The sequence below is a fragment of the Oncorhynchus mykiss genome, chromosome 27 (genome assembly GCF_013265735.2).
Source record: "Oncorhynchus mykiss isolate Arlee chromosome 27, USDA_OmykA_1.1, whole genome shotgun sequence".
NCBI lineage: Eukaryota > Metazoa > Chordata > Actinopteri > Salmoniformes > Salmonidae > Oncorhynchus > Oncorhynchus mykiss.
Genome location: NC_048591.1, coordinates 25,605,239 through 25,677,327, shown reverse-complemented (window position 1 = coordinate 25,677,327; position 72,089 = coordinate 25,605,239). Strand labels below are relative to the sequence as shown.

Here is a 72,089-nt window from a genome sequence, read left to right as displayed (position 1 = left end):
GAAACATGGTCCAGAGGAGATGGACCCCCTGGTTGTCCTCTTACACAGGGATGAGATTCAGGGGGTATGCTAATTTGGTATAGATCAGACTTAACCCATTCCATTAAATGAATCATAACAAGAACATTTTACATTTGGCTAGAAATGAAAATGGAAATAATCTTAGCAGAGAAAAATGTCCTTCTGTGTGCTACCTAAATCCCCCCACTAGATCCCCCATACTTTTATGAAGATAGCTTCTCCATCCTAGAGGGGGAGCTTAACTGTTTCCAGGCCCAGGGACATGTACAAGTCTGTGGTCACCTAAACACCAGAACTGGACAAGAACCTGACACCCTCAGCACACAGGGGAACAAGCACCTACCTGGAGGTGACACCATTCCCTCCCAAATATGCCCCCCTAGACACAACTACGCAAAAATAAACAATAAACATGGGTCACAACTCTTGCAGCTCTGTTGCACGCTGGGTCAGTAAATAATCAATGGTAGGCTTTGAGGGGACTCTTACGGTACGTACACCTACAACTCTTCCCTTGGCAGTAGTGTTGTAGATTACTTTATCACTGACCTCAACCCAGAGTCTCTCAGAGTGATCACGGTCAGCCAACAACACCCCTATCAGACCACAGAAAAAAATCACAATCTTCTTGAAAAGATCAATACTCAACCATGAGGTGTTGAAGACGAACAAACTGCAAGTTATTAAAAAATGCAATAGATGGAAGGAGGGTAGTGTAGACAACCGACCAAAAAACAGTTGGCCAACGATTACAATCGATCCTAAATAACTTCCTGGACAAAATATTTTCCTGCAATAGTGAAGGTGTAAACTTAGCAGTAGAATGCCTGAGCAGTTTATTTGACCTATCAGCTAACATACAGTAAATTGCGAAAGTATTCGGCCCCCTTGAACTTTGCGACCTTTTGCCACATTTCAGGCTTCAAACATAAAGATATAAAACTGTATTTTTTTGTGAAGAATCAACAACAAGTGGGACACAATCATGAAGTGGAACGACATTTATTGGATATTTCAAACTTTTTTAACAAATCAAAAACTGAAAAATTGGGCGTGCAAAATTATTCAGCCTCTTTACTTTCAGTGCAGCAAACTCTCTCCAGAAGTTCAGTGAGGATCTCTGAATGATCCAATGTTGACCTAAATGACTAATGATGATAAATACAATCCACCTGTGTGTAATCAAGTCTCCGTATAAATGCACCTGCACTGTGATAGTCTCAGAGGTCCGTTACTTTCGCAAGGCACTGTATCAAATAAATACAATTCTAGCAGAAAACCTAAGAAAACTAACAGTGAGAAATGGTTTGATGAAGAATGCAATAGCCTAGAAAGAAATTCAGAAACCTATCCAACCAAAAACACAGAGACCCCAAAAAACAGAACCTACGCCTTCACTATGGGGAAACACTAAAACAGCATAGAAATACACTAAGAAAAAAGAAGGAACAACATGTCAGAAAACAGCTCAATGTGACTGAAGAATACATAGAATAAAATCACTTCTAGGAGAATTGGAACACACTAAAAACAACAACAACACGAAGAGCTATCTATCCAAAATGGAGATGTATGGATAAACCACTTCTCCAACCTTTTCCGCCATATACAGTTGAAGTTGGAAGTTTACATACACTTCGGTTGGAGTCATTAAAACTTGTTTTTCAACCACTCCACAAATGTCTTGTTAACAAACTGTAGTTTTGTCAAGTTAGTTAGGACATCTTACATTGTGAATGACACAAGTAATTCTTCCAAAAATTGTTTACAGATTATTTCACTTATAATTCACTGTATCACAATTCCAGTGGCTCAGAAGTTTACATAGACTAAGTTGACTGTGCTTTTAAACAGCTTGGAAAATTCCCGAAAATGATGTAATGGCTTTAGAAGCTTCTGATAGGCTAATTGACATCATTTGAGTCAATTGGAGGTGCACCAGTGGATGTATTTCAAGGCCAACTTACATCATGGGAAAATCAAAAGAAATCAGCCAAGACCTCAGAAAAAAATTTGCAGACCTCCACACGTCTGGTTCTTCTCTGGGAGCAATTCCCAAATGCATGAAGGTACCATGTTCATCTGTACAAACAATAGCACGCAGGTATATACACCATGGGACCACGCAGCCGTCGTACCGCTCGGGAAGGAGACACGTTCTGTCTCCTAGAGATTAACGTACTTTGGTGTGAAAAGTGCAAACAATCCCAGAACAACAGCAAAGGACCTTGTGAAGATGCTGGAGGAAACAGGTACAGAAGTATCTATATCCACAGTAAAGAAAGTCCTGTATCGACATAACCTAAAAGGCCGCTCAGCAAGGAAGAAGCCACTGCTCCAAAACCGCCATAAAAAATCCGATCAAATCAAATCAAATGTATTTGTCACATACACATGGTTAGCAGATGTTAATGCGAGTGTAGCGAAATGCTTGTTTACGGTTTACAGCTGCACATGGGGACAAAGATCGTACTTTTTGGAGAAATGTCCTCTGGTCTGATGAAACAAAAATAAAACTGTTTGGCCATAATGACCATCGTTACGTTTGGAGGAAAAAGGTGGAGGCTTGCAGGCTGAAGAACACCATTCAAATGTGAAGCACAGGGCTGGCAGCATCATGTTGTGGGGGTGATTTGCTGCAGGAGGGACTTGTGCACTTCACAAAATAGATGGCATCATGAGGCAGGAAAATTATGTGGATATATCGAAGCAACATCTCAAGACATAAAGACAGCTTGGTCGCAAATGGGTCTTCCAAATGGACAATGACCCAAAGCATAGGACAACAAAATCAAGGTATTGGAGTGGCTATCACAAAGCCCTGACCTCAATCCTAACGAAAATGTGTGGGCAAAACTGAAAAAACGTGTGCGATCAAGGAGGCCTACAAACCTGACTCAGGTACACCAGGTCTGTCAGGAGGAATGGGTCAAATGGATTAATGGATTAATGGATTAAATGTCAGCAATTGTGAAAAACTGAGTTTAAATGCATTTGGCTAAGGTGTATGTAAACTTTCGACTTCATCTGTAACAAAGAACCAAAAGCAAACACATATTCATGATCATTTGCAAAACGTAGAATCAGCTATTAACCACTGGATTCTCCAATTATATTGTATGAGCTACAGAACAAAATACAAACCCTCCAATCCAAAAAGTCATGTGATGTTGATGGTATACTAAACAAAATGATAAAATATGCAGACCACATTCTTAAACTCTTCAGCATCATCCTCAGTTCTGGCATATTCCCCAATGTTTAGAACCAATGTCTGTTCATCCCAATCCACAAAAGTGGAGACAAATATGACCCCAATAATTACCAATGGAATCCGCATCAACAGGAACCCCTGAAAAATCCTCAACAGCAGACTCCGATAATGTTCTGAGCAAATGTGAAATTGGCTTTTTACCTAAATATTGTATGACAGACAAGGCATACACCCTACACACCCTAACTAACAAACAAACAAAACAAAACAAAAGCAGTCTTCACATCCTTGACTGATTTCAAAAAAGCTTTTGACTCGATTTGGAATAATGGACAACGGTGTTGCATACAATATTATAAAATCAATGTATGCAAACAACAAGTGTGCAGTTAAAATGGGCAATAAACACATAGATTTCTTTCCTCAGAGCTGTGGGGTAAGACAGGGATGCAGCTTGAGCCCCACTCTTTTCAACATATACAGTATATAAATGATTTGGCAAGGGTACTAGAACATTCTGTAGCACCCCGACTCACCGTACTAGACTTGGAAGTCAAATGTTTACAGTTTGCAGATGATCTGGTAATTCTGTAGACAGCACGTAGCCTAGTGGTTAAGAGTGCTGGGACAGTAACCGAAAGGTTGCTGGTTCAAAATCCCTGAGCCAATAAGGTGGAAAAATATGCCATTCTACCCTTGAGCAAGGCAGTTAACCTCCAAAATGAACTGCTCTCTGGGTGCCAATGACATGGATGTCGATTAAGGAGCCCAATGCACCTCTCTGATTCAGAGGGGTTGGGTTAAAAGCGGAAGACACATTTCGCTTGAGAAAATAAAAAGATAACTATTTGACACACTGGAAAGAATAAATTTAAAAACTGAGCAGACTGGAATGCTATCTGGCCCCAAACAGAGAATAGAAAGTAGCAGAATACCTGACCACTGTGACTGACCCAAACTTAAGAAAATCCATGACTATGTACAGACAGTGAGCATAGCCTTGCTATTAAGAGAGGCCGCCATAGGCAGACGTAGCTCTCGAAAGAAGAAAGACTAAGTGCCCACTGCCCACAAACTGAGCTGCACTTCCTAACCTCCTGCCAATGTATGACCATATTAGAGACACATATTTCCCACAGATCACACAGACCCACAAAGAAAACAAATCTAACATTGATAAACTCTCATATTTGTTTGGCAAAATCCCGCAATGTGCACTCACAGCAGCAAGATTTGTGACCCGTTGCCATGAAAACAGGGCTAACAGTGGAGCACAAATAACATTGTAAATACAACCAATCTGTTTACTTATCTTCCGTTATTATTCATACTACAACTATTTGCACATTGTTAAAAAAAACTGTACATACTGTAGATGATAATATAACATTTGAAATGTCTTTATCCTTTTGAAACCTTTATGAGTTTTTTTTACCTTCAATGTTAACTTTCACTGCTATGCGGATGACACACAGCTGTACATTTCAATGAAACATGGTGAAGCCCCAAAATTGCCCTCGCTAGAAGCCTGTGTTTCAGACATGAGGAAGTGGATGGCTGCAAACTTTCTACTTTTAAACTCGGACAAAACAGAGATGCTTGTTCTAGGTCCCAAGAAACAAAGAGATCTTCTGTTGAATCTGACAATTAATCTTAATGGTTGTACAGTCTTCTCAAATAAAACTGTGAAGGACCTCGGCGTTACTCTGGACCCTGATCTCTCTTTTGACAAACATATCAAGAATGTTTCAAGGACAGTTTTTTTCCATCTACGTAACATTGCAAAAATCAGAAACTTTCTGTCCAAAAATGATGCAGAAAAATGTATCCATGCTTTTGTTACTTCTAGGTTAGACTACTGCAATGCTCTACTTTCCGGCTACCCGGATAAAGCACTAAATTATCTTCAGTTAGTGCTAAATGCGGCTGCTAGAATCCTGACTAGAACCAAAAAAATGGATCAAATTACTCCAGTGCTAGCCTCCCTACACTGGCTTCCTGTCAAGGCAAGGGCTGATTTCAAGGTTTTACTGCTAACCTACAAAGCATTACATGGTCTTGCTCCTAACTATCTCTCTGATCTGGTCCTGCCGTACATACCTACACGTATGCTACGGTCACAAGACGCTGGCCTCCTAATTGTCCCTATAATTTCTAAGCAAACAACTGGAGGCAGGGCTTTCTCCTATAGAGCTCCATTTTTATGGAATGGTCTGCCTACCCATGTGAGAGACGCCAACTCGGTCTCAACCTTTAAGTCTTTACTGAAGACTCATCTCATCAGTGGGTCATATGATTGAGTGTAGTCTGGCCCAGGAGTGTGAAGGTGAATGGAAAGGCTCTGGAGCAACGAACCGCCCTTCAACGAACCTCCCTTGCTGTCTCTGCCTGGCCGGTTCCCCTCTTTCCACTGGGATTCTCTGCCTCTAACCCTATTACAGGGGCTGAGTCACTGGCTTACTGGTGCTCTTTCATGCCGTCCCTAGGAGGGGTGCGTCACTTGAGTGGGTTGAGTCACTGATGTGATCTTCCTGTCTCGGTTGGCGCCCCCCCTTGGGTTGTGCCGTGGCGGAGATCTTTGTGGGCTATACTCTGCCTTGTCAGGATGGTAAGTTGATGGTTGAAGATATCCCTCTAGTGGTGTGGGGGCTGTACTTTGGCAAAGTGGGTGGGGTTAAATCCTTCCTGTTTGGCCCTGTCCGGCGGTATCATTGGATGGGGCCACAGTGTCTCCTGACCCCTCCTGTCTCAGCCTCCAGTATTTATCAAATCAAAATCAAATCAAATTTTATTTGTCACATACACATGGTTAGCAGATGTTAATGCGAGTGTAGCGAAATGCTTGTGCTTCTAGTTCCGACAATGCAGTAATAACCAACAGGTAATCTAGCTAACAATTCCAAAACTACTACCTTATAGACACAAGTGTAAGGGGATAAAGAATATGTACATAAAGATATATGAATGAGTGATGGTACAGAGCGGCATAGGCAAGATACAGTAGATGGTATTGAGTGCAGTATATACATATGAGATGAGTATGTAAACAAAGTGGCATAGTTAAAGTGGCTAGTGATACATGTATTACATAAAGATGCAGTAGATGATATAGAGTACAGTATATACATATACATATGACATGAATAATGTAGGGAATGTAAACATTATATTAGGTAGCATTGTTTAAAGTGGCTAGTGATATATTTTACATCATTTCCCATCAATTCCCATTATTAAAGTGGCTGGAGTTGAGTCAGTGTGTTGGCAGCAGCCACTCAATGTTAGTGGTGGCTGTTTAACAGTCTGATGGCCTTGAGATAGAAGCTGTTTTTCAGTCTCTCGGTCCCAGCTTTGATGCACCTGTACTGACCTCGCCTTCTGGATGATAGCGGGGTGAACAGGCAGTGGCTCGGGTGGTTGTTGTCCTTGATGATCTTTATGGCCTTCCTGTGACATCGGGTGGTGTAGGTGTCCTGGAGGGCAGGTAGTTTGCCCCCGGTGATGCGTTGTGCAGACCTCACTACCCTCTGGAGAGCCTTACGGTTGTGGGCGGAGCAGTTGCCGTACCAGGCGGTGATACAGCCCGACAGGATGCTCTCGATTGTGCATCTGTAGAAGTTTGTGAGTGCTTTTGGTGACAAGCCGAATTTCTTCAGCCTCCTGAGGTTGAAGAGGCGCTGCTGCGCCTTCTTCACGATGCTGTCTGTGTGGGTGGACAAATTCAGTTTGTCTGTGATGTGTACGCCGAGGAACTTAAAACTTACTACCCTCTCAACTACTGTTCCATCGATGTGGATAGGGGGGTGTTCCCTCTGCTGTTTCCTGAAGTCCACAATCATCTCCTTAGTTTTGTTGAAGTTGAGTGTGAGGTTATTTTCCTGACACCACACTCCGAGGGCCCTCACCTCCTCCCTGTAGGCCGTCTCGTCGTTGTTGGTAATCAAGCCTACCACTGTTGTGTCGTCGGCAAACTTGATGATTGAGTTGGAGGCGTGCCTAGCCACGCAGTCGTGGGCGAACAGGGAGTACAGGAGAGGGCTCAGAACGCACCCTTGTGGGGCCACAGTGTTGAGGATCAGCGGGGTGGAAATGTTATTGCCTACCCTCACCACCTGGGGGCGGCCCGTCAGGAGGTCCAGTACCCAGTTGCACAGGGCGGGGTCGAGACCCAGGGTCTCGAGCTTGATGACGAGCTTGGAGGGCACTATGGTGTTAAATGCCGAGCTGTAGTCGATGAACAGCATTCTCACATAGGTATTCCTCTTGTCCAGATGGGTTAGGGCAGTGTGCAGTGTGGTTGAGATTGCATCGTCTGTGGACCTATTTGAGCGGTAAGCAAATTGGAGTGGGTCTAGGGTGTCAGGTAGAGTGGAGGTGATATGGTCCTTGACTAGTCTCTCAAAGCACTTCATGATGACGGAAGTGAGTGCTACGGGGCGGTAGTCGTTTAGCTCAGTTACCTTAGCTTTCTTGGGAACAGGAACAATGGTGGCCCTCTTGAAGCATGTGGGAACAACAGACCGGGATAGGGATTGATTTATGCTGTAGTAGTTTAATTGTCGGGGGGCTAGGGTCAGTTTGTTATATCTGGAGTAATTCTCCTGTCTTATCCGGTGTCCTGTGTGAATTTAAGTATGCTCTCTCTAATTCTCTCTTTCTCTCTTTCTTTCTCTCTCTCGGAGGTCCTGAGCCCTAGGACCATGCCTCAGGACTACCTGGCATGATGACTCCTTGCTGTCCCCAGTCCACCTGGCCGTGCTGCTGCTCCAGTTTCAACTGTTCTGCCTGCGGCTATGGAATCCTGACCTGTTCACCGGATGTGCAACCTGTCCCAGACCTATTATTTGACCATGCTGGTCATTTATGAACATTTGAACATCTTGGCCATGTTCTGTTATAATCTCCACCCGGTACAGCCAGAAGAGGACTGGCCACCCCTCATAGCCTGGTTCCTCTCTAGGTTTCTTCCTAGGTTTTGGCCTTTCTAGGGAGTTTTTCCTAACAAACGTGCTTCATGCCTGCATTGCTTGCTGTTTGGGGTTTTAGGCTGGGTTTCTGTACAGCACTTTGAGATATCAGCTGATGTACGAAGGGCTATATAAATAAATTCAATTTTATTTGAAATTTGATTATGAGTGCAATACTGTACATTTAAAAAAAAAAATGTTTGTGTTTCTTCCCACTTTTGTTTATTGTTTATTTAACTTGCTTTGGTAATGTAAACAAAAATGACAAAAAAGCCCCTATGAATCAAATTGAGAGAGAGAGAGAGAGACAGAGTGGGGGGGGCTAATCAAAGAGAGTGGTGAAGGGAGAGAGAATGTGAGGGAGGCAGGGAATGACGGAAAGAAGAAGGGGGGAAGACAGAGAGCAGCCCCTTTCCTCACAGAGAGATTCACGGTAAAGGATGGTCTATACATTCTTAAAACATAAACTCTGGGATAAAAATACCCCCGGCGCTGCACGGTAAGGGGATGGGTGGAAATTGTGTGGGGGGTTAGGTGGGCACTATCCCATGTGGGATAGTCAGGAGGAAGCTAGTGAGAAACTCTACTCCGGAGGACGGTTGTGATGGGATAAGACTGAATGTGAGTGAGAAGGGGCGAGATGGAGAGGAGATGGGATGGGGGGGGGGGGGGCATGTCGTTGTAATCTAACCCCCTGGCTGTATCTATATACCTCCACAGGACAAAACCAGGACTCAAATGAACTATCCTGTCATTAATTACAGGCTCTGGTTCTGTAAACACTTCTCTAAGCCTGGCCTGATGGAGGGGAAGGAGGGAGTGGAGGGAGAGGAGGGAAGGGAAGAGGGAACCAGGGGTTAGGGGCTTCTGCTTTTCTCAGGATGAGCTTTAGCAGGCCTCCATTGTTGGGAAAGTGTGTCTTGTCTTGAACTCTGCTATTGCAGCTGGAGTACCTGCAGTATTGTGGAGGGTTGTAGAGAAAAGTTCACATCCATTCAGATATGTTAATGAAACCAAGGCCTGGTAAGAATAAGGGAGAGTATGAGTGAGGGGTGGCAGGAGTGATGTATTTCCCTGGGCAGACAGGAAGACAGCACAGGCTCTGGACTGGACACTACCCAGACCCTGGTGAAAATCACTCACTGACAAGCAGCAACGTCTTCCCTCTCATCGCCCTGCCGTTGATAAGCCTCGCTGCACCTTCACAGATCACAGCGTAGATGAGCTGAGTGAGGCTGACAGATCTGCTTGTGCCACTTATGTTCCTATCAGTACTAACACAACTGGACAAGGATGGAGTTACTGATTGTCCAAAACACACCGAAGAGGGAGTCACAAGGGAGGCTGTTTTACGCTGTCATCTCCCTCTTTTTTCAAAGCAAGCAAGCACCTCCAGCTGACCCCTCTCTCTCATCCTCCTCTACAGCCCTCTTCTCTCCTCACCAGCTTTCTTGCACGTCTCTAATGAGAGTGTGTTTCACAAACATTCAGAAAACCCCTCTTCTAACTACATGGCAAGCAGTTCTGGGCGGCTAATGAAGAAGAATAGCTAGTGCTGGCGCTGGGACTGGGGCCCAGGCTGGGGCTGAACAGCGGAGGGGATGGGGGGCTGCGTGGGTGTTTGCTTTGGAGCTCTGCCAGCAGCTTATCAAGGGCACGCTGGACTGAGCATCTTGTTCTCCCTCCTCTTTACTCCGTCTCCCGTCTGTCTCCCCCTTCTCTCATCTTTCTTTTCTGCTTCTTGAGCTAGAACTACGTTTAATGCTGTTAGATAACTCACTGAAATGTTTCATCACACTGTTGTATTTGAAAAGAGACATAAGGAGGGGATGATTTTAATCCCTGTGTTGCAACTTGCAGTCACTTGGTACATTTGATGATCTTGAATAAAAATTCTGAGAACAAACATTCTATTGGGTCAAAATCAAACTCTGTACACGTGCCACCATCTCCAAAAATGGCAAGTCAAGTCCATACATGTGAATTGCTCTTCTAAAAGGTTTTACTTTTACTTTCTGGTCCTTCACTCAAGAGGTGAAGTGGGAAGCATTTGTTTTAATAGTACTGTGACAGTGTCAGTGTCATATTTCAAGACAACAACTTGTCTGCTGAGCTGAGCAACAGTCAACCACTATCCTCTGATCCCAGGTCAGATGCAGGGAACAATGCTCTTCAGATTGAACTAAACACAGTCCCTGACTGGGGGGGGGGGGGGGGGGGGGGGGACTCAGCATGTGATTCTGTGGAACCGGGTCTGTCAAGGCAACGCTTAAACAGAAGATCCCTGTCCTGGGTACAGAAACATGAACCATCTGGGGCGAGTGCACACACCCAAACTATCAAATACTGAGGATGTTAGTCTGATTTAGTATCCCTATTTAGGCCTGTTTAGACAACTTGCCAAAGGGATTGGTTCCTTAATTAAAGATAATATATCTCCCAAGACCTCTGCTTCATAGTCAGACTGCAAAAAAGTCACAGTTCTTTGGGTCAGAGTGTGACCTAACCTATCTAACCACTGCCACTTCTGTATAAACCCACTCAAACCAATACAGAGAGCCTTTCCATGACTTGAGTATTCATTGAGTTTAGTACTCCAGTGTTTCTTTCTTTTTACCAATGCCAATATAGCGTCTCAGCTTTTTCAACGATCTAAAACTATACCATAGTGATCGCACATTGATACTGTCAGAAAATATTACATCCTCACTTTAGTCATTTGAATTGGGTCTTTAATCTAAAAATATCTCGGCAAGGAATAAAACATGTTTGGAGCAGAAAGATTAGGCCTCTCAAAGCACCACATCTCGGAAACAGAAACACACAGGGACCCAAATAGACGTTCTCCTCATAAAGAGCTCCTTCTTTGTAGTTGGCCTAGCAACATCTGCGGGGCAGTTTCTTCGGTGGGGAAAGGATTCGGGCGTCATGTCAAAGAAAATGGCCATCTCCTGTGTGAGGGGAGTGGGAAGAGAACTCCCCATTGTCATTCTCTCCCCTGAAAGAGACAAACGCAGCCCAGGCAGGTTTACCTAGAGTAATCAGAACACTGCTAATAAAATACCTTTAATACCACCTGTCAGCTCTATCTCTAGAATATTCAAAAATGAGAAAGTGAGACAAAGGTTTCTTGGTCTACACCCACTCAACATACCACAGCACACCATTGGGGAGATGGGGAGGGTGTTGATTAAAACAATATTGGGAATTGGGATGACAAAGGCCTACTGTCAATGAGGCGACATAAGTACAACACACAGGACTGAGAGATCTTCTAAATTATATTCTTATTTTTAATTCAGCTTTAATATTTAATATTTAATATTTATTTAATATTGCAGATTGTATTTTCCATCAATGTAATTGTGTGCAATTATTTCCAATCCCCCATATATTTGTTTTATAAATATATATACAGTACCATTCAAAAGTTTGGACACACCTACTCATCATTTTCTTATATTTTTCTTTATTTTTACTATTTTCTACATTGTAAAATAATAGTGAAGACATCAACATTAAGAAATAACACATAGTAGTAACCAAAAAAGTGTTAAACAAATCAAAATACATTTATATTTGATATTCTTCAACGTAGCCACCCTTAGCCTTGATGACAGCTTTGCACACTCTTGGCATTATCTCAAACAGCTTCATGTGGTAGTCACCTGAAATGCATTTCAATTAGCAGGTGTGCCAGTCAATCCGGACTGGCACACCTGCCAGTTTCTTCAAGTGCAGTCGCAAAAACCATTGAGCGCTATGATGAAACTGGCTATCATGATGACCGCAACAGGAAAGGAAGACATAGAGTTAGCTCTGCTGCAGAGGAAAAGTTCATTAGAGTTACCAGCTTCAGAAATTGCAGCCCAAATAAATGCTTAACAGAGTTCAAGTAACAGACACATCTCATCCTCATCTGTTCAGAGGAAACTGCGTGAATCAGGCCTTCATGGTCGAATTGCTGCAAATAAACCACTACTGAAGGACACCAATAATAAGAAGACACTTGCTTGGGCCAAGAAACACGAGCAATGGACATTAGAACAGTGGAAATCTGTCCTTTGGTCTGATTAGTCCAAATGTGAGATTTTTGGTTCCAACCGCCGTGTCTTTGTGAGATGCAGAGTAGGTGAACGGATGATTTCTGCATGTGTGGTTCCCACCGTGAAGCACGGAGGGGGAGGTGTGATGGTGTGGGGCTAGTTTGCTGGTGACACTGTCTGTGATTTATTTTGAGTTCAAGGCACACTTAACCAGCATGGCTACCTCAGCATTCTGCAGCAATACACCATCCCCTCTGGCTTGCGCTTAGTGGGACAATCATTTGTTTTTCAACAGGACAATGACCCAAAACACCTCCAGGCAGTGTAAGGGCTATTTGACCAAGAAGGAGAGTGATGGAGTGCTGCATCAGATGACCTGGCCTCCACAATCACCCGACCTCAAGCCAATTGAGATGAATTGGGATGAGTTGGACTGCAGAGTGAAGGAAAAGCAGCCAACAAGTGCTCAGCATATGTCGGAACTCCTTCAAGACTGTTGGAAAAGCATTCCAGGTGAAGCTGGTTGATTGAATGCCAAGACTGTGCAAAGCTGTCATCAAGGCAAAGGGTGGCTACTTTGAAGAATCAAACATCTAAAATGTACTTTGATTTGTTTAACACTATTTTGGTTGCTACATGATTCCATACGTGTTATTTCATAGTTTGATGTCTTCACTATTATTCTACAATGTGGAAAATGTCCAAACCTCTATATGGGAATATGGTAGGGTTAGGGGAGTATAAAAATTGTAATAACGCTAACCCTACCATATTCCTATATACTCCCCTAACCCTACTATATTCCCCTAACCCTACCACCCTAATTAGAGTAAGTTAATGGACAACAACACTTAGGATTTTACTTCCAGGTTATACATTATATTTACATTTTGTGGACAAGTATATTTTACAATAGTTATCTTTTGTTTGTTTTGAATCCCATCCAGCTACCCACAACCCCTTCCATATATCTCTGAAGACCATCCAGTTTTCCATTTGCCATATATTTTTTAACTGTGCTGTTTCACAAAAGTTCTGAACCTATATATACATTTGACTGATACAGTATATTTTAGTCCCACCCTTCAGCACCACTCAACTCTCCCATTATAAGGGTACAAGGCGAGACACAGATGCAGACACAGGAGGCAGATGGTTAGAGTCTTTGTAGTTTATTTATAATCCAAAAAGAGTAGGCAAGAGAATGGTCATGGACAGGAAAAAGGACAAAACCAGATTCTGAGTCCAAGAGGTAAAGAGTGGCAGACAGGCTCGATGTCAGAGCAGGCAGAAGTGTCAGGCAGGCAGGTACGAAGTCCAGAAAAATCAGGCAAGGGTCAAAACCGGGAAGACTAGAAAAAGAGAATAGAAAACAGGAGCACAGGAAAACACACTGGTTGACTTTAAAAATAACAAGACGAACTGGCACAGAAAGACAGGAAACACTGGGATAAATACACTGGGGAAAATAAGCGACACCTGGAGGAGATGGAGACAATCACAAGAACAGGTGAAACAGATCAGGACGTGACACCCATCTATCTTTGAAAATCATCCAGGTTTGATTTCTATTTGCCATAACAATATTCTTAATGATTTACTCATGTTCTTCTGGCTCATCTGGAGAGCACTGATCTTACTTTTCACTTCAGTTTAAACACAACAGTTCACCCAAAATCTTAGTTTGTTAGATGTTTTTATACTTCAATAGTGTTCCAACTTTACCATGCCAATCCTGTGCCAGTTCACTGAGGACTGAGACCTGCAGAACTCTCCTGATGCCTATAGACAACAGATGGTGTGGAAATGGGTTCAGTTTGACTTCAAACCACGTTTGAGGTATGAAAATGTCTGCCAAACTTTGGGTGAACTATTCCTTTAATACCCAGAAAGGTCTGTCTGATGGCGTAGTGACTAACAGTAGGGTAGGCTTGGGCTTCATGCAGAAGAAGACGTAGCTAACCAAGAAGCAAAAAAAGCAAACAGCCATCTCAAAGTAAAACATAGTGAAATGAATAACCAGAGTACATACAACTGTAGTTTCACTAAGACAAAAAACAGGATGGAAAAAATGAACGTCAAGTAACACCATGACTTTGGTGAAAGGTACAGTTGGCAATAAAAAAAGTTCCTACTCTATGAATTATGGGGCTTACTGGTGGTGATGGCATGGTGTTCACTGTCTGTTTAATGTAAAGCATGAATGCAGTTGAGCCAGAGAGAGAAGGAAAGAGTGAGAGAGAGTGACTGAGCGTAAAAAGGTGGCACAACAATGGCATGAGGTTAAGTGATGAGAGCTGCTTCATGTGGAGCAGAAGTGTATTGGGGCCTCCCCTTTGAACTCCCAATGCCGATAATTGAAACAGCATTGAGGGGGCATTAGAATAGATCTGGATCGCATTCCTGCCCCTTTATTCAATTTAGCTCATCAGAGGGGCGAGCCCAATCTCCTCTTTTCGCATGGCAATTACTCATCCCCTCCCCTTTTTGCCCCCGACGTGTTGTCCATCTGTGCCCTGAGGGGGCCAGGGGAGAACAGGGGGGGCCGGGGGGCCCGCGTCAGAGCTTCAAACGGGGTGCTGAGAAAGCGCAGGCCATGCGCCCATCCCAGTTTGCCACTGGGCTCCTCATCTACAGCACTCCTTCACGCCTCTCACCTTGGACTTGAACAAGATGTACTTTAAAGAGGCAGCCTCTGCCAGGGGCTTGGTACTTTATCATTCAAACAAATGTTCTACCAGGGTCAGGAGAACATCACAGAGTCACAGGGTGTTTCAGATGAGTCGCAAGTGTTGAGCTGATAAATCCCTGCTTTTCCCATTTCACCATCATGTTTTCCAGTAGAATGCTTTTTTACAGATAGAAAAATACTTATAGTGCAGTTAATAACCAAATGAATAGATACATATCATGTTGTTTCCTGTGTATCACAGCACCCAATCAGATACAGAGGGCTTGTAGACTTCCCGGCGTGTGGAATCACCTCTTCTCATTTCGCAGACTACTGGCTGAGGTTTCCGTCAAGGCTCTAATCAGCGTCACACACGCATGGCCTGGGATGGGGCTGAACGGCGATGGGGCACCAGCCACTAGAGAGCTGTGGAGGGGCAAATAGATGACAAATATTCAGGAACCAGATACCTCTCAAAGGTATCCTTTATAGACCTGGAGGCAGCCACGAGGCGCAACTACATGTGCTGTTTGAGACACCTTGGTGGTGGCACACTGTTGATGAGCACATGCCTTCTGACACCAGGCAGGATAGAAAGGACTTGGCCTGTATGTCCTAACAACTGACTGACCACTCCCCAGGTCTCACCCTTTCCTGACACTTCACTAATATGATACTGTGCGGCCTGTGTGCCCATAATTGGGGGCTTTTTCCCAGGTCACCCAGGAAGCCTATCCATTGTCACCAAGTACCAACTACACCTGCAAAACCAAGCGAGATGATCATATCATTGGCTTGATGGTAAGAATTCAAGATGACACTGAAAAAAGTCTATATGATTGACAAACCTGCATAGGACTGATGGTGAAAACCCAGATGTGTCACTAAACAATAACACGTTTTTCTATTTGGAGTAACAGTTCGGGTACTCAGCGATTGTGTGGAAAACCCCAAAGGGAATTTGAGTGGGTCTCGGTATGATTCGAGGGTGGGACTTAAATCCGGCATGTGCATATTCCTTCCTCCTTGGATTCACTATAAGCCCAGGTACAGCATCAGTGAATTGAGTCTGTCTACAGCTGAACTGTCACAGCCAACTAGCCTACAGAGCGCACCACTCAACCAACCTGCAGGAAGTTTCACTCACAACACACGGTAAGTTTATACTCTTACCAATTTTACAAATCCAGTAGATATATAATAGAGTAGAAAATAATGTTGTTTACATATAAATAGGAGAAGCAACAGGAGTGTGATGTGTCTGTCGGGTTGTAAAAGCTCGCTTTGAAGTGCAGTCGCGCTTCCCGAGAGGAATGCTGTTGGAGCGTGAATGAACTGTGCAATCTGGTGCATTTTGAACTAAATGGTGAAGACCGCGTTTATTTGATCAAACCTACGTAAAAATAGTTTTGAAAAAAATGTTAATTACAGCTTAATAATATTTGTGGTATATCTGCATTGATATGCAATAGCATATCACGTGCGTATCTGTTTGGATTATCTGCTGTGTCATTGGCCATTGACCCAGTCATTTGGAAAATATGTTTATATAAAATGTTTTACCTCACAATAAACCTTGAATTGATTGCAAACTATTGGTGTCGTAATGTAATTTTGTGACTTTGGCTGCAGAGATTTATGATACATATTTTTCTCTTGTAGTCAATTACAATAGTTATCACTTGACAATGATAAATTATGCTAAACTGTGTTAAATAAAGGCATACATTCAAGGACACTTGTCCCTACCCACGTTGTCTGTCAGCTCCCCTGGAAACGCTCTCCTCTCAGCTAGGTTCCTGTTCCCCGTCTGTTGATGTTTCTACTAGTAAACACATGATAATGAGATGCCCAAAGTGAGTGGGAGGAAAGGAAGGAGAGTGGGAGGGAGGGACAGAGGAGGAGGAGGAGAGCGCTAGGAGGTAAAGAAGGGGGGATCAGGCAAAGAATTATCTATCAACGCTGGAGATAGTGTGACTTAACATGTTCAGCCCTGAATATTGAAAAAGCTGCCTCATATAAATGTCCAAATATGGAGACACACTAGCAACTTAATTCATTATAATCTTGACTGGGATGTTGTCGGCTAGAATTTAGTATCTGTTATTGCATTGTTGTCCATGCTAATTTATTATTTATTTTTTTGCCCATGCAAAGAGGAGGAAATTATGAAGTTGTTATTCATTAAAGATCCTCTATTTTTAAACCCATTTCCATCAAGTGATTATGTAATTTAAAGTCAACATTGCAAAAAGGAAGAATTATCGCAATGTTGTTTGGGATGTCTGCATTAGATGTTACACAGGGCAGTGTGGGGTGGTGCCACTCTGTAGAACTGTGGTGACAGCTTATTGTAGTCACACACACAGTGTAAACAGTGTGTGATTGATAGGGGCCCCGCCTCGGCTGTTTGTATGCTGATCCCTTCCACAGGCCTGCTGCTCCATCCAGACCCCAGGATGAGTTACTACATGGATCCAGTTTCCTCCTACTCGACCCTTCACCCCTGTGACCGTCTGGGCGCGATGGTAAGACCCCGACCACCATAAATCACACTCCTGTTACAGCCTGTGGACGGGCTAGCTACCTACCACATGCCACGGTGTAGGAGGAGTATGCAAGTGTGTGTTAGCAATGCACCTCTGGATTCCATCAACCTTCTGCAACACTGGAGTGTTGTTAAGTTTACTATAAAAAATCGGCACTTTATTTGTCGTTAAAAAAATGCTACTATCAGTTATTCATTCTAGACCACTATGGACCAGAGGTGAATGTAAGGTTAACATTGTCTCGGGAGGCTGCAGTGGAATAAGAGATGGACGACGAAGACCAAGTTCTGAAACCAATAGTTTCAATCAACTCTGCTCTGCAAAACAATTATTACCTCCTAACCATATTGGCAGTAAATACTTAGAAGTGTGGGGCCCAACCATCACTGAGTCTATTTGGAGTCATGCAGAGCACCCTCACAGGAAAACACTTTACCATGTAATACCATATTGATGTGCTATAGAGCAGGTTATTTAGGCTATTTGTAAACACAGTCTTTTTAACACCATCCAAATGAAAGGACCATATGAATACAGCCTGTCAGATCACAGGAATCAGGGACATTGGGATTCCTGTCAGGTGAGCTCTGAAAGGTGAAGGCCGAGAAGCGCTGGCAGAAATGTTCCCATTTGTATGCAGAATGTAGCCCTGTTAGACAAAGAGGATGAGGTCACATGCAAATATCAACCCAACCTGGCTCTGGTACAAAACGTGGAGGGATAAAGCTCCCTCGCCCCTAATTGGCTCAGGTGGTTCTGCATGCCTTTGAAATTGAGATTACTGTACCCGGGGCCAGATGTGGTCAAAAGGTGAACCTAGGTTGCCACAGATTTTCCTATGAATTGACATGTATTAGTAGAGAAAGGTCCTCTGATTTCCCTGCCCTCTGCTTTTGTGATTTTCCATGTTATTCTGGATGCAAAGAGGTTGTTTATGTGAAAGAAATGGCCAAGGTTTCCATGTTTTGTGACCATGTCCTGTAAAATGAGACTGTGGAAGAGGCTGCAGTTGAATTGCCCCTGACTCTCCTACTTTCACATATCAGATGTGTGGCATCAAAGGTTCATCCACACAAGGGATGGAGGACTCATGGCAATCTACTTTTGCTGGTCCTCCAATATCACTTTAAAGCAGTGGAGGCTGCTGAGGGGAGGACGGCTCATAATAATGGCTGCAACAGAGCAAATGAAATGATATCAAACAAATGGAAACCATGTGTTTGATGTATTTGATACCATTCCACTTATTCCGCTCCAGCCTTTACCATGAGTCCGTCCTCCACAATTAAGGCACCACCAACCTCCTGTGCTTAACAGTGCCGATACGACTGCCCTCTTCCCCTGGCTATCACTCCCCTCTCCCTGCCAGACTGGACTGATAGTGCCGTCATCGGCCCACGTACCCCCTAGAGACTTCACTAGATTAGACTCCATAGTCCCCTCTCACTATTAGCTGGCTGTAAAGCTGACAGCCTACTGATAAACCCGGCATCACTTTAACAAGAGTCCTTATCAGATGGGCAGTCAGTCAGGTACCCTGATCTGAGGTCTATACTCCTAGCCATGCCTGTTGTGAAGCCCGACCAGGCGGTAGTCAGTTAAGTGGTGAGGTTACAGGAGCCACCACTATTGTCCCTATGGTGAGCTGATAGAGCTGATAGATGGAAACTGCTACTGTAGAGGCTCCTATGCTTCTTGCTACTGGTCATCACATACCTACCAGGTATGCATCAGATATCACTTTCAGAGTGTCACCAGAGTATGATCACCCATTTCTTGAAGTAGTGCATCAGAACTGCATCATGTTCCATGTGCTTGCTCAGTGCGATTTTGAGTCAATGGAAAATGTTCTCAGAATAGTCCTGACCCGTTATCTACTCTCCTGCTATTTCTTGTATCCACATACGTACAGTATTCCTATATGGTCCTCCTCCCAACTACTCATTCACTTTGGACTTCCCCTCAGTCCAATCTGAGGGGACAACAGATTGAAACAAAGATACACCTATTGAATCCAATTTAGCCTTCATTTTATCTGTACTGAAAGCGTAAAACAAAACCATCTCCACTCCAAAATAGTATTTTTAAAACTCTAGCTTGGTCTCTTCCCCCTTACAATCGAGCTCATTGACATTCTTACAGTATGTCCGTAAACCTTTTACTCACATGTACAGTAAGCAAACACAGTTTAAATGTAAACAAAATTTGAGGTTGAGATATACTGCATCTGTGCCTTGCTGTTGCTGTGCAGTAGGAACCAGGTTAGGGTTGGGCGATATATCATCTTTTAAGGTATGAAATCCACATACCGGTATGGATTTTTACAGTACTAAATATAAAGGTAATTTAATACAGTGTTAAATAAATGAAAAGTTCTACAAATTGGACTACTTCACTGTCAGGTTTGTCCTAGTTTGGTTCATTATAAAACTATGATGGAGAAAGCCCATTAAAACTACTTGTTGCCATCCTAGGGTCATGCACTACTCATAAAACATTTAAAACATGTTATTCAGAAACATAAAATATCACCAAATACCACCATACTGTCAAAAATAAGAAACATATTGTGATATAATATTTTGGGCCAAATTGCCAAGCCCTAGACCATTTCCAGGCTCAGTTAGTTAACCCCCTGTTTGTGTTGCCTTTACAGAGGCAGAGTGGAGGGGTGGCTATGGGACCACTGACCCAGCTCTCTGGTATGGTGGTTCACCCCCAGCAGCAGCAGCACTACCCCCCACCCAGAACCCTTTACCCCCAGGACATCACCCTTCAGGAGGTCCCCAATGGACACGACCTCATACCCACAGGTAGGAGCCAAAGTAAGCCTCTGACTAAGAACAAATCCTACAGAACACAGTTGTTTGCCTGTTTGTTCAGGTCACTGCACTTAATACAGTGAATTAAGCAAGCAAGGTGAAATCTGCCTTTTAAATTTCTCAAAGGAACACATGGATAGCCTCATATAAACAGAAACTATATTGGGGTAAAATGGAACTGAGATTGGGGATGAAAGAGATTGTTCATTGTGGATTAAGTGTTCACTGCAAACAAATTACTTTGTGTGGAGAGGTGTGGCAAATTAACTGTGACTCACATACAGGCACACACACACACACCTCATCCCCACATCTTACACACACACACACACACACACACACACACACACACACACACACACACACACACACACACACACACACACACACACACACACACACACACACACACACACACACACACACACACACACACACCAGTCCAGGCAGTCTGTCTTGCTCCAGAGTGCTGCATTCAGAGCGGCCGGCTGAGCAGCCCCGAGGCCCCCTCTGGGTCTCCTCCTCCCTGGGGACCATGGTGACGTTGACCCCAGGGCCGAATGCCTTTACCAGATGCCTCCTCCTCTCCTCCTCTGGGGACCTCCACATGCCCCGCATTTTTCTGCCTGCACTCTGTTTTTTTTCTGCCGTTTATTTTAAACTGGAACATTCCTCCCAGTGCATTGCCTCTGTTTGACTCTGGCCTCCCTCTTTCTTAAGAGTGATTTATTCAGGGGACTGGGACACACGCCATGGGGGATTGGGGGGGTGGTGCTTAGGCCAGGCACCAGCTTTCTTCCGTCTCCTCCCAGGCTGGATGCAGGGGCACAGGGGAAAGGAGGACAAAAGGACAGCCGTCTTTTTCCCAAGCCTCTGGTTCCCCCCGGGGGATAAGGTCGGGGCTGGATCTGATGGGATTTGCTGATGTTTGTTGCTGGAGACACACTCCTTTGGAGCCTCCAGTGGTTCCAGCGCTAAACCGTTGACATAAACATTATCACATGGAAAAAAACAACCTCCAGTTGACCTCCTCTCCCTCGTGATGGTGATCAAGCTGTTCATTCGTCCGCGCAATGCAACCACCTGTAGACGCAATTAGAGTAATTTGGTGACCCCATAGTGTCATATACATGTTGTTGCTGTCATTGAAGTGTAGCCTCCCAGTGTATGGAGCTGAAACCTCCTAACTGGTAACCCTTGACATACTCCACTTCCTAAAACCGTTGATCTGACCTATATGTTTCTCAAACTAAAATATTTTGACTTAACCACAGTCGTTCGATGTCATCTCAATAACCTGTTGAGAAAACCAACTATATAGTAAGGATAGAAGTGAAGAAGTCTTCTTTGGCTGTCTGTGCCACCAGCAAACATCCTCTTCCTTTCCTGAAGCCATGCTCTACCGTGTGTGTGAGTTTGGCTTGAGACCACTTCTACACCTTGCTTAGCTTTGAACACATTTGCGTGTGCTTCCCTTTGATATTTTACAGCCCAAGTCACTGCGCACAATTAATTGGTGACATATTTCTGCTAATGAATATTTTGCCAGCTATTACATGTTTCCTTTCGTGGAACCAATGCAATTAAACACAGATACCACCTCAACTGCTGTTGAGTCACGCTAACATTATGGAAAATGACTGCCTGTGTGTCAGTATCCACCTAGAATGTCCAATACAGTATACAACTTGTGAAGAACCTTTTTGTGTTTCACTATGTATACGGCCAATACAAACTGCCCTGGTTCTCTTTCATAGAAATGACAGCTAGGTGCACTGAGTACTGGGGCTGGTAATGAACATGTTCTCTACTTTTTTATAGAGGAACACAACTTAAAGTTTGAAAGACTGAGTTCCTAACACAGTTACTGTAACACCCTTTTAGTTTACATCACTGGGATTTATAGCTTGTTGCTACAGTAACTGTGAGAGAGACCTGAGAGCTGATGTGGTGAAGGGATGTTGTATGTTAAAGGGCATTTGCATGTTTGACCCTGAGCCCACTGTCACACACAGCTTCCTGACATCCGCCGTACCATAACCCCCCTCTCACTTTCCTCTCTTTTCCACTCATCTCCTTTCCACTCTTCTCTGCTCCACTCTTCTCTTCTCCACTCCTCTCTTCTCCACTCAGAGAAACCTAGCCACTCTCACACCGCTGGGTCTGATCATTAACACCCACTTAGAGATTCATGATGTGTGTGCTGCACAGTCTCACTGAAACACAGAAACACAGAAACACAGACACACACATACACACACACTTTACTTCCGGTAGTCGCTCACACCCCACATAGTCCTTCATTAATTCACACCAGTTTTCTGGCATGTATTGTATTACTGTATCCTCCCATTCAGTAAAAAGCCCACTTCCACACACATCCACTCCCAGGCACTCAGGATCTCACTGTACATTTAAACATCCACTCCCATTTAGAACACAGCTGTGATATGGAACCCAGGGACCATTGGTCTGGGTTTTATTTTATGTGATTTAACAGCTGGATAGTAGGGAGGGGGATGGTCACAGGGCCAGGGCTGGGGGTGGTGGTTTGGAGGGAGGGAGGGAGGAGGAGAGTAAAGGAGTAAAGGAGGGGAGGGGGGAGAGATTTGGGACAGGGGGGGTGGGCGTCTTCGCCTCTGATGAGGGGCACGTCCTCACGGGCGCAGGCCTATTTATTTTTTCTAAGAGTAAACAAGCAGCCTGCGGGGGTCTGGAGGTTATGGGAAAGGAGGAAACAGCGATGCTAATCAGGCCGAAGCACACTTCCCCCAACAATAAAACAAAATGAGGGGAAAAAAGAGAGACAACTCTGAAGCAGAGGGTCGCAAAACAGCCCCACTTCGCTAGGCTATGTTTTTGTGAGGGGTTGTAGTAGTGACATTGACTTTGTTTGTAGGGATAGCTGATAAGCTGGCATTGGGCCGGGGATGGCACAGCAATTAGGCATATGTAAAAATTGTTCTCTAGAGAGCCTCTGTACATAGCTGCATAGACCAGTTCTGGTAAGGGTAAGTGGGGTCAATTCCTCTACGGTGACTAACAAGTGACCACATATACAGAACATTCAGTCTTCAAGGAAATACAGTACCATCATGGGAAGAGGTGATGCAACTAATGCCAGCTCATTGGAAAGGTAGAACATGTGGGTATGATCCAAGAAAAGACCTCTATTGTAAAAATGCTATTATGTGGCTTAGTAATACCTACTGGCAATACACGCTTATGAGTGTGTCAGGACTGAACAATGTGTCAGTGTAGATAATGGGTAATGAGTATATTGTTATTATCATAATGGTATTATAATCATATCACATTTGGTATATTATGAGCTTTTACAGTCAACCAATGAATCCATCTAGTGATGTTAACACTATATTGTAATGCAGACCAGCTTATAATAAACAGGCTGTAGTCTAACTGGGGAGACGAGGGGCTTTCCTTTAGCTGCGGGTGGTGGTTGAGCTTCATCAGTGAGCTCTCTCTCTCTCTTTCTGTGAAAGAGAAGGTCGGAGGGATGGAAAGAAGGAGGGAGACCTGGGAGGCTCAGAGACTCCGGGGGGGGGGGGGGGGGGGGGGGGGGGGGGGTAATTTAATTATTTGCACAATGGAGTGATGGGGGGCACGTGGTGGCGCTAATGGAGGAAGATACGTATTTTTTAGCGAAGGCAATTGTTCAGAAAGAGCTTTTGTTCAGGGAGGCCCAGAACCACCCCCAGCATACTCACTCAAACACACACACAGTCGTGCACGTGCACACACAAACACACACACACACACACACACACACACACACACACACACACACACACACACACACACACACACACACACACAGCCTGTGGTCCTGTCCCTACTCGAGGCCTATGATCTCAGCAGAACTGCATCCAGTTTATGGCATCCCCTGACGGCTAAGAGACCAGTGTGCTGTGTGTGTATGTGTATGTGTATGTGTGTGTGTGTGTGTGTGCGTGTGTGTCAATGAGTGATTGATCAATTACTCGCTAAGTGGTGTCTAAGCACAGGGAGGCCAATCCAGTCATGCCATACCCATTGGCTGGTACCAGCAGCAGGTTATTTCAGCTAGCTAGCTGTCTGTTAACCCCTGGTAGCAGCATCAGGTCCTTTCAGCTAGCCTGGTGTCAGTTAACCCCTGGTAGCAGCATCGGGTCCTTTCAGCTAGCCTGGTGTCAGTTAACCCCTGGTAGCAGCATCAGGTCCTTTCAGCTAGCCTGGTGGCAGTTAACCCCTGGTAGCAGCAGCAGGCCCTTTCAGCTAGCTAACTGTCAGTTAACCCCTGGTAGCAGCAGCAGGGCTTTTCAGCTACCTAACTGTCAGTTAACCCCTGGTAGCAGCAGTAGGGCCTTTCAGCTAGCTAACTGTCAGTTAACCCCTGGTAGCAGCAGTAGGGCCGTTCAGCTAGCTAACTGTCAGTTAACCCCTGGTAGCAGCAGCAGGGCCTTTCAGCTAACTAACTGTCAGTTAACCCCTGGTAGCAGCAGTAGGGCCTTTCAGCTAGCTAACTGTCAGTTAACCCCTGGTAGCAGCAGTAGGGCCTTTCAGCTAGCTAACTGTCAGTTAACCCCTGGTAGCAGCAGTAGGGCCTTTCAGCTAGCTAACTGTCAGTTAACCCCTGGTAGCAGCAGCAGGGCCTTTCAGCTAGCTAGCTGTCAATTAACCCCTGGCAGCAGCAGCAGCAGGTGTAGAACTAGAACTAGAAGCACAAACATTTCGCTACACTCGCATTAACATCTGCTAACCATGTGTATGTGACAAATAAAATTTGATTTGATTTGATTTGATTTGATTTGATTTGTGTACCAGTTATATGTCTGGATTAAGGAAAAGCAGGATTTAGCTATAGCTGCTAAACTGCAATGCTATTGCATGAACCCCTAACTGTCAAAACCATGGCAACAGCATTTGCCAGGTAAAGAAGCTAGACATTGAAACCCAAGTGCACATGTTGCCTGATCAGTGGGAGATGATGGTGGTGCTGCTGCTCAGTCTCATGAGAGGGATGTCACTTACACGTACAATGACATGTATAGACTTTTTCATTCCCATAAACATCCGTTCTTCCTGTAACTGTACAATGTATATATTGCAGTACAATGACCAGTGACTAACATATTTGGGAAAGGAATCCTAGTCAGTGGTACAACTGAAATGTGTCTTCTGCATTTAACTCAACCCCTCTGAATCAGAGAGGTGCTGGGTGCTGCCATAATCAACATTAACAGCATCCAGGGAACAGTGGGTTAACTGCCTTGCTCAGGGACAGAACAAATTTTTTTTTTTTTTTTTTTACCTTGGATTCAATCCAGCAACCTTTCAATGACTGGCCCAACACTCTAACCACTAGGCTACCTGACGTAGTAGTATCCAGGAAACTGCATCTTTGGGCAAACAACAATAGCCCTAGTTCCTACAAATGTAGGATCTTCATTTGAGGCAGTTTGCTACAGCAGGAAAATAATCCTGCAGCAACAGGAAATGTGAATGATTATGTGGATTACAATTAATGGACATTTTTGTTGGGGTTGATACATTTTTTTCGTAAATTTCAAACTTCAGAAGACTTTTTAAACCTCAAATGCACTACAAGTTGTACATTTCCTGAATTTCACTCCTGCAAATTAAGATCCTACATCTGTACCTGGCTTTTAGAATGATAATGTTTTATTTATTTTAATATTTCCTCTCAGATTCTGTCTTTAAAGTGTTTTAGTAAAGAGAGACCCAGCTCTTATTCACTCTGTTGTAACGCTCATGGAAATAAGTTTAGCAGGTCAGAAAGATAATACTGAATGAAGACTAGAGTGTATCAACCAAGTAGAAAATGGGTACATCAGTCTGCCTGCACTTATATGTGTCTGTGGAGCTCTCAAAACATTAAACAGAAATGTATATTCAATTTGACCTATTTGCAGAACTGAGTAAGTTTCAAGCTAATATATTAAGTACATAGATAGATTAATACCCACTTTAAATGTTCACCATTAACACATGGATGATACATATAAGGGAGCGAGAGGGGGCATAACGCACCCCCATTGAAAAGGCCACTCTGCTAGCTCCAGTCCAGATATTAGTCAGCAACGCTATTAGTCTTAATGGCTGTTCTCAGGCACAAAGGATCTGGGCTGTCCTTTTAAGAGTAGATACAAGGAGCTCATTAAGCCAAAACAAAGATGGGCAGTGAGAGGGAGAGAGAGGAGAGTGACTGACGGACTGACTGAAACTAATTGAAAGGTACCCTTAAACCACCCCTCCCACCCTCTTGACGGCCCCTTGTGAGGAGCAGTGAGACCGCAGAGGCCACACGACATCTCTGCCTGGCATTTCCACTACGGTTGATATCTGTCAAGTGAAACATTATCCAGGTTTGCTAATGGAGATGGTGAAAGACCTCTATTTAAAAATCCATACATGATCAATACCCCTGGCTCCCCTAACTCCCAATCCCATTTAGAGGTATACTGTAGCTACGTACATGCATAATCATGTTGCCTTGCATATTAGGATGGACCATATTGACTTATCTAGCTAACTATGTTATTTTGTGTATGCAGACCTGTGTAGATTGGATGCTGATACACTGGCTAAATCCAATGTCACTGTATTGTTTGTTTGAGGAATTAATTCCACATCTCACAAACAATGAAACGATTGTACTTTAGCTGTCTACTTCTACCAGTAATCTTGTCTTGGACAGACCGTCTTACTGTTGTCAACATCGCTAGGTTCCACTAAAGAAGCAACGAGACCTGCATGTGACAATTGCAATGACAATCTGTTGCCATGGCAGGTAATTTCCATATGGTTGTCTTTGTTCCAAGTGGAGCACCAGCACCCTTTCACTCTTGCTCATATATTCAGCCATTTTCCTACAAGAGGCAGAACTAAATCTTGATTCAATTTCCGAAATTACACGCTGATTGTCCCTCATCGGAGTAGCCTAAAAAACGGACTAACACATGAAATGGAACTTATAGATAAAACAGTAACCCTTACAAATCAAAATAGCTGTGATGGCCATGATGACAGTGGCCCCAATTTGATTTGTGTCGATAAAGAGCCAATAGATCCATTTATTTGGAATTTTCTGTGTCCACTGAGCAATGGTGGTTTTAGCATTTAAATCTTGGTGGGGCAAACTCCCCCCAAAATGTTTTTATGTATGCCAGGAAATCCACTACACAACACAACACTAAACAATACATGAATTGCACTATAATGGTGACAAACGGTGCCCACAAAACGGTTGGGGCCTACATAAAGCTGTCCCAACAGCAGAGTCCCAACAGCAGTCCCAACACCTTACCACTGCTACACCTGGATATTAGCAGAGCCTTGTCTGGCAGCGAAACAGTTCATTCAGCCTTGTTGTGCTGTGCTCACTTGAACAGGAAGGTGTCCTTCGTAGGCTAATTTTGTCATCAAACTTCATCATGAAAGTCTGGCATTCTCTGTATTTATGGGGTTTTCAAGACAACTGAGAACTCTGAAAAAAACAAGGTTGAATCATGACGTCAGTGATCTTCAGGTCAAAGCTCTAGAAAGAGGCCCGAGAATCCCGACTTGGAATTCTGAGTTGGATGCTCTTTTTTCCAGAGTTCCCAGTTGTCTTGAACTGACTGTAGTATGAGATTTCCCGGTTCCAAGTTTCCAGCTGGATTGACAACATGCCCAATGTTAAATGTTTATCCTTTCAAGCTTGTGAAAGAGACCCCTAAACCCAGATTTGGACCACGCGCCCACTCCACTGAATAGCAGGCTAGTGATTTGCAGTTAACCAATGGTCGATGAGCACCAATATGTTTTATGTATAATTTCTCTTCATATGAAAAGGATTTGCCAGTAGGTTGTCGATTTGATTCATGATGGTGACTGCTAGCTTGCTAGCTAAGATTTTGAAAGTATGATGTCGACATAATCAGTCCAATCAAAGCTACGGTAGATATAACGTGATTTGACATCATTTTATATGTGGCCAATGACCATGAGCCTTCTTGGATGGGCAATTCTAATGTAACCCTGTCATAGCAGCACCCAAGGAGCTTACATTTTCGAGCTCTCCCCATAGATTTTGCGGTGGCGTAGTGTCCCAATGAGTGATAGAACACTGAGCCAATCACAGGTGCAACTACAGAACATTACCAACCCCTACACTCCATATGTTCCGCTGGCTGCCCAATCACCACAGAAAGCACTGAGCTAGGCTGAAACACCTGTTTGTATGGATGCTTTATTAACTCAATGATAAAACATTTTTACATTGTTTGCAAACTGATATCTGACACATATTAGTGCCAAAATAACATGCAAAACAGGGGCAACATTTAAAAAAAAAAAATCTATATATTTTTGGGGGGGGGCAAAATATGCTCTGCCCCACCTGCCCTGAATGAGGGGTTGCCACTGCCATTGATTGATTTAGGATATGTTTCAAGTTTCAGCAGCATCAAATCCTGTGCATTCTCCCAAGACGTCATCCCTTTTCAAAAGCCTGAGAGGCAGTTCTGTAAAAAGACAGGCTTGGTTTTTATTGATCAGTACAAGGTGAACAGGAAATACTCGGAGGTGTTTATGAGGACGCTTGGACCCTTGGAGTTGGACACAGATGGTCCCCTTAGCCTGACATGCTTGTTACAGTGCCTTCAGAAAGTATTCAGACTTAAGAAATAGCCTAACTAATCAGCTGTCCAAAATAGCCTACTACCAGCCTCCGAATTGGACTAATTTGCGGGAACATGCGGATGATTGATTCTCATAGAAAGACAGCAGGCAAGAATGTAATTGAATTGTGAATCACTGGTGGAGTTCGTTTGCATGGCCCGATGCTCCGGTATGTTGGAGATTTCACTTAAAGACCAATGGAGTGGTGTAAAATGAGAACTATGCCTACCCGGGGAACCGGGCCATGCAAAACGAGTTTGACCACTGGCGGTAGAAACGCCGCCCCTTCAGATGCCGGTGGTACATTTAGGCTCCACGGAGGGAACAACACAACCTCTTTCGTACTGCTCAGTCAGAGCGACAGAAACGCCCTGACGGAGATAGAGGGAGGGAATGAGAGAGAGAGGGAGAGAGAGAGAGAGAGAGAGAGAGAGAGAGAGAGAGAGAGAGAGAGAGAGAGAGAGAGAGAGAGAGAGAGAGAGAGAGAGAGAGAGAGAGAGAGAGAGAGAGCGAGAGCGAGAGAGAGTAGCGGACAGAGAGCGATTGAAAGAGAAGTTTGTAGACTTACTGGATACATTTTGGTGGAGATAAATTGAAGCGGGAGGACAGGAAAAACGCAATATTGTTTTTGAGTAAATCAAAACTTTATTGGACAGCAAGGGAAGAAAGCCATTTTTTGTAAATTATCACGGAATTCTTGTGTTAGAGAGAGAGACTAAATTGATCATCCCGTTATCGAACAAATTGATCTGATGATCATGACGGCAGCTGTCGATATGAAACCGACATTAACCATCATAAAGTCTGAAAGAATGGACGGTGAGTACAGCAACTTTTGTTTTTTGACATCTAACATTGTAATTACTGTTGCCTATGCTCGCTCCGTATGTTTCATGTTGTGCGGCGCATAGCGGCTTGCATTTAAAACTCTGGTCAACTTTTATAAGGCAAATGCCATCCTATGTAGTGCAACATGTATCAGTGGAGGTAATAAGTATTTTTCTATGATAAAGCCATCATTTAGCCTAACGGGATATGTCGGTGTCCTATCGCGTCTTCACAATTGTTGTGCATGCAAAACATTCATTTGTTTATTGTGTAAACGAATAAGACACCATTTTTGGATAAATGTTTGTGGATCCAGACAGTTCTGCTGGATAAAATAAGGGACAAGGGGAAATACATTATTACTCTTATGCAATTTAGGCTAAATGGTATTCCCGTTTACATAATTGTATTTCTTAATCGTCCATCTCATGTTCTCAACATACCGGTCTAATGCTCTGTGTCACACGGCTAGACTGCAGGCTGCAGCAGCAGCTGCTGAACCCTGCATTAGACTGACAATCATATTTCATGGATGAAGAGTTAATTTATGAGGAGGCATGATTTATTACATAAAAAACAGGAGTATGTGACCAACAAAATGTTATTTGATTTGAAGAGTTAATTTATGAGGAGTCGTGATTTAACTCTTTAACCTATATGAACACTTAGTTAAACTATGGCAAAGAACATGATGAGACTAAAGCAATCAGTATGACATTCTGCCTACTAGTGTTTGAAAAGTTCCTGTGTGTTTAAAAAATATATATGTTAATTTGACAGTTGACACTTCTACTCAGTCATAAAACGTTTGTTAATTTGAACACATTATTGATGGAGCTGTACAGTAGCCTTGTGCCTTTAGTATGTGCCTTTGGTGTATTTTCTTCCCTTTTCAAATTAGTTCCCTCTCTAGAGAGTCAGCCTTCTCTTTCATGCTGAGTAGATCTTGCCTTGCCGGGCACCTACTATCATAATCCCATCTCCCTCCCTTGCCACCCAGAGTAGCCCCAGTCCAGGGAGGGGGTGTCATATCAGGCATGCTGCTGTCTGCATGGGAAACCACCACTGGTGCCCAGTCATCAGTACTACCCCTCTCCTTTCCCCCTCTCCTCTCCCCCTCTCCTTTCCCCCTCTCCTCTCCTCCTCTCCTTTCCCCCTCTCCTCTCCCCTTCTCCTTTCCCCCTCTCCTTTCCCCCTCTCCTCTTCTCCTCGTGCTGAGTGGTTTAGCCAGAGTCTCAAGAGAGAACCAGAGGCAGACGGGGTTGATGAGTGTGCAGGCCTGAAGGCTGGATATCCTGCCTGTTGCCCGTAAGGCCAGGTCATGGTTGCACTGGGCTGGGGCATGGAGTGCAAGCCCACACAACACAGTGTTTGAGTTTGTATTTAGAACTCTGTGGTTTAATTCCCTTCAAAGTGACACTGTTCTTTTACATTCAGAGTCAGGCTGATTTCACTCTTTCTTCCTTCATTGAGAGGGCTGACTGGGCTTTAATAGCTAACATTAGGCTAATATTCAAATCTATACATTTATGGCTTCAGAAGTGTGACAGCTGTTAAGGTGGCAAAGGCTTGAGATGCCATAGAAACTTGATACATGCACTTCTCCGTAACCCGTTATGCAGAAAATTAAGAAGAAAGTGTAATGACTCCTTGAGGTCAAGCACCGGAGATGTGTTCACCACCTTAACTCAGATTACACCTGCAGGAGGAGAGCACGCACGTACACACACACACACACACACACGCGTGTGCGCACATACACACATACGCACACACACTCATGGTAACGCACTCATATCAAAAAGTTGCTGACAGCTGCAGTGGGGTTGCCAAAACATACCGCTATCTTGCAAAGCCATTTCGCAATGCTAGCTTTCTCTGCCGACCGTGTGTGCTGGGGTCAGGCTGTAGCTGCCAAGACTCTCTATATCAGACATGCACATTACATCTACTCCTTCCCCGTTTCCATGTAGCTAGCTTCTCTCACTGCAAATAGGACAGTAGACCAGTGGCCCACTGATGAAGTGAACCCTTCCTGCCCCTTCTGATCAAAAGTGGAAATTGCTATGTTCCCCCGTGGCTGAGTTATACTGAGTAGGCATGACAGAACATGGCAGGATCTTTGTGAATGGTGGAAAGGTTTAAGTGAGCCATAGAGTGATGATACCTAGGCAGAGGATTTTGTTATTCTCTATCTATGTGCACACACACACACACACACACACACACACACACACACACACACACACACACACACACACACACACACACACACACACACACACACACACACACACACACACACACACACACACACACACACACACACACACACACACACACAAACACAAATCAAATGTATTTATAAAGCCCTTTTTACATCAGCAGATGTCACAAAGTGTTATATAGAAACCCAGCCTAAATCCCCAAACAGCAAGCAATGCAGATGTAAAAGCACAGTGGCTAGGAAAAACTCCCTAGGAACGTAGGAAAAAACGTAGGAAAAAACCTAAAGAAGAATCAGGGTCTGAGGGGTGGCCAGTCCTCTTCTGGCTGTGCCGGGTGGGGATTATAATTGTACATGGCCATTTAGGCCAGATTGTTCTTCAAGATGTTCAAACGTTCATAGATGACCAACAGGGTCAAGTAATAATCACAACGGTTGTAGAGGGTGCAACGCACGCACGCACGCACGCACGCACGCACACACACACACACACACACACACACACACACACACACACACACACACACACACACACACACACACACACACACACACACACACACACACACACACACACACACACACACACACACACACTCACACAGCAAGACAATAGGATTAAGTGGTTGGAGTACATCTCATTGTCTTGTTTATTTTTCTATCTTTGTGAAGGTGCAGTGAGTGTCAGTTTACTGAAGCTTTTTTCACTCTATCCCACTGAGATAATTCATTTTAAGTGCCTACAGACTGTGGAGGTTAGGGGTGATCCCAAACAAAGCTGTTTATATACCAAAAAGCAGGTTCCTGAGTGTTACTGCATAAGTACTGACATAGTAGATCCTTCATTCCCACACAGAAGTCAGATTTGAAATGAGCAGCGTCATTGAGATATTGGGAAATACAAGTGAAAGATTTCTACAAGCAAGTGAATACTTGGCAATAAAGTGCTGCTATATTGAATTAGATTTGACTGTAAGCACAGTCCAATGTAGAGCATGGTGCAGTAGCTGATTACTCAGTTTATCAAGTAGCCATAACAAAACGATAAAGCTAAGGAGTGGAGCTGCGAATGCTGAGATAAGTCCGATTCCTTCTCAAGATGGGGGGTGTTGGATTGCAAAATAACAGGGGCCCTTTTTCTGATTTCAAAAGAATGTAGCTCATGGCTTCTTTACAGTACTGTACTTACACTATTCCTACCACTCTGTATCGTGTATAAGGACATGTGCTTTCATGTACTGACTGAGTCCTCCCTGCATGGTCTAGGATCCCTCTCTCTCTGTTCTTCAGGTCTGCAGGTCAGGGTTCATTGACTGAGAGGAATGTGTGTGGCAGGCAGGCCTGCTGGGTGCGAGTCTCCCTTTTATCTGGTTAAGACGCGGCTGCTTGTCTTAACTGGCATGCTGCACCACCGGGCTGGGCGGCTACACTCAGGGCCCCCTATGCCACCACACACCCATGTCACATACAGCCAGCCAGGGTCCACAATGGGCCAGGAGCCAGAGGCTGACGCCTGACTGTCCCTCCTAATTTTGGTGCCTGTTGGTATGGTGAGGAGTGTTTTCCTTCTGGGCAGGGTGGCTAAAATAAGCATGTGTCAGCTCAGGGCTGGTTTGACAGTGTCAGCACTCCTCCAGTAGTGCTGTGTAAAATGCAAAATGTGCCCGTGTTTGAGCCCGGCTGGCCGTTTGGCAGCTGTGCAAATAGCGGTGGGGCGATTCAGGCTCCTCTGATGTGGGTTGGTGCTGCTGGACCCAACAGAACAAACAGGTATGCGGAAGTCCATTTCACTTTGCCGAATCAAGTAATGGCCAACCAGGATGTTCGATCAAAAGCACTTTTTGGTTTCTGGTATTTGGTGCTTTGCCCATAGTAATTAGACAGTGTTTAGCTAAACAATGTCTCCATGATGCCAGGCTGCCGTTGTGCCCAGTGGATACACTGAATGCCCAGTCTCCCGAATGTGCCTCAGACTCATCTCATGTGGGGCAGATGTTTCAAAGGCTGGGCTGTTGGTAGAATGGTTGTCTATGAAGAGGAATACTTTTCTACTGGCCACAATGACCCAGTGTCTCTGCTGTGAATGGGCTATGATGTCACCCTATAATATCATTAAATGGGTATCTCCTCCCTCCTCCTTCTCCTCCTTCGTTCATTCATCTCTCTGACCTTAGTCCTGCCCTGTTAATCTGTGAAACATTATCGTGCGTGGGCAAAATCGGGATGTCTCTCTTGTGACTACACGCATTAATTTTGCCTTTCAGAACTTAGTCATATAAAAGTAGGCGTGCTACCTTGTGATACATCAGTGTGCTAAATAGTAAGCATATGTGGAGAGTGAGCGCAAGAAAGGCATTTGAAGGTGTGGCACATTCTGTAAGATGTGCTGAAAGCATAGGCATGTGTGGAATCGGGTTGAAAAATGAATTTGGTTGTACTCTAAATCTTTTTGAAGTTCTATAACGGTATGTGAACTTCTTGAAAGATGATTTCTTTAGACCTTGTCAAAAACAGAGTAGATTCATCTCTTGGAGTGTAGCCTTCACCAATAAGCCTTCTCGAGACGCCAACCAAAACAAAGAAACAGCATGTCCACGAGTTAGGAAAGAAGAAGTAACAAGCTTGAAGGTTTTTTACGGCCTCCTCCCTCTGATTCCTCCTCTCCCCCTCTCCTTCCTCTTTTCCATCCCCTCTGTGGGCCACATGAGCATCTCTCAGTCTAACGTCACCTCAGGCCTTGATGTGGCGTCGGCCTGTCTCATCCCAGCCGTCTGTCAGTCTCTGCTAATCACTGAGTCACAGCACCCGCCACACCACCGCGTGCCACCGGCTGCCTCCTGCCGCCACAGGCCCTTCCTCTCCCCATTACTCTACATTTCTGTGCTGACTGGGAGAGCTAACTGGTGGGCTCCACCCTGCCTCACCAAACCATAGCTGTGTCTGGAGGTGTGGCCAACTACCTCCCACACGTCCCACCATTCCCTGTGTGTTGCACTACATGTATTTCTGTCCCCATTCTGCTTTTTTACAGAGGTTGTTTGCCCAGAGTAAACGATGCTTTGTCTGGTATAGACGTCAATCTGTGTCCTCTGTGTCCTCTGCGGACGGCCCAGTCGTTTGCTTACGGCCAGTGGCCCAGATTTTCCTAATTCCTTTCGGTAAGCATTTTCAGTTTTCTGCAGACCACCTGTTTTTGGAGTCAGCATGTGGGCTGCTTTTGTAATCAGGCTAGTAGTGAACGTCCCATGAGCCACAGACTGTATGTCAACCCTACTACATCAGAGGGGTATTGACAAGCAGGTCTGCTCTCCTTAGCAGAGAACAATAAGGAAAGCTGTGGCGGGGGAGGAGAGTTCTATGATGTAGGTGAGACTCTGTGGCGCTCTCACGTCGAGTCGAGCCTCAGTGATGCAGGCACAGTCAAATCGGAGGCACATGTGCTCTGCTCTGGCACCCCAAGGAAGGGGGGTTGGGACTGGGGTTGGGGCTCAGGCTGTGGTTGGTTGGGATTTGGGTGTTTGTAACAGCTGGATGCCTTAGCTTTTTTATTTATTAATTTATTTCACCTTTATTTAACCAGGTAGGCCAGTTGAGAACAAGTTCTCATTTTCAACTGCAACCTGGCTCCTTCTCTCTCTTTCTTCATATCTGCATATTTTGGATGGAGTGAGTGGCCTGGCCTGGCAATCTCCAGACTGAGTGTTGCTAATAACAGTTACTGTGGGCATCTGGAGGAGTCCCAAGGGCCCATCCTATTGAGAACTTGTCTTTGACACCGTTCACTTCTACCACTAAAGAGCTGCTGGGACACAGTCCACTGGCAGTTTCTCATAAAACCACATTAAGAGGTCTCTCTACATGCTCCTGCCTCAACACTCAGACCTCAGACTCCAGTGTGTTTTTATGGGAACCTCTGAGGAATAAATTACAAATAGTGAGTAAATAACAACATTCTTTTAGAAAGCCTAATTTCTTTCGTCATGTTTACTCACGGCAAGAGGAACACAATGTTAAGTCCAGTCATTCTTTGACAGTGTGAGTCACATCTACTCAATGCTTTGCCTATACCTGCGTTTGGATGAGTGTGTGAGTGAGTGTAAGGGTATGTACGCTTCCGTGCATATTTTCCATGAGTTGCTGTTATCTGTTACACATCATTTGATCAGCACACACACAGCTATATCTCTCTGAAGGGTTGCATTGCATCAAAAACCACCTCTATTGAGATAGAGGTAAAACAACAAAAAAATAAGTAGTAACCAGACGTTTGATATGTTTTAAAAACACGAATTTCAACTCGAAAACAACAATGTTCCATCCAAAATAGAGGGTAATTCAACTACAGTATTTGACCTCCAACCATTTTCTAAGGGGGCCACAGTCATTTTCGGTCACACTAAAGGCACACAAGAAAGCTGTGAGAAACACATTAGTGATTGTAAAACAGCAGAGGAATGTATGGCACGCAACAGGAAAACAATGTGGTCTGCAGGGAATTTATCTAGCCACTATCCATCTGTCTCCCATGCTTTAGAATGAGCAGAGCGCATTTAGCCGTGTGATGTATAATTGTATCCATGGCTCATAGTGTTTGTGTGCGTAGAATGTCACAAAGAGAACTGTTGAATGAATGAATATTCCATTAATATGACGGATTCCCCCTACTTTCAGTCGGTATCGCTTCCCGCCATATTTCAGTATGCTGTCAGGAAACTGTACTCACGGAATGTTGCAGTTTAGATGAAAGGGGGCCAGGCATGGTGGGTTTGTTAGAAGAATGCAAGCGAGCGAGTAAACTGTTTGTCAGATATTTTGTGTGTTTGCTTTAACGCCTAAACAGTTCCCCCAGAGCATCCCCTGTGTGTTTACATGCAAGGCTGGGGCCAGGGAAAGCTGCTACATGCCGCTAAGCTCACACCACCTGCTCTGCTCTCTAGCATGTACTCTAACAGCTAGCCAGAGCCCTGGTTAACTCACAAACAACATAGAACAAACTTCTCCTGCTTTTATCCCTTGTTCCTTGCCTTGGGTGGATTGGAGGGCTGTGAAATGCTGAAATGTGCTTTAGGTGTTTTTCATAGAGAGTTGGGGCATTGCACAATCTGTGTATGTAGTTTTGCAGAGTGAGACATTTTGTAACCAAGTCGTTACTTCTATTTTGAAGACGCATAAAACCATCTGGTCTTTCTCTATGATTGAAGCATTGAGTGTATGATCGTGAGCAGCATATATGGTGACCATGAGCCATTTGTAAGAGCTTTGTCTCGGTTTTATCCCTTCTGCAGAAAGCAGGGAATTTCCACCAGCATTCAAGAGAAATACACTCCACCAGGCATAGCCAGCGATCAATCGAAAAAGGCAGCTAATGTCATCACGCAAGAACTAAGACTGGTAAACAATATGGACTTAATGCACTTACCACACATCAGAAACTAATGTGATTTCAAAGATAGAGAGGAGAGAGAAAAAGAGAAGAGCAGCTATGGAGCATTAGTCTCTGTTAGCATCTGAGTGGTGTTCCTTGAGAGCTATGTACTTGTGTTGTAAAGAGAGACAGACAGACTGAAGAGTAGTTTCAGGTCTGGTCAACAGTAGTAGTAGTTACTGCACTGGTCAACAGTTGTAGTAGTAACAGGTCTGGTCAACAGTAGTAGTAGTTACAGGTCTGGTCAACAGTAGTAGTAGTTACAGGTCTGGTCAACAGTAGTAGTAGTTACAAGTCTGGTCAACAGTAGTAGTAGTTACAAGTCTGGTCAACAGTAATAGTAGTTACAGGTCTGAACAACAGTAGTAGTAGTTACAAGTCTGGTCAACAGTAGTAGTAGTTACAGGTCTGGTCAACAGTAATAGTAGTTACAAGTCTGGGCAACAGTAGTAGTAGTTACAGGTCTGGTCAACAGTAGTAGTAGTTACAGGTCTGGTCAACAGTAGTAGTAGTTACAGGTCTGGTCAACAGTAATAATAGTTACTGGTCTAGTCAACAGTAGTAGTTACAGGTCTGGTCAACAGTAGTAGTAGTTACAGGTCTGGTCAACAGTAGTAGTAGTTACAGGTCTGGTCAACAGTAGTAGTAGTAGTTACTGGTCTGGTCAACAGTAGTAGTAGTTACAGGTCTGGTCAACAGTAATAGCATTTACAGGTCTGGTCAACAGTAATAGCATTTACAGGTCTGGTCAACAGTAGTAGTAGTTACAGGTCTGGTCAACAGTAGTAGTAGTTACAGGTCTGGTCAACAGTAATAGTAGTTACATGTCTGGTCAACAGTAATAGTAGTTACAAGTCTGGTCAACAGTAATAGTAGTAGTTATGGGTCTGGTCAACAGTAGTAGTAGTTATAGTAGTAGTTATGGGTCTGGTCAACAGTTGTAGTAGTTACAGGTCTGGTCAACAGTAGTAGTAGTCACAGGACTGGTCAATTAGTAGTATTTTATTACTTTTTTTATTTATTTCACCTTTATTTAACCAGGTAGGCTAGTTGAGAACAAGTTCTCATTTGCAACTGCGACCTGGCCAAGATAAAGCAAAGCAATTCGACACATAAAACAACACGGAGTTACACATGGAATAAACAAACATATAATCAATAATACAGTAGTAAAATTATCTATACAGCATGTGCAAATGAGGTAGGATAAGGGAGGTAAGGCAATAAATAGGCCATGGTGGCAAAGTAATTACAATATAGCAACTAAACACTTGAATGGTAGAATGTGCAGAAGATGAATGTGCAAGTAGAGATACTGGGGTGCAAAGGAGCAAGATAAATAAATAAATACAGTATTGGGATGAGGTAGATGGATGGGCTATTTACAGATGGGCTATGTACAGGTGCAGTGATCTGTGAGCTGCTCTGACAGCTGGTGCTTAAAGCTAGTGAGGTAGATAAGAGTCTCCAGCTTTAGTGATTTTTGCAGTTTGTTGCAGTCATTGGCAGCAGAGAACTGGAAGGAGAGGCGGCCAAAGGAAGAATTGGCTTTGGGGGTGACCAGTGAGATATACCTATTGCAGCGCATGCTACGTGTGGGTGCTGCTATGGTGACCAGTGAGCTGAGATAAGGTGGGGCTTTACCTAGCAGAGACTTGTAGATGGCCTGGAGCCAGTGGGTTTGGCGATGAGTATGAAGCGAGGGCCAGCCAACGAGAGCGTACAGGTCATAGTGGTTGGTAGTATATGGGGCTTTGGTGACAAAACGGATGGCACTGTGATAGACTGCATCCAATTTGCTGAGTAGGGTGGAGGCTATTTTGTAAATGACATCTCCAAAGTTGAGGATCGGTAGGATGGTCAGTTTTACGAGGGTATGTTTGGCAGCATGGGTGAAGGATGCTTGGTTGAAAAATAGGAAGCAAATTCTAGATTTAATTTTGGATTGGAGATGTTTAATGTGAGTCTGGAAGGAGAGTTTACAGTCTAACCAGACACCTAGGTATTTATAGTTGTCCACATATTCTAAGTCAAAACCGTCCAGAGTAGTGATGCTGGACGGGCAGGCAGGTGCGGGCAGCGATGGGGTGAAGAGCATGCATTTAGTTTTACTTGCATTTAAGAGCAGTTGGAGGCCACAGAAGGAGAGTTGTATGGCATTGAAGCTCGTTTGGAGGTTTGTTAACACAGTGTCCAAAGAATGTCCAGAAGTATACAGAATGGTGTCATCTGCGTAGAGGTGGATCAAAGAATCACCAGCAGCAAGAGCGACATCATTGATGTATACAGAGAAGAGAGTCGGCCCAAGAATAGAACCCTGTTGCACCCTCATAGAGACTGCCAGAGGTCCGGACAACAGGTCCTCCGATTTGACACACTGAACTCTATCTGAGAAGCAGTTGGTGAACCAGGCGAGGCAATCATTTGAGAAACCAAGGCTGTTGAGTCTACCAATAAGAATGTTGTGATTGACAGAGTCGAAAGCCTTAGCCAGGTCGATGAGTATGGCTGCACAATAATGTCTCTTATCGATGGCGGTTATGATATCGTTTAGGACCTTGCGCATGGCTGAGATGCACCCATGACCAGCTCTGAAACCAGATTGCATAGCGGAGAAGGTACGGTGGGATTCGAAATGGTCCGTAATCTGTTTGTTAACTTGGCCTCCGAAGACCTTAGAAAGGCAGGGTAGGATAGATATAGGTCTGTAGCAGTTTGGGTCTAGAATGTCTCCCCCTTTGAAGAGGGGGATGACCGCGGCAGCTTTCCAATCTATGGGAGTCTCAGACGATACGAAAGAGAGGTTGAACAGGCTGGAAATAGGGGTTGTTCATTTCGGCAGATCATTTTAGAAAGAGAGGGTCCAGAATGTCTAGCTCGGCTGATATGTAGGGGTCCAGATTTTGCAGCTAGTAGTTCCAGGTCTGGTCAACAGTAGTAGTTACAGGTCTGGTCAACAGTAGTAGTTATAGGTCTGGTCAACAGTAGTAGTTACAGGTCTGGTCGACAGTAATAGTAGTTACAGGTCTGGTCAACATTAGTAGTAGTAACAGGTCTGGTCAACAGTAGTAGTAGTTACAGGTCTGGTCAACAGTAATAGTAGTTACAGGTCTGGTCAACAGTAGTAGTAGTTACAGGTCTGGTCAACAGTAGTAGTAGTTACTGGTCTGGTCAACAGTAGTAGTAGTAACAGGTCTGGTCAACAGTAGTAGTAGTTACAGGTCTGGTCAACAGTAGTAGTAGTTACAGGTCTGGTCAACAGTAATAGTAGTTACAGGTCTGGTCAACAGTAGTAGTTACAGGTCTGGTCAACAGTAGTAGTAGTTACAGGTCTGGTCAACAGTAGTAGTAGTTACAGGTCTGGTCAACAGTAATAGTAGTTACAGGTCTGGTCAACAGTAGTAGAAGTTACAGGTCTGGTCAACAGTAGTAGTAGTAACAGGTCTGGTCAACAGTAGTAGTAGTTACAGGTCTGGTCAACAGTAGTAGTAGTTACAGGTCTGGTCAACAGTAGTAGTAGTAACTGGTCTGGCCCACTGTCGGTCCTGCTGTAACTCATCTGGCCCTGGCCTACTGTCGTTCCTGCTGTAACTCATCTGGCCCTGGCCCACTGTCGGTCCTGCTGTAACTCATCTGGCCCTGGCCCACTGTCGGTCCTGCTGTAACTCATCTGGCCCTGGCCCACTGTCGGTCCTGCTGTAACTCATCTGGCCCTGGCCCACTGTCGGTCCTGCTGTAACTCATCTGGCCCTGGCCCACTGTCGGTCCTGCTGTAACTCATCTGGCCCTGGCCCACTGTCGGTCCTGCTGTAACTCATCTGGCCCTGGCCCACTGTCGGTCCTGCTGTAACACCACTACTCTACCGGCCCGGCAGCCTCCTCTAGCGAGTGGCAAGCGGCCACTTCTATTCCTGTCTCTGGCCCTCACATGGAATTCCAAATAGCGACAGAACAAGCGGACCTCTCAGGACTTAGAGTGCCCTCTGACCCCCCCCCAACCCCACAATGGTCTCTCTTTATATCAGCGGGGTTTATGACCCTGTGCTCCCAGACTGGGACTGATACAAATCTTCATCAAAGCCTCTCTCAGATAGCAGCGTCACCTCTGGACAGGGGGTCCCTGAGTTGGCTGGACCCCCTGGTGGTACCCACCACCGCTGCCTAATAAACCATAAAGCCTCAGAGGGATATTTACGGTAAAAGGGTTAACCTGGGTTGACCCTGAAAGTCCCAACCAGCTCAACCCACCTCTCACCTCTCTCTCTCTCTCTCTGGGAAGTGACACCTTAGCCTCAGGAAGTGGACCCAGTCGCATACATAAATACAGCCGTACCACCCACAAAGTGCTGCAGAGAGAGAGAAAGAGAAAGACAGGTGTATTGTCAAGATGTTAATCTCACATTAGACCGAAATAAATCCCTTTATGGCTTTAAATGCATTTCACTGCTGAAATATCTGACAGTCCACTGAATAGCCCCGTAGACGTCCTCCCTTCTTTGATTTCACACCAACTCTCTTTTTCTTTCACACACAATGACAGACCTAAATGGACACCCACACATTCATACACACTCAGTCTAGGACTATTTATAGCCACATGATAGCACAGTGCTTCTTTCTCCCATTGTGTCAGTAGAAGTTTCCTGCTCCATGCATGTTGTTGCATCATCTGAAGCAGAGGCAGCGTCGTAGCAGGGGGTTTATGAATGAACACAGCAGTCTAAGCCAGAGGCAGGGAGATGGCACCATTCCCACTCTGATGTCAGACAGAGGGAGCACTCTGAGGCCTCCCTTTTCTTCATTCATTCATCTCCCCCCAGTCAGTCCTGTGATTGACTCACATTACAGCTCAATGACTCATCCTTCCACTCTCCCTCCTCTCCACTCCACTCCCCTCACCCACCCTACCCCACCCTGACTTGCCCTGCCCCGCCCCAGCCCCACCACGGTTCCTTAGGGCCATGGCCCCGGCTGCAAAATCCCAATTTCAAAATCCTTGCTCCGGCGCACAAGTGAAGAAGGCTACTAATTTGGTTCACGTGTGTCTCCCTCCTCCTGTTCCCCGCTGCTAATAGACCTGTGGGCCAGAGGTGTGGACTGGAACCTTTGTCTGCAGGGAAGGTTAGGAGTGGGGGAAGAGGGATGCTTTTCCAGCAGGCACAGCATCTATTCAGTGGGCTTCACTGGGGACAGATATCATTGTGGCACTCTGCACACCAACCAGTGACTATCAATATATTTTACAGTAAATCTACAGGACATCGCTCTCCCGCTGTCTGTCAATGATAATATAGTCCCATTTTACATACCACTTCTAATAAAAAATTGAATGATCCATATTTTGTCCTAATTGGTAGGCAATAAGACTATTTAGCATAAGCCACATGCAGGCACGGTCCTCCCTCTCTCCACTGTAATCTAAGTTGTGGGTGTCATAGATCACCAACCTTACCCTCCTTCTGTCATAATCACACTACATATTAAACCCAATCACACTATCAGTCCACTAAATGGATGGGTCTTATCCTATGATAGACTACCACTCTGTGTGTGAAGGTGGCTGGCAGATACTTAACGCTCAGTGATACTGACCCTGCCCAACCTGCCCTAATCAGACTCCCAGGCATTGAAACCATATCAGGGCCTCATAATTTAGCAGAGACTCTATACCCAAGCCAGCCTCCCCAGTTATTAGATATACAGTACATTAGCTATCTTACAGAGAACTGCATGGGTCGTTTAGAGAGGGAGTGAGTATCATTCATGGAATACTGTATGAAATGGAATAATTTGTAATGTGTAAGACAGAATCAAATTCAGTTCAGTCTATAAGAGCTTCATGCACCAGGAAATATCATGTTGAAGTTAAAACATGAATGTTATGCAGTTCAGACACACTCACAATGGTTAAGCCTGTTTCAGCTGGTGGGCGTCTGTACAATATGAACCCCCACCTGCTCACCCAGAGGGAGCTGTGTGTCTTTGATGGGTTTTAAGACAGCTTTAGGCCTGCGAAGCCCAGCGTGGGGATGACGACAGGGCAGCGCGAGCTGGTTCCAAAGTGCAGACAAACTCGATCCATGTAAAATAAACTTCAACATTCTCTCCGTCTCTGTCTTTGATAGATATCAAAGCCCAGGCACAGTCTGATTGAGCAAGCTCCATCTCATCTCAGCCAGCGAGCGCTCTCCACTAGCGCTATCTAACCCTACGTAGTCAATCAACAACCAGCCGTCACGGTGGAGATGGTTAAGACGACCGTGCAGTCAGGGACATGGACATCAGGTCTCGTTTTATTTTAATTTCAGAATGGGCCTTGTCTGACAATAGCCTCTTCAGTCTTTTGTAATATGATTCTAAAATACCATGATACTGTAGAAATGCGTAACCAAGCCAATAGAGTTGTTACTGTAATATGTAGTATAATCAGGACTTCCAAATGGAGAGAGAGGGAGCATGGAGCCCTAATCGAATCACACACCGGCAGTGTTATGGTTCGCTTCCATTTGGGCACTCTGCATAATTTGGCCTGTCAGCTTCCAGCGGTTAGATAGAGAGAGAGAGCCTTGGGTTCCAGACGGGCAGCGTTGAGTTACAGTTCCACAGCCCACAGAGGAACGACAGCTGTTGTACATTCCAGACGAAGTTGGGAACGTCGATGAGCAGTGAAAACACGCATGAACTTCACATCGCCAAGGCCTCCCCTTCGCTGCGCTGGCAGATCAAACCAGGGCAGGGATGCCGGAACATTTATGGCGTCGAGAGACAGCAGAGGGGTGACAAAACATCTCCAGCCTCCCTCCGGGCCTGCTTGTGATCTGGTAGTTTACCTCACACGGCGAGGGGTGATAGAGACAGAGTGACATACAGCCGTGGTAATCTTTTATGCCTTTCTTTGTTATGAAATGTGGTGATTTATATATTCATTCACAATAGACTGTCACAGTCATTGTCTGTCTGTCTGTCTGTCTGTCTGTCTGTCTGTCTGTCTGTCTGTCTGTCTGTGTGTGTTTGTCTCTCTCTCTCTCTTTCCATGTCTTAGTTTTTTCTGTTGCTGTCTTGATCCAAGTAAAGTTTTAGCACTCTAGTTTAGCGCTCCTGCCCTGGGGGCTTTCCCTCTCCCCTCCCTCCATCCACCCCTCTGTAGCCTGGTAGAGTCTAATTAGATCAATGCGAGTCATCAGGCACTGTTTAAAGCCATCAAAGAGTGCTCTGTCTCATGCTGGATGCCCACTGGCTGTGAGGGGAGAACAGTGGGCCTGTGTGTCCGGGACCACAGAGACACTCACCCTCCACCCACCCCCCTTGACCCCTTACCCCCACCCCCTCCAGCCTGGCAGGGCTTAGGGTGACATCATCACCTCGTCCCTGACCTCTGGGGGGAAGGGGGCATAAGAGGTCACAGTGATAGGTATCAGCCGCACTCTGTGCGTCCTACCCACTGGGTCCCCAGTGAGAATGGCTTCTACCTTGTCCATATGTGAGGCATTCATGCAATATATTGCCAAACAAACAACCCTTTGCTTTGAGGCACTTGGACAACACAGACAGCGGAAGCTGGAGCATGTGTTGTTGGTGTGCACGTGGATGTGACCAAAGCATTTGCGGCAGCTGCCATAGTATAATTGATTCTCTCCCAAGTCGATACACTGTCTGTCTGGACAGGATGTAATTGTTCAGCCAAGTGCTTCATCACGGCGGCTGTGTGTTTGTGTGTGTGTGTGTGTGTGTGTGTGTGTGTGTGTGTGTGTGTGTGTGTGTGTGTGTGTGTGGCCCTGTGTTCTGTGCGCTGTGAGTCTGACTGCTAGTCTCTCTCTCCTGTGTGACTGACAGATCTGGAGTGTGGAGATGTGCCCCTGCTCACTCCAGGGAGTAAAGAGATGATGTCTCAGGCTCTGAAGGACACGTTCAGCGGCTTCACAAAGGAACAGCAACGACTGGCCATTCCCAAAGGTAAAGCACTTAAACAAGGTCTTACTTTCTCTTTCTGAATCTTTCTCTCTCTTTCTCTTCCTATCTCTCACTTTACATGCATATTTTTTGATTATCCATGTTTCCCTACACACACTCAAAATCTAAACCCCTCCTCTCAGTATGACTAAAGATTGCTGAGTGGTGACATTATATACAAAATGACAGATTGAGTGTATTGGTTGTTAGACAGACTGTAGGATTCAGAGAAAGCCGGGGTAGAGACACAGATAGAAATGATTAATGATGGTTCTTTGATTGAGGCATACCACAGAGCAAATAGCTGGGGTTTCACTGTCAGTCTATTGTTACTATCACCACTTATCTGCACCACCTCACGTCTTACCTCTAATAGCAGAAGCAGCACGTCGAAAATATGACCCACTGAAACTGCTAATGAAAATGAATGTGCTATAGAAATGGCTCTGTGGCCTGATAATACCTCACCTCCATTCTAATTCAGGAGATGGTAGATTAAAACAGAGTGGAGTGGAGGTTTCTTGTCACCATGTATATTACTGTGACCTCAGGTAGCCCTTCAGTGACATGTCCCTCCCTCTCCCCCCATGTCCCTCTCAGACCCCAGGCAGTGGACAGAGAACCACGTGGGAGAGTGGCTGACGTGGACGGTGAACGAGTTTAGCCTGAAGAGCGTGGACTTCCACAAGTTCTGTATGAACGGGGCCAGTATGTGTGCCCTGGGGAAGGAACGCTTCCTGGATCTAGCACCTGACTATGTGGGTGACATCCTCTGGGAACATCTAGAGATGCTTCAGAAAGGTAGGCCCAGGCTGTAGCATGATGTACTACACTACGCACAATGCTCTGTACAACATACCAATCGGGGTTGGGCTCAATTAGAATTGAAGGCAGTCAATTCAGGTAGGCATTTTAATAAAAAAATCTGAAATTTCCAAAATGTTGATATAAATAGCTTCTACTTTTCAGTTCATTGAGAAATCGCTGAACATAAATGCCCTTTTAAGATTATTGAATTAAAATTTTTGTTTACTTCCTGAAATGACTGCCTTCAATTAAAAATTGAGCCCAACCCTGGTATCAATCATAAGCCTCAGAAGTGCCTACTGTACCTATCACATTAGCTGTAGTGTGTGTTGAAGCACAGCATTGGCGCTGTAGTCTCTTTGTGCAACATGGTTTCAAGTGTTAGCGCTGTTAGCATTTACATGGTAATCTGAGATGAAGAGGAAGACCTCCGTTTCCTCCTGGTCATTAATATTTAATCAGCCATACTGGATGCAGTGAGTTTACGACTGTTATAGGATACATTAAATCAATGACAGGGTCAGTGACTGTTGATATCTATTTTTCATGAAGAAGACACAAAGCATTTCCCTGTCAACGGCCTGACCTCCACCTTCCAGGAATCCCACTATACCTCAGACTACTTTGTCAGTAAGTATCACTGAGGAGACTAAATCCTATGTACGTAGTCTGGCTCTAATGCACTAATGGCTTGTTAATATGTAATATGTTACGTCAATCAATGTATATACAGAAAGAATGGGGATATGACTCAGCACAGTAGGTCCAGGGATTTTTTGTTGTAGCAGTTACACTGAGCTCTCCATTTCTCTCTCTCTCTCTCTCTCTCTCTCTCTCTCTCTCTCTCTCTCTCTCTCTCTCTCTCTCTCGCTCTCTCTCTCTCTTTCTGTCTCTCTCTCGTGCGCTCTCTCCCGCCCCCTCCTTCTCTCTCTCCACCTCTCTCTCTCTATTGCTCACTCTCTTCCCCATTCTCTTTCTCTCACTCTCTCCCGCCCCCTCCTTCTCTCTATCCACCTCCTTCTCTGTCTCTATCTCCCACTCTCTTCCCGTCTCTCTCCCTCCCTCCCTCTTTCTCTCTCCTCCTCCTTCTCCTGTGTTTCTCCAGGCTATGGCATTGAGCATGCCCAGTGCGTTCCTCCCTCTGAATACTCAGAGCCGGGCTTCATCACAGAGTCCTACCAGACCCTTCACCCAATCAGCTCCGAGGACCTGCTGTCACTCAAGTACGAGAACGAATACCCAAACGTCATCCTCAGGGACATGCCCCTCAACACACTGCAAGGGGACTACTTCTCAGTCAAGCAGGAGGTGGTTTCCCCCGACAACATGTGTGTGGGCCGCATCAGCAGAGGTGAGGGGTCACAAACAAGATAGTGAAGGAAATGGTTGGAAATAAAGATTTTGTGAAGTGTGGCTATTACAGCTGCTGTGTATTAGGTGCCCTATCTCAAAGAGGAACAAGTTAACTTGGGTAACTTGGGGCCATTACGTGAGTAGGCCTATAGTCCATGTCTTAGTTGTGCATAAGACTGAGACTCTGATTCAGTCCATACAGTATGAATCTATGATAAGTCATTCCACGGTGTTGACTGTAACTTGAGGTCTAGCTTATTGGGTTGTGTTTGTGAACATTACTGTGTGCGTGTGATTTCGCTGACGCCTTCCAATCTTGCCCTGCCACATCACTGGATGTACCACGATAGAAGAAAGGAGGCCCTAAGGCTGGCTTGTGGTTCAAGCAAACCCGCCTCGGGGAGATAATAAGTCAATTGTTTATGTCAGAGTGAGAAGAGAACAAAGCCACACGGTGCGTTAGCGCTATCTGTCCCTATAGCTTTCATGTAAAACAGCCCAAGCGATGTAACCTTCAAGAACAACCACATTTTTTTCTCTCAATTTTTTTTTCTCTCAACCTTGAGGTGGTTCTCAGCAAGGACATAAAGTGACAGAGAGTGACAGAGAGTGACAGAGAGTGTCATAGCGTGGTTTTTCTTTCTCATGAATCGTTCTGTTTACCTGCCACATGCACCACTGTTTGCTTTCCTACTGATAGTTTGGAGAAGAATTAACAACGTGGTTTACATTAATACCAATAAAGCAAGGATTTTCTTCTCAAATCCCCCGGTTTAACAAATTAGTAAGGGCTGTCAGGGAGTTTACAGTACACAGGCCCGTCCAGTGGACTGACTGGGCATTCGCCTGCAAGGTATGTCCAGGCCTCGTACATAATAAATCCCAGGGTTTTTGGCAGCACATTGTGCTTTCTAAATGTGGGAAAGTATTTGTGGCACCACCGAAAACCACATGTGGCTTCAATTTGTGCAATTGAAGATTTCAGTATCAGTCGAGGCACTGGATTATCTTTCATTCTTTAATAGCTCTCAGTTGAAATGCTCCTTTTATCTTTGCCGAGGCCAGAAATAGCAAGGAAATTTGCATTGATCTTCTTCCAATTAGACAAAACCAAATGCCAGTTGCACATGCTAAACTGAGTGTGAAGTGAAGGGACCAGGACCATACCATTACGTTATACAGAACAAAGAAGCTCAGTGAGAGTGTAATTTACTGCCAATGTCTGTGTATTCCTGCCATAAATATTGTCCTCTGTCAAATCGTAATGTCACTGTTCTAAACTATTTACTTTCAGATAATTCTATTTTCATTCCTTCTCACACTATGAGGCAATAAAACGAACAGATTCTGCTCTCCATCTCTCTGTCTCTCAGGTAAGCTGGGAGGACAGGACTCGTTTGAGAGCAACGAGAGCTTTGAAAGCTGTGACCGTCTGACCCAGTCCTGGAGCAGCCAGTCCTCCTTCAGCAGTCTGCAGCGCGTCCCATCGTATGACAGCTTCGACTCCGAGGACTACCCCAGCACCCTGCATGGACACAAGCCCAAGGGAACCTTCAAGGACTACGTCAGGGAGTGCTCAGACCTCAGCAAGGACAAACCTGTCATCCCCGCCGCAGCACTGGCAGGATACACAGGTTAGTCGAAATGAATGAAGAAAATACAGGTTACAGTTTGGAAAATGTGCAATCAACTACAATAAATATGGCCAAACGTTCATCCTTCTTACTTCTTACAGGCGTTTTTATGCCACCCAATGGAGCCCTATGTTACATGTTTGCCAGGCAGTTGCAGCTGATGTACATACTGTAGGTGTGCCTCAGTGTAATTGGGTCTCTGTAACTGGCTGCACAGCTTCTGGCTGAGAGCGTTTATATACACACCTCTATAACAGCCTGTGGCACTGCAGCTCCAGAGTCATGCACTCACAGGAAACCAAGACATTTGCTCTCAACCTCTTCTCTCCATCTCGCCTCGTCTTGCACCTCTGACTTTCTCATCTGCACCGTTTTATCTGTGGCCGCATCTCAACCTATTTTCCAGGTCGTCTTGGCAACCTGGGTGCAAACACAAAACAATACCTGCACTTAAAACTAGAGTAGATATATCTGTTAAGGCCCCTTTCTACCTACAGTGCCTGACGAAAAAGCAACTCTATCTTCTATTCAAACACAAAGAAACACATCTTAGAAGTTTAAAAAAAGATCCAAGGTCTGGCACATTCTATTTTTGTATTCTTTTTATGGCAAGGTTTTCAGTTTGTTTTGTAAAAACGTAGTGATAAAGTTTACATTTTTTCTACTTAAATCCCTATTCAGCATTTTACATTTTGGGACCAATAGCCATTACAGAAAAACTACATAATTGTGGAAAATCACATGACTTCACACACAAATTCATGTGTTCTTTCCGTAAGAGAGTTGAATTCTCCATGTTTCAACATAGAGCACAAGTATATACGGTGCATTCGGAAAGTATTCAGACCCCTTTATTTTTTCCACATTTTGTTATGTTACAGCCTTATTCTAAAATGGATTAAATATTTTTCTCCCTCATCAATCTACACACAATATCCCATAATGACAAAGTGAAAACAGGTTTTTGAATTATTTTGCAGAAATAAATGAATACGTATTTACATAAATATTCAGACCCTTTGCTATGAGACTCAGGTGCATCCTGTTTCCATTGATCATCATTGAGATGCTTCTACAACTTGATTGGAGTCTACCTGTGGTAAATTCAATTGATTGGACATGATTTGTTGACATGTTAGAGCAAAAACCAAGCCATGAGGTCGAAGGAATTGTGCGTAGAGCTCCGAGACAGGATTTTGTTGAGGCACAGATCTGGGGAAGGGTACCACAACATTTCTGCAGCATTGAAGGTCCCCAAGAACATAGTGACCTAAATCATTCTTAAATGGAAGAAGTTTGGAACCACCAAGACTCTTCCTAGAGCTGGCCACCCAGTCAAACTGAGCAATCGGGGGAGAAGAGCCTTGGTCAGGGAGGTGACTAAGAACCTGATGGTCACTCTGACAGAACTCCAGAGTTCCGCTGTGTAGATGGGAGAACCTTCCAGAAGGACATCCATCTCTGCAGCATTCCACCAATCAGGCCTTTATGGTAGTGGCCAGACGGAAGCCAATCCTCAGTAAAAGGCACATTAGAGTTTGCCAAAAGGCACCTAAAAACTCTCAGACCATGAGAAACAAGATTCTCTGGTCTGATGAAACCATGATTGAATTATTTTGCCTGAATGCCAAGAGTCACGTCTGGAGTAAACCTGGCACCATCCCTACAGTGAAGCATTGTGGTGGCAGCATCATGCTGTGGGGATGTTTTTCAGCGGCAGGGACTGGGAGACTAGTCAGGATCGAGAGAAAGATGAACGGAGCAAAGTACAGAGAGATCCTTGATGAAAACCTGCTCCAGAGCGCTCAAGACCTCAGACTTGTGCGAAGCTTCACCTGCCAACAGGACAATGACCCTAAGCACACAGCCAAGACAACACAGGAGTGGCTTCGGGACAAGTCTCTGAATGACCTTGAGTGGCCCAGCCAGAGCCTGGACTTGAACCTGATCGAACATCCCTGGAAAGACCTGAAAATAGCTGAGCGGCGACACTCCCCAGGATCTTCAGAGAAGATTGGGACAGACCAAATACAGGTGTAACAAGCTTGTAGCGTCATACCCAAGGCGACTCGAGGTTGTAATCGCTGCCAAAGGTGCTTCAACAAAGTACTGAGTGAAAGGTCTGAATACTTATGTAAATGTGATATTTCCAAAAATGTCGAAAAATTTGATTTAGCTATGTCATTACAAGGTATTGTGTGTAGACTGTGAGGATTTTTTTTATTTTATTTTTTTACATTTTTGAATAAGGCTGTAACGTAACAAAATGTGGAAAAAGTCAACGGGTCTGAATACTCGAAATCCACTCTATACATCTATGGAGACTGAGAAGCAATGTAAGGGGTAATTGTCTCTCAATATCTTTAATGCACTAGACACACTAGTTACAATGTCTCCTATTTTCTATCTAGTCTTTGGGGACTTTCTCCCCTCTGTGTTAAATTGCTGTCACAAGGTTGCTAGTAGAGGAGAGGGGAAATACCAGAACACACAGTGTTCGTCACTGACAATGTATACTTCAGATTGCATTACTCATGTCCCACAATTGGCATCTCATGGTAATTTGAATTCTGCAAAGTTGTCTGTACTAATCAATTATGTCAATTTCTTCATTCATGCGTTCATCTTTGGATCATAATTGCATACCTACAGAGACGTACATTAGATGTACATTAGACATTTAAGATCAAATGAAAGACAGATATAAAACATTGGCATGCCCTAATTGAAGGCTTTTACATGGCTACAGTATGCATTTGTAATATAATGCCAGCTAGTGGTACATATGTAGAATCTTTATTTGATCCAACCTGTTGCAGGATAACTTTCCTGCAATTGTTTAAAAAGTCTTCTGAAGTTTGCAATTGCCACTATGACATTTCAGACTTGATTTTCCCTTGCGAAAAATTGTTTAATAATCCACATAATATTTAACATTTCCTGTTGCTGCAGGATTATTTTCCTGCTGTAGCAAATTGGCTCAAATTAAGATCCTACATATTTATGCTATTTTCTGCATGTCGTCATTCATGCATTTCTGCAAAGTAATTCACTTCCCTACTGTATGTGTTTAATGATGTAGCATTGGTTATAAAACTACCATAGACTCATGTTCAGAGGCTAATCCATGTTCCAATATTTTCATTTTAGTCAGAATACTTTATCAGAGCTTTTAGAGTCATGCAGGACTAAAGATAAGAAAATGAACATAAGTGGTAAAAATACTTCAATATGCTTCAGATATGAAGTGTCTAGCTGGCAACAAGCATTGTTATTAACTGTTATTACCCTGTATGCTGTCCTGCAGCCAAGAGAAAGATCAACCCCATTTGGCCCCCAAACAACAAATGCATTTTATTACTATGTGAAAAACAGAGAGAATCTCCCCAGAAAAGAGTAAAACATTTATGTAATATCTTTTTTTTGATGAAAATGTGGGTTTTTGGCTTCCATCCCCAGTAGCTGTGCACTGACAGGCACACACACGGTTCCCAGTCACACACAGTGATGAGCTGGTGTGATAAAGAAGGTGTGAGATAAGTGAGGCTCAGTCAGTCGTCAGCTCTCTTTGAGGTTGACTGTGTTTCTCATCTCCAATCACACTTCTGTCACCTCTGGGGATGCAGCAGGCAGTCAGTCAATGTGCCTTGTCTACAGCCTACTCTCTCTCTCTCTCTCTCTCTCTCTCTCTCTCTCTCTCTCTATCTCTCTCTCCACGCTGCATAGGCTACAGTCTCATCTGTAAAGCCTAAAGGCAGATCCTAAACAGCACTATGAATGCAAGCCCCCCCACCCTTTCTCCACACTATATGCTTGTTCAATGAGGCCCATTGTACATGGGGGCATTTACCATATTTTTGGGAAAACATTTTAGGGTCTCCAAACATTCTCGTGTGAGAGAGCCTGAGGGGGCTGGAATGGGGCACTGTTGTAACACCCTTATGTGGGCCCACGGTTACAGTAACAGGCTTTTTGGAATGTGCCTTCATCTGGAGGAGAGCTACTGTACAGTAGTCAGTTGAATATAGCTGGTTATTATTTTCTGAAATGTGAGTATTGCGTCCTTGCATTCATGTTCATAACTGAGGGAAGCGAGTAGGAGCCTTGGACTGAAAAAAACTTATTTTGCTTTCAGGTGTTCAACCCACACTTCAATTTCTCTGAAAGCTTTGATGTGTGTCGTATGATTTTATGAGGCATGTCTGGGAGGTAACAGCTCCGCTCCGCTACAGCTTTACTAAGTAGGCGCTGCATAGCCAGGTGTGATTTGAACTAGGTAGTTCTTTTTTGTTTGTACAGAAAACCACAAGATCAAAGAGTACAGAAGATAATAGAGTGCAGCACAAACCAAACTTAATTTTTCTCTCCTGCTACTATTTATTTTTCTTTTCAACACGATTGTAAGTTCAGGTCGTCACATTTGGTCCATTTGTTTAATCTACAAATACATGTAAAAAATGTCAATCAAATTGTAGGTAAATGCTTTCAATTGCTTTTACGGTACATTGCAGTATTAATACAGACCTGAACATAACAGAAAATCAAGCGGCATTTGTTTACAAATGAGATTAAATGTAATGTTTCTAATGGCTGATCTCTGGGAGTTTACACTACATTACACACACACATACAATGCCTTGCAAAGTATTCACCCCTCTTGGCGTTTTTCCTATTTTGTTGCATTACAACCTGTAATATACATTTATTTTTATTTGGATTTCATGTAATGGACATACACAAAATAGTCGAAATTGGTGAAGTGAAATGAAAAAAATGACTTGTTTCAATTAGATTTTTTTTAACACGGAAAAGTGGTGGGTGAATATGTATTCACCCCCTTTGCTATGAAGCCCCTAAATAAGATCTGGTGCAACCAATTACCTTCAGAAGTCACATAGTTAGTTAAATAAAGTCCACCTGTGTGAAATCTAAGTGTCACATGATCTGTCACATGATCTCACTATACATTCACCTGTTCTGAAAGGCCCCAGAGTCTGCAACACCACTAAGCAAGGGGCACCACCAAGCAAGCGGCACCATGAAGACCAAGGGGCTCTCCAAACAGGTCAGGGACAAAGTTGTGGAGAAATACAAATCAGGGTTGGGTTCCAATAAAATATCCAAAACTTTGAACATCCCACAGAGCACCATTAAATACATTATTTTTTAAATGAAAGAATATGGCACCATAACAAACCTGCCAAGAGAGGGCCACCCACCAAAACTCACGGACCAGGCAAGGAGGGCATTAATCAGAGAGGCAACAAAGAGACCAAAGATAACCATGAAGGAGCTGCAAAGCTCCACAGCGGAGATTGGAGTATCTGTCCATAGGACCACTTTAAGCCATACACTCCACAGAGCTGGGCTTTTGCGGAAGAGTGGCCAGAAAAAAAGCCATTGCTTAAAGAAAGAAATAAGCAAACACGTTTTGTGTTCGCCAGAAGGCATATGGGAGACTCCACAAACATATGGAAGAAGGCACTCTGGTCAAACGAGAATAAAATTAAGCTTTTTGTCCATCAAGGAAACTCTATGTCTGGCACAAACCCAACACCTCTAGTCACCCCGAGAACACCATCTCCACAGTGAAGCATGGTGTTGGGAGCATCATGACGTGGGGATATTTTTCATCAGCAGGGACTGGGAAACTGGTCAGAATTTAAGTAATGATGCATGGCTCTAAATACAGGAAAATTCTTGAGGGAAACCTGTTTCAGTCTTCTAGAGATTAGAGACTATGACGGAGGTTCACCTTCCAGCAGGACAATGACCCTAAGCATACTTCTAAGGCTACACTCGAGTGGTTTAAGGGGAAACATTTAAATGTCTTGGAATGGCCTAGTCAAAGACCAGACCTCAATCCAATTGAGAATCTGCAGTATGACCTAAAGATTGCTGTACACCAGCAGGAACCCATCCAACTGGATCAGTTTTGCCTTGAAGAATAGGCAAAAATCCCAGTGGCTAGATGTGCCAAGCTTATAGAGACATATCCAAAGAGACTTGCAGCTGTAATTGCTGCGAAAGGTGACTCTACAAAGTATTGACTTTTGGGGGGTGAATAGTTATGCACACTCAAGTTTTCTGTTTAAGGGTCTTATTTCCTGTTTGTTTCACAATAAAAAATATTTTGCATGTTTTGTAAATCAAATGATACAAATCCCACAAAATGTATTTTAATTCCAGGTTGTAAGGCAACAAAATAGGAAAAATGCCAAGGGGGTGAATACTTTCGCAAGGCACTGTACACACACACACGCACGCACGCACACACGCACACACGCACGCACACACACACACACACACACACACACACACACACACACACACACACACACACACACACACACACACACACACACACACACACACACACACACACACACACACACACAAACAGCCAAGGCCTCATATGAAGATCCCCTCTTATTTTAAACACTGTGATTTCATTGCCATGAAATTCATACAGAAAGACAAAACCATGCTGTGAAGCCCAGCTCCACATACTGCAGAGGGAAAAGTGTAGACAAAGGGATTCATGATGAATGGGACCCTTGTCTGTGAACACACTGTTTTCTCTCCACTATCATGCCTTGTACATTTCTGATTCTGAGTGCAATATTTATATTTTTATAGTCGGAGATGAATGACCCCAAGTCAAGTAGTTAATGAGAAGCATGAGGAGAACAGTCAGTCACAGATATGCTGTGTTTACATGCGGCTGATGATGTCATGTTCAGTAATTCTCATCTGTATTATACTGAAACAGGGCTCCTCTCTCTCAGTGTTCTAACCTTGTTCTCTCCCTTCTCCTGGTTCTGCTCTGCAGGCAGCGGTCCCATCCAGCTGTGGCAGTTTCTGCTGGAGCTTCTGACGGACAAGTCTTGTCAGTCCTTCATCAGCTGGACGGGAGATGGCTGGGAGTTCAAGCTGTCCGACCCTGACGAGGTGAGAGGTCACCACCATTGACCTCACATGGCATGGGGGCCCTAAACAGTTAGACAGATTTTTTACTTTTTTTTTATTTAAACTTTATTTAAACTAAATTTAACTAGGCAAGTCAGTTAAGAAAAACATCTTATTTACAATGGCGGTCTACCCCGGCCAAACCTGGACTACGCTGGGCCAATTGTGCGCCGCCCTATGGGAATCCCAATCACGGCCTGATGTGATGCAGCCTGGATATTGAGCTTGATGTCTTTTTAATGTGACGCCAACAACAGTGTTATTTGCCTTACTTAGATTCAGAGAAACCTTAGCGGTATCAGGTACATTTAGCTATATTAAATATTGGTCCATGTCAAGAGAAGACATGTACACGATAATATTGTAATGTGAGGTTAGTGTATAGCTCTGTCTCAAGGTTGGTACATGGTGTAACTGGGTGCCTTTTCCCTCTGTGACTCAGGTGGCTCGGCGGTGGGGGAAGAGGAAAAACAAGCCCAAGATGAACTACGAAAAGCTGAGCCGAGGCCTGCGCTACTACTACGACAAGAACATAATCCACAAGACATCAGGGAAGCGCTATGTCTACCGCTTTGTTTGTGACTTAAAAAGCCTGCTGGGATATACCCCTGAGGAGCTCCACGCCATGCTGGACGTCAAGCCTGATGTGGACGAGTGAAAACAGAGGGATGAGAGAACAGAAATAGTAGAAGAATAGGAGAGTAAAGGAGCCGAGGGGACTAGGGCTCAGAGATTGATGCCGTCCGGTTAAAGAGGGTGCCCATTTTGGGACCAAACCTAAACTGTGGTCTGTATCATTTTGAGCTATTGTCAGATGACGTTCAAAAAGGAAGCACATGCCAAACGTGAAAATGTATAATATGTTGCATTTGAGATAGTGTGTATGGTAGCTATATGTATATACTGGTATTACTTAGTAGCTCAAGACACATGGAAAGCTATCAGTTAGAATAGAGTGGCCATTTAGCCTAAGTAGCACAAGAAACTGACATTGAGGAAGGGGGCCAAGAGACAGTGAAAGATTCATTATAAGGAAGGACATGAATGGAGATTTCCTGCTATGAAATCTGTTGCCAAATATAAAATGGAAAGTAGTGGAAATAGATCACTGTTTCTCTGCCACACTCCACACAATAGGCATGGGTAGAGTTCTCAGCTTGGACCAAAAAAGTGTGGTTTTTGTTACTATTGTTTCAGAAGCATAATGTTTGTGTCAGTATTATCGTTGAGACTCAACTCCTGGTGTGCTGTTTAGTCTCAGTACGACCAGGGTTCCCCCTTTTTAACAAATATTTTTTTTATGAAGGTATTATGAAACCAAACGTTGCACCATTTAATGTTAAGTTAGTCCTGTCTCCTCTCTGTGAAAGCCCAATAACTGAAACATGCTGATATGACTATCAGATGACACTAGACACAGGCCTTTTTTTACTCATTTTCATAGGTTGGATGGAGAGTTACTTACTCATACCAAGAACGGTTGATAGACACCTGAAAGTAACCGTTGCTTTAAAACTGACGCTTTCAGCTCTGCACATTTGCCGCTTCGCTATAGAAATATACTGTCTTACCACAAGTAATACAAATCCTTAGACACCCTTTCTGTGGTGAGTTTTGAAAGGAATTGGACATGAAAGAGTCAAATGTGCCCATCACAATCTGTACATTGAGTGGTTTTCCAAACCCCCATTTTAGCATTGCTTTAGAAGAGAGCAGAGAGGGAGGGACCTGTTGTCGACAAATTGAATTGCAAGCCATGTACGATGGATGGTTTTTGTAGTCAAAAGAGAAAGCTTAGGAATGTAGAGTGTACTGTATTTGTGTGTGTTACGTGGTGTTCTCTGAATGAAGGGAAGCTGCCATAGCTAGGTAAGGTATATCAAGGTGCATGATGGTAGTAGGGTGAAAAGAGAAGTGTTCAAAGCAAGGAGTGTAAACTTTGGATGACTGTTTGAAAAAGAGGGAGATGAGAGGAGGACTGGGTAGTTTTGGGAGGGAACTGTGGAGTTGTGAAGTTAATCAGTAGTGGCTGAAAGAGAATTATCATCATTATGGCATGAGGATGAGATTAATGCTTGTGCTATTGTACAGCTTGGAGTCTTTTGTTAACTGAAATGTTTGTAAAGATGCTCCATTTCACCAATGAGGAGGTAGAGATCGACAGGAAACAGGACTTCCATAAACAGTTGGGCTAAAGGACTACTGGGAGACATGTGGCATTATATGCTATTTTCTTACCATGCTTTGTACATGCTTTTCTATTTCTAAGACATAAGGACACCCAATTCAGTATATGGAAAGGATCAATGAAATTACATGCCCTGAATACTGTATGTACTTGTGCAGCTTACTCAAGAGCAACAGTAGTTGTGCTGGTTGGGTTTTGAGTAATGTCGTCAGTGGGAACATGACTATACGCAGGTCTTATGGGAAAAGCCAAAGTCAAGAAATATCATCTTAAAATACAAATGTTATTGTTTACAGTGGCTGAATGTTACCCATTCTGATGAAAATAGGTTTTGAAATGTTTATTTGTACAGATTGTATTTCATAACGCTTTATTAAGACCCAGATGAAACAAATAAGCAAGAGACAAAGCAGGAATAATAACCAAACCCATGTGAGGTCTGGGCGATAGATAGAGCTTTGGGTATGTCCACCATCTTGAAGGACAGGAACTGTTATTCCCTCACATTCAAAGTGTTGTTTCTGCTTTGATCTTTTGATTTGTTGGAAAGCACTCAGTGTTAGGACTCAGTGAAGATATTTGGCTGGACTGACTGAAGTTCCCTCTTGAGATTATAGGAAAGGGATTTCTGTTCATATTAGTTACTTTTTAGTTGGGCAACTGACCACAGGGTTGGTTTTTCTAGTGTCAGTCAGCACAAACACACACGCACACACACACACACACACACACACACACAGACCACACACCACACACACACACGTAATCTTGTGTAGAGAAGATTGAATTCTCTTGAACAAATCAATCCACCCAATCTCTGTGGTTCATTATGCACGCTACATTTCCAGGATTCACATCACTGTTAGATTATTACTTTTCAGATATTTTTCCTCCAAAAAATGTTTTATGTTAGGGCAACTGTTCATGTTGAAATATATGCTTAACGTGTTGTTGATGATGCCGTCCAGCTCCTAGCCAGTCACCATTTTGAGTAGATCAGAATATATTATCTTTGTTTAAATGGAACATATACTGTGTCTGTTTGGACTTCAAGTCCAGTTTGTTTCAGTAAATGTCATATACGTTAAGTTGTGGACACAAGTATTGCACAGATCTTTCTAAATGGACTAAATACATAAATACACAGATACCTTGCGATATTAGCATATCTCAGACTGATCCATTAGGAAACCTTTTTTTGGTGTTGTTGTTTTTGTATATTTTATAGTGTTTCTGTATTTTTGTTAATGAGACCATTTTTTATGTATTTAGTTCACAAACATTTGAATATTTTTCAATAATTTATATTTTATAAAAGAAAAAGACGCAGACAGCTGGTGCTTTCACGGGAAATAAAGGTAGCACAGGAAAAAAATGTAGCGATTTTCTTTCGATATAGAGAATAGACCTACCTGTCTGTTAAGGAAAAAGGCTGATGCTGGCCCATCATTGATTTCTGCTGGAAAGTTTTATAAACTGTTGCTTCTATTTCTATTTTACGTTATAAAAAAATATATGTGAACAAATATTTCATACTTTGTGTGTATTGTGTGGTTATTTCTTCTAATATTACCAGAGCAAAAACGGCTTTTGAAACATTACATCTATACTGTTGCTTACAGTACATTGGAAACAAGTTAAATATCTATTAAAGAAAGCAGATTCGCAGATTGCAGTCTTACTTGGCTTCCTGGCCTTGACTACATGCCAAAAGAAAGGTTAGTCAGTTAGTCAATCGTTTTGATAACATAATAGAAGTACCTACACATTATCCTCAAAATAATTCTGCGTACTCATGTTAATAACCACCTGTGCATGTACTGGATGAACACATCTAGGCCTATTCACATCCAATACCTGCCTGAGCAAGTCAGTATCTCACTCAATCATGATAACACTAAGACTGTGTAAGGCAGCCCAATTCTGATATTTTTCCCACTAATTGGTCTTTTGACCAGTAAAATCAGATATTTTCACATCAAATCTTTTTCAGAGCTGATCTGATTGGTCTAAATCTGAATTGGGCTACCCATCTACAATGTGCAGATCAACAGTATGTATTGATTGGTCTCTCGGTCTCAGAACCCAGTTTGGGCCTGGTGGCAGATCCAGGTCCCCTCTGAAAGGCATGCTGGGATGTCACTGGTGTGTACCTGGCTAACAAGAGTGTCACTTCCACGGCGATGGGTGACGTCAAAGCAGAAACAGGCACGCCGGGCCCATTCATGTGTTTATGGCCCTAGGGTCCTAGTAATTCCACTATAGATTAAAAAAAAACATAGCTGCCGTGACCTCTCCCCAGCCACTGCCCTGGCCGACACAGCACAGCACAGCTGTCTGGCTCCTCTAGAACAGCACATAGGGCAAAAGGCCAAGGACCAGTCCCAATACAGACTAGTGTCTTTATCCCAGAATGGTCTGTAGCAAACTAAACTTGATGAGTTATTGGCATAAAGATGAAATATTTTATTTTCCTTTACTGGGATGATACTGTATATTGGCTTGGTTTGAGATGCCACATCAGGACATAGGCCAGTCCTTGAAATCCATACCATATTTAGAACGATTGTCTAGTACATCATAGTGTGCAGTATGTTCTTGGTTCAAATATGCTGCAGTGAATACGTTTAGGTTAGAACAGGAGAACATTGAATGAGACATTGATAGAACATTTGTAGGAAGTGTTAAAACTATAGTCTCAGACTCCTTAACAAAATAAAGTGTATTATTTTTACTAGGACTTGGATGCAACATGACTAAAACTTTCCGTACCTGCAACTTTCTATAAATATAGCAGACAGGATGTAGATGCTGACACACTTTCGCATGCACGCATACACTCACATACACACACATACACACACAGACATACTGTATTGCTGGCTAATTTCCCCCTGGACAGGATGAACATATATTTAGCAGAGGGTAGCTTAAGTTAGGCAGGTTGTTCTTCTAACATTCAGCATTCCATCCCCCTGGGCCTGTGATCCAGACCAGACACTATAACCAGGCAACATAGTCTTTAAACACTTCACTGGAAGCTCTGGGAGCCCCTTGTGCCAAAGAACCTGGAACATAACCCAACACATTATGATACCATTCACACCTGCTGGTTTCACAACCAAAGAGAGAGACACTCAGACGAGGTGGGGATTTCACATGGTTCTTTTTTGTATCTCACTCAACACACAGACTGCTATAATCACTGGTGTAAAGAGAAAAGAGAGAGAACCGAACAGCGGAATAGAAAATAAAACCGTAGCGCCTGGCGGTGTCACCGAGACGGAGATCTCTGCCTCCCTGTCTGAGACCCCATGTCGCTCACAGCTTACTCCGCTCCAGAAACGGAGAGAGACGCATTTGTCAGACTTCAACCCAAATATTTATCTAATGGCCTCGCTTGCGAAGCTTCATCTGTCTCCTACGCCTAGTCTTCCCATGAGTGAGAAAGGATGAGGAGGAGGAGGAGGAGGAAGAGGAGGATGAAGAGGATGAGGAAGAGGAGGAGGAAGAGGAGGAGGATGGTACACACTACGGTTCAGATAGATAGCTGCGCTATATAGGCTGGTGAAATGTGTTACTCAACACAGTTAAAGATGACATGGTTAACCTGAAAAGACTGAGATGAAGGGGAAGAAGAAAGTAGGAGGAGGATAGGAGGTTTGTCTGGCTGTGTGGCCATGAGATTCCCATAACCACCTGACCTAAACAGGAAAAACTCCTAGCCCTACTTAGTAAGAATGTTGTGCAGGGCTATTGCATAGTTGGTTAAGAATTGTGTACAGGATGGTGGTAGGATCCACGATGCCTCCCTGATCTCTGCCTCTTTCAGTACTTAATCACACCTCCTCTGTAGGGAGAGAGGGAGAGTGTGACGCAGACAGATACAGCTCACTGCTTCCATTATGCAGAGAAGGCATGAAATATGACCAACATTCTCCTCAGCCCCCCATTGGTGGTAACACAACAGAGTTGTTTCTATTCTGGTCTTATTGTGTGGCTGGTAGCCTAGTGGTTAGAGTGTTGGACTAGTAACTGGAAGGTTGCAAGATTGAATCCCCCAGCTGACAAGGTAAAAATCTGTCCCACTGTTCGTAGCCTGTCATTGAAAATAAAAATGTGTTCTTAACTGACTTGCCTAGTTAAATAAAGGTAAAATAATAGAATTGTTCTTCATGGTAGAGTCTCCTTGGTTGGGTTAATATGGACCCAGGGTAGGAGTGGTGTCTGGGGAACACATAAACACATTACCCCATGCCTGTTACAAGAGACCACATATTTTCCAACGGTCTGACTCTTCTCATGGGTCCTGCTGTTACCGAACATCACTCAGAGATGGAGGATTTACACAATCACCACAGTGGTCAGAGACTGAGTAAGCACCCATAAAGCAGAATGACGTTTATGGAACGTACATGTAAGTAACAAACTTCATTGACACAAAAAATACATTTTATTTACTCTAACTTCCCACTCAGGGAAAAGGAGGTAGTCAATCTCCTGTTTTTTTAAATTTTCTTTCTCATTCAACTGTGTGTATTGTTGTGGAGGAGATGGGTTGACCCACATGTCACTGCAGGTGGAGGACTGTATTATACAGGTTTATGAAGGTCACGGCTGGGGCATCCTCAGCTTGTGCTTCAATTTACATTTTTATTGCTGTTGTCGCATCCCCAGTTAATATGCCATTGACTCCCAGAGGCACCTCTGGTCCTCCTGGTAGCCCTGTTGAAATGAGAGCCAGTCTTGGTGCCGGTGGGCCACCCACCCTGCATTCATGAGGGCTTGGGTACCAGGGACCTGACATTCTGGGCAGGAAATGGACTGGCTTCACATGGTAATGTGGACTTTCCATTAGTAATGGTGATTGATTTACAACCCATGCACTACAGCACCTGTCAGATACAGGGCCACAATGAAGGGGGGCTGTGAAGGAGAAGATGTGTGTCTGAGGACTGGAGTGGTCTTTCCTGGTTAAGGGGAGTGTGAGGAGGGTTGGTGGGGTGAAGGGGTGGTCGTGAAGGTATTGAGCCACTCTCCTGCATTCATTAGAAAATGCATACTCCAGACGTTAACAACAAAGGGGTAAGGTAATACGCCATAATTTATTTTCTTGAATGAAGGTAATTTTCAATTTTGGTCTATGTTTATAGGTCTATAGGAAGCGTTTCATTTGGAAAGAAGAATGTGATAAGAATGTGATTCCATGCATGTGTTCCTCTCTTTGTACAAGTGGATTGTGTGTGTGTGTGTGTGTGTGTGTCAGCTTGCCTGTGTGCGTGTGTGTGTGCAGCTGGATTAGAACAGGTTTTGGTCACTGTCCAGTTGTAGGACCATATTTTTTTCTCTTCTCTTTTACTGCGGGTCGGCTGGGATTCAGCAACTTTCCCAGGACATCTGCTCAGAGCGCCCACGTTAGAGCCCTTGGCCAATCAGACGGTTTTGAACACCCCTCAGACCAGCGTGTGCCGTGCTGTGATTGGCTTCTGGAGCCAGGGCCCAGAAAGAGAAGGCCTGAGAATTTTCCCCAAAATTTTATTTTCTGCCTTGGCTCTCGCCAACATCTGTTTCCAATCACAGTCAGCGAGCTGCCCCCCCCCCCCAGTCTGGCTTTCACGAACACATACCAGTCCCATGCAGGCCACCCCCTCAACTCCTGCCATTGCCGCCCACCCCTCAAAGGCCCACAGTCCTCTCTCTCTCCGCTAAGGAACCTCCATTCCCTCTCCCTTTCTATTCACTTCTCGCTTGTAACAACTCCTTGCATTACATTCATAAGCAGTATGAAACCTTTCAAACAACCTTCAACAAATAGGGGAAGGGTTAATGGTCTAGCGTTGTCTGAGGGACATTGAGTCTGTCAGCAAATTAAGTTGATTTCATTAAATGTTATAAAGTCATTATTACAATAAATCAAAACAATATTATTCTCTAATATCCTTGGTTAGAAATATAACTGGCTTGAGAGTTAAGATGTTTTCCATTGTGGGTGTGAGAGTTGTGGGTAGTTAAAGAGAGAGTGGATCAGATGTGAATATCTTAAATGAGCTAAAGTGAACATGCAAACACACGCACTCACGCACACAGCTAGATCATGGAATCCCACTCCCACCCTCTCCCTGAGAAAACAGGGCTAGGGTCAACCCTCTTCACCAAAGCCCCTTGACTTCTACTCGCTCTCTTTTCTCTTCATATGTAGCTTGCCTTTCCCCCTTTAACTTCAACTCCCAGCTCCTCCCCCTTAATTAAACTATTTCATCCTCATGTGTGGTCAGTTGTAGCTCTTCTTGCGTGACTTTCAACCATGCAGATCAAATCAATAAATAGTGAAAACCCTGCTTATCATAGCAGGTACTTTCCATACATATTCAGAAATAAGCATGGTGAATCACTGTAGGCAAACAAAAACACACACACTAAGGAGGCTGTCTTACTGTATTATTTCTGCCAGATAACCACTCCGAGGCTTCAAGGCTAAACATGGGAAACAGGTTTTTGGAGAGAAATGTTAGTCATAGAAAGGATAAGGATTTTTCCAAATCCCACGAAGATGTTCTGTTCAACCTGTACTGTGCAGTGCAAACACAATGGATGTCGTATACATCAATAAATCAAGGACAACGAATACTGTAGCTCGGATGCCAGAAGTGAACCACACACTACCATCATTTCCTGAACAGCCACTGATAAAGGGTACAACAAACATATTAGCTCTAAGGCACAAACACATGTCATTGTTTTCTAGTGAGTGCCAGAGAGTAACCTCAGAAGTAGATGCAGACTGTGCTTGAGCTTCCTTCCCATTGACCTTTGACCCTTAACTTCAATGACTCTCTGGCCTGCTGCTGCTGAAGCTCCTGCTGAAGCTGTTGCGATTTAGTGCCCAGTAGTGCTGACTGCTCCTCCTGGGTAATCTCATGGCTGGCCTGGACTGGCATTAAATCTACTATCTCTGTCAAGAGGGCGCTAGGGTAAAACTACAGACCGGGTTTTTAGGTTGTGTCTTTTTCTGGTCAATCTCATTGATCCAACCTGAACTGAACGCAAATAAAACATTACGAGTATTTTACTTGACCGTCTTCTTTCCTGTAGTTGCTGCACAGGCACTTGTGAAAGTAGAAGAGTTGTGTGTCCCTTTGGTTACCTCTGACTGTGGGAATTGGGGTCTCCCTCTCAGAGGTGGCTGACCAGGATGCCAGAGTGCAAGCGCTGGCAATAACCAAAAATAAAAACATGGACACAGAACAAATATAGATGAACGTGTGTGACTGCAGCCTGTGCTAATTAAGCAGAAGAGGGGAAAAATAAATGAAAGTGATATTCAGCACCTGCTATCCCACATTCCTTAGTGACTCATGGGGAATTGGTGACCTGCTTCTTTCTCGCTTCACAGTAAAGGGCTCTATTCTATCCATATCATGGAAATTCTGCACTAAAGTCCAATTACATTTTAAAGGCAATGCTCCCTCATTGGCAAAAACAGCATTCACGGTAAATGTTGCATATGTTGGCTCAATCGCTTCAGCAATAGGGATTATTAGAGCCCTGAGTATTTGTCCATCTTTTTAAGCTGATTAATTATGTTGTCAATTTAAAGTACACCTCTACAGCTGCCAAACAAATGGGTCCTCATCTGAAGCTAAAAGACTTCAGCCCAAACTGGGTGACACTTTAAACTGTAAGCAGTTTAACAGAAAAAAATGCTAAATGTTCACAGTCTTACTTTGACTGAAAACACCAGAGAGTTACAGCAGATACTGTCCTCAGGAGGAATTCAACCCTCCCTATCTCTTCCAATGGCCACATTGAGTAAAGTAATCTGTGACAACCTTTGGCATCTCAGAGGTTAAAGCTTTGTGGGAAAGGACAAGAGGGTTTAGAGTTTGTGTGAACAAAGACATACACAACATGAATGAACTCATACAACATGAATGAACTCAAACAACATGAATTAACTCATACAACATGAATTAACTAATTTTCTTGCAATAATACAGTAAAATATCTCTCGCCTGCCTTGAGCCATAAACTAGGCGGGCAAAAACTTACACAAGAAAACATTCCTGAATTGATTGGTCTGCTGGTCGGTGGCTTTGCCAGTGGTCAGGGCAGCTAGGGCGCCAGGGGAGAAGGCCAATGGGACTTGGTGGGTTTGAGTGGTTTTCTGCCCATGAGTAGGCATCTCAACGGCAGAAGTTGGTCACAGGTGGAGTTCCACATCAATGCTCTTTGGTGCTGCAGTTGCTAATGGAAATACGATGTTCTTCAAGGGAACTAGCAAGAGCTCCTAAAGGTCAGAAATCATAGTCACCCTTACGTTTTAATTTATTCGTTTTCTGTATTTAAAATGTCACAACCTTACTGATGTAATATGGAAAAATCTGAAGGAGTTAATAGACAGGTGATTATGGCTAGATAAGGTTTCAGTTTGTCAAGAACATGGAAACATGTTCTCTTTTCACTGTAGTTCAAAGGGTAACACTGTCTATATTTGGAAACAGAGGTTTCTTGAAGTCATTCCCGAAGTTGCTCTAAAGTTAGTCAGTGGCATATTTTTCTTTGTTCACGATCACATTACAAAATCATAATCTCCCCTGTTTATTTTCAGTGGATGGCAACATTCCACACACCCACAGTGAACAATACCTAGAATATAGTTTGGTAAGTACTATTGCATCTCTCCATGGAAGCTGAAATCATGCAATCAACTACGCCACGTTGCCAGTAGTATTTTTCCACACAATCTTTCTGTATGACTAAGTAGACACATCAGCCTTCTCTCACTGTGTCAGAGAGTGACATCACAAGACACTGTCCAAACTCCCTCCTATGACCTAGCACCCCCCCCCCCCCCCCCCCCCCCTATACTCCCCCAAGGCCCTTAGGCCTACATTGTGTGTATCTCATGAAAGCCAGAGAGAAAAAGTGTAAAAAATAGTGAGGAAAGGTTCCCTGGGCCTGCTTCCCAAGCATGCGTTGCCCAGACTCAGGCAGCAATATAAACAGGGCCCTCCAAGTGACTAAGGCCTACTATAAACCACAGTTAGGCGTCTGTCTGTGCCAGCTGGGTACCACCCCACTGAGTCAATTAAACTTTAAAAGACAAGAGAGAAAATACAATGTAACACATACAATCAATAGTGAGGGAACGTGAGGGGAAGGAAGGAAAGCAGTTTTTCACACACTACATAGCAGAAAACCTCAGCTCAGGTCACCCACTTTCCCACACAAGGATCCCAGTGACATATGGACATTGAGTTAGTGTTGGAAGAACTTCCCATAACTTTGTGTGACTGCATGTGTGTCTGTGTATATGTGTGTGTGTCTGTGCATATGTGTGTGTGTCTGTGTATATGTATGTGGGTCTGTGTATTATATCTGTGTGTCTGTGTATGTGTCTGTGTGTGTGTCTGCATGTGTGTATGTGTTTGTGAGTGTGTGTGACTGCCCAAAGCAGTTATTTTCCAGTCGGAACTGGAATGCTTCTAGGAATGACTGCTTCATGACAAAGGAGGTGTAGGCGAAGGAGGTAGTCCTCTTGATTCTCATAGCACTATGGCCTGAACAGGGATGTTGAAACCCCTCACTGAGCCCAGATGAAGGTTGCTGGTCTAAGTTTGGCCCTTAGGTTGCCCCCAGTGTTCTCTTTGGGGGTGTGGCGTCTAGCAGAGATGTGTTGGGAGGGAACGAGGGGAGGAGGGGGGTCTGGTTCTCAGGTCTGAGCCAGAGCAGACACTCCTGCTCCTTATCAGTGTAACATGGTGGGGTTAGACTAAAGATTACTCACAAACCACCCTGTAGTCTCTTCAGTTATGATAGTGGTTGTGTAATACATAACACACACTAACAGTCTATTGAGGTAGCTGGATCTGAGTCATAACACAATGTAAGTGGTTTCGATGCTTGTAATAATTCTGACAGTTGTTTGAAGTAAGAACAAGAGAGGTGATAGCTGAATAAAGAGAAACTACAGCAACGAGTTGAAAAAGGACAAAGGGCAGAAAGTGTAGTATGCTAGAAAAACACATGAGGAACACAAGGGGGAATAACATTAATTATTAACCCTGGAGTGACCATTTTCTGCAACAATGCTAACATGTTTACACACTGCTCCTAAATGAAGTCAGAAAGAGGTCATAACCCCAGGAGCCACTTGGCCGCGGAGACTCCAGTCCCGACCACTTGTGTGGCACTGTTGTTCGGTCTATGAGGCAAGGCGAAACAACAGAAGAGAAAACACACACAGAGCTAACTATCTTTAACTGTGCGGGCCGGGCTGGGTGCCTCAGTCCACTCAGTGGGACGACAACCTCCCTCCCTCCCAGGCGATTCCCATTCCCACATCACAGGGTTGAGCGAGGCGAGGCAAGGCGGACTCGCTCTATGGCAATCTCCTGGGCCGTGGCTGTTGGCTGGGAAAGGCCAGGGCCCACCGTTCTCACATCCTCCCCCTGCAGCACAGCAAGAAGGCTCGGATCAGCCCAAAGGCAGATGTGTAGTTGGGGACTTGGCCCGTGCTCCAGCTCCAGCCCCAGTGCAGAGGAGAGAGGCAGGGAAGGGGAGAGCCAACCAGTGCAGCAGTGGTGTGAGTAGTTTTAGGTGTTATGGAGACTGATTTACAACAGGACAGTCACTGACTGCAGCATACATACTAGTGAGAGAAGTTTTCTTCTCGGCTTGTGTGGACAAGAACAAACTCCTCCTGAAATGTTCTTGCTGATGAATACGTGCAATTCTATACTCTGATGACTACAAATACATCAACTTTCCAAACTTAGACTGCACTGCCAAAACACTGCCAAAGGACAGATGTGCACCAAAAAGAGTGCTACTCTAGCTTGAACACCCCGTTCTCTCTTCCCCCCATGCAGCAAAGTAGATAAGGGAGGAGAGAGAAAAGGTCTGTTTTTTGGGTAAATTAACCTGGCAACCATTAGTGTGTTGTAGAGCTGTCAACAGGGGCTGTTCAAATCGCCACTCCTTCCCTGCAATGGCCAGAGGACGTGCTCCGCTGATCAGACACACACACACAAGCACACATACATGCATGCATGCACGCACACACACACACACACACACACACACACACACACACACACACACACACACACACACAACACAGTCTCCCAGGTGGCGCAGCGGTCTTAGGCACTGCATCTCAGTGCAAGAGGTGTCACTACAGACCCTGGTTCCATTCCAGGCTGTGTCACAACCAGCTGTGATAGAGAGTCCCATAGGGCGGTGCACAATTGGCCCATCTTTGGCCGGGGTAAGGCCATCATTGTAAATAAGAATTTGTTCTTAACTGACTTGCCTTGTTAAATAAAATTTAAAAAAATAACATACACATGTGGGTGCACACACTGGATCTTCCCTTTCAGCTGTGATTGCACTTTTCACTATCTCTCCCAGCTAAGTGGAGCAGTGGCAGGAAACCACCTTTATCAGGCACACATCGCAGCGCGACAACACCCCAGAAGACATCTCTGCAGCGCACCACAACACAGAGCTCTGTGCTGTCACCGCGTTTGAACTAAAACAACACCACTCTCTGGGACCTGCAACCCAACGCTATTCTCAAGTATTTTTGGACCGTAAGAAGCTTCAAGAAAAATGAATGCAACTGTAAACAAAAGTGTCTTGCATCCAAATTAATTTACAGACACACATCTGCATCTCATTACTAAATCTCATATCATTTGAAAATCCATCCTGACCTACACCAGCGTGGTACATTGGTTGTGTAAACACATTGTCTCAAACCAAACTGTTCTCAGCCTAAAGACGTTTGTTTATAGCAGACTCTCTCCAGCGATGGCAGCTGCTTTGAAAGTAAACTCTGGGGCTTGAGGAGCTCCAATGAGACGAGAGTGTGTTGTCATTACTATACTGTAATTGATGACTATCAGCAAGCTACCAGACCAGAGCCAGAGATCCATATCTCCCAACACTGCATTGCTTAGAGAGAACATCTGGAGGGATAAAGAGTGTGTGCAGGTGGGGTACTAAACAGCATGCCTTGCTCATGAGAAAAATATTCAAAACCCACATGGGCTTTTCAATGAACTTGTAACGATGTGTGCTGAGAGTCAGGAAGCAAGTACAGGGAGTGAGTGTTTCAATAAATAAACAAAACAATAAACACGACACACAAACAACGTACCGACATGAAACAGAGTCAATAACACCTGAGGAAAGAACCAAGGGGAGTGACAGATATAGGGAAGATAAATAAGGAGGTGACGGAGTCCAGGTGAGTGTCATGAGGCGCGGGTGCGCTTGACGATGGTGAGAGGTGTGTGGGATAATCAGCAGCCTGATGACCTAGAGGCCGGAGAGCTCTCTTGGATTGTTGAATATTGTTGAATGTTTCAGACCTTGTTAAATGTAATAAGTAAAAGCCTCAAAGGGACTCACACAAAAACACAATTATTACAACCCGCAGCTAGTGTTGGATTTACCCAACCAGGGCTAGATTGTTTATGAAGTATAGTTACTAGCAAGGCTTATAGAAGCAGCTTATGAGAAAGAAACACCTACTAAATGAAATATAGGATATTTTAATTGGCTAAAACAATTTCTGTGTACTATCAACTCACTAGCCCACTGGGGTCAACCTGAATAGCTTAAATAGCTGCACTCTGCTTCAACAGATGTGCATACAGTACATACATGCGCAACACACACCTGTGCTTACACACACACACACACACACACACACACACACACACACACACACAGACACACAGACACACACACACACACACACACAGACACACAGACACACAGACGCGCGCACGCACACACACACACACACACATGCATACAAACACAAACACACACACACACACACTAGCTATGTTCTGGGAGACATTTTGCATCTTGAACATTGCATTTGGTTTAATGGTCTGCAGAGCTTTGTGCTATTGTGGAGATAAAAAATGTATGTTGGGTCTGCATGTAAAAACAGTTTAGAAATTACAGAGCTACTCCGGGGAAGGCCAGGAAGACATTAATGTGGAGCATCTGTGGCACAGCAGACAAGGGATTCATGTATTTTTAACCAGAGAGGTTTTTTTTATTTACCTGCAGATGCATAAAGAAATGATTTATCGATCCACTGTTTGGCTCCCCCTCTCCACAGGAGAATTAATCAGCAGTCAGACACATGGCCCAGGCAGACAGGGAGGCAGACAGAGGGAGGCAGACAGGGAGGCAGACAGGGAGGAGAAGGGAAAGAGGGGAGCCAGGAGGAGAGTTGGGGGAAGAGGAGAGGTGGGGGAGGTGGAGATGTGGGGGAGGAGGAGGGTGGCACGAGTCAAATTGAAAACATATCCTTTCAACATGTCTAATCTAGGCATCTTATCTCTGAACCGGGCGAGGAGAGGCTGATCCTAATGGTTCAAAGCCAAGCTCAATTTGAAGATGAGACCATGCAGACACTCCAGCCCAGCTGAGATGAGTGTTGATGCACACGGCAACCCACTGCCGCCCCTCCTCCCCTGGGGTGGGTGGGGTCTCCTGCTGACGGACTAAGTCTACCCCTTCATCACTAGGCTGCAGTCCCCAGAGAGCAGAGGAACATGGGAATTAAATCATGGACCTTTCTTGGGCTTTTGTGTGTTTTCTTAGTTTGATGAGAAAATAATATAAAGTACTTTCTTCCAGTAATTCTAGACATTGCATTAAATGCGTAATGGGATTGTATTTTTAATGAACAAAGACTCAAAGATCTA

General features: G+C 44.1%; 1 protein-coding gene across 4 annotated transcripts; it reads left to right on the top strand.

Moving 5' to 3' along the window:
- Window positions 1-15,955: 15,955 nt before the first annotated feature.
- LOC110507855 (protein C-ets-1) lies at window positions 15,956-59,888 on the top strand. Of its 4 annotated transcripts, XM_021588224.2 has the most exons (10): window positions 15,956-16,074; window positions 17,353-17,447; window positions 20,125-20,281; window positions 45,286-45,405; window positions 46,003-46,203; window positions 46,762-46,839; window positions 47,315-47,560; window positions 48,936-49,196; window positions 56,029-56,147; window positions 56,608-59,888. In XM_021588224.2, the coding sequence occupies exons 2-10, from the start codon at window positions 17,379-17,381 to the stop codon at window positions 56,821-56,823; spliced, it is 1,467 nt and encodes a 488-aa protein (XP_021443899.1). In that variant the 5' UTR covers window positions 15,956-16,074; window positions 17,353-17,378; the 3' UTR covers window positions 56,824-59,888. The 4 variants fall into 4 exon arrangements, with proteins under 4 accessions (XP_021443899.1, XP_021443901.1, XP_021443900.1 ...); XM_021588226.2 differs by lacking the exons at window positions 15,956-16,074; window positions 17,353-17,447; window positions 20,125-20,281 and adding exons at window positions 29,302-29,791; window positions 37,313-37,418; XM_021588225.2 differs by lacking the exons at window positions 15,956-16,074; window positions 17,353-17,447; window positions 20,125-20,281 and adding an exon at window positions 29,302-29,791.
- The last annotated feature ends 12,201 nt before the right edge of the window (window positions 59,889-72,089 follow it).

Bases quoted from the DNA above. Each gene is read 5' to 3' on its own strand.
- LOC110507855 (XM_021588224.2), top strand. From the start codon at position 17,379: ATGAGTTACTACATGGATCCAGTTTCCTCCTACTCGACCCTTCACCCC. The intron at 46,840-47,314 runs GTAAGTATCACT...GTGTTTCTCCAG, and splicing joins TACCTCAGACTACTTTGTCA to GCTATGGCATTGAGCATGCC. The intron at 56,148-56,607 runs GTGAGAGGTCAC...TCTGTGACTCAG, and splicing joins AGCTGTCCGACCCTGACGAG to GTGGCTCGGCGGTGGGGGAA.